Source organism: Pecten maximus, chromosome 12, assembly GCF_902652985.1.
Source record: "Pecten maximus chromosome 12, xPecMax1.1, whole genome shotgun sequence".
Classification (NCBI taxonomy): domain Eukaryota; kingdom Metazoa; phylum Mollusca; class Bivalvia; order Pectinida; family Pectinidae; genus Pecten; species Pecten maximus.
The window spans coordinates 7,490,862-7,542,492 of NC_047026.1; the positions used below are offsets into that span (position 1 = coordinate 7,490,862).

General features: G+C 33.7%; 2 protein-coding genes across 17 annotated transcripts; one reads left to right on the top strand and one right to left on the bottom strand.

Moving 5' to 3' along the window:
- Positions 1 to 569: 569 nt before the first annotated feature.
- LOC117338751 (transmembrane protein 180-like) lies at positions 570 to 7,251 on the bottom strand. The gene is made up of 7 exons (XM_033900068.1): positions 7,183 to 7,251; positions 4,725 to 5,911; positions 3,964 to 4,081; positions 3,053 to 3,149; positions 1,545 to 1,716; positions 1,185 to 1,378; positions 570 to 1,061 (listed from the first exon to the last, which is right to left on the bottom strand). Exons 2-7 carry the CDS (start codon positions 5,420 to 5,422, stop codon positions 835 to 837), a joined length of 1,506 nt encoding a protein of 501 aa, XP_033755959.1. The 5' UTR covers positions 5,423 to 5,911; positions 7,183 to 7,251; the 3' UTR covers positions 570 to 834.
- An 8,134-nt stretch (positions 7,252 to 15,385) lies between these two features.
- LOC117339303 (nuclear pore complex protein NUP98B-like) lies at positions 15,386 to 41,748 on the top strand. Of its 16 annotated transcripts, XM_033900814.1 has the most exons (38): positions 15,386 to 15,445; positions 17,077 to 17,324; positions 17,844 to 17,876; positions 18,905 to 18,925; positions 19,642 to 19,665; positions 20,698 to 20,721; positions 21,036 to 21,059; positions 21,370 to 21,381; positions 21,691 to 21,714; positions 22,025 to 22,048; positions 22,354 to 22,365; positions 22,899 to 22,922; positions 23,887 to 23,910; positions 24,215 to 24,235; positions 24,553 to 24,576; positions 24,933 to 24,956; positions 25,311 to 25,334; positions 25,640 to 25,660; positions 25,790 to 25,807; positions 26,201 to 26,230; positions 27,208 to 27,234; positions 28,125 to 28,151; positions 28,596 to 28,622; positions 28,876 to 28,896; positions 29,760 to 29,786; positions 30,231 to 30,257; positions 30,507 to 30,527; positions 32,265 to 32,303; positions 33,993 to 34,001; positions 34,341 to 34,352; positions 34,649 to 34,666; positions 36,206 to 36,235; positions 37,392 to 37,424; positions 37,815 to 37,850; positions 38,734 to 38,763; positions 40,228 to 40,260; positions 41,091 to 41,123; positions 41,653 to 41,748. In XM_033900814.1, exons 2-38 carry the CDS (start codon positions 17,109 to 17,111, stop codon positions 41,662 to 41,664), a joined length of 1,086 nt encoding a protein of 361 aa, XP_033756705.1. In that variant the 5' UTR covers positions 15,386 to 15,445; positions 17,077 to 17,108; the 3' UTR covers positions 41,665 to 41,748. The 16 variants fall into 16 exon arrangements, with proteins under 16 accessions (XP_033756705.1, XP_033756711.1, XP_033756709.1 ...); XM_033900820.1 differs by lacking the exon at positions 37,815 to 37,850; XM_033900818.1 differs by lacking the exon at positions 36,206 to 36,235.
- The last annotated feature ends 9,883 nt before the right edge of the window (positions 41,749 to 51,631 follow it).

The window sequence follows — 51,631 nt, forward strand, 5'->3', positions numbered from 1 at the left end:
CAAATTAAACATCCACCTATAGGTAATATATGAGTATGTTGTGATTAATTTCTCTGATATATAAAAATAAATAAAAATATAACAATGAAATCATCAATTCTTTTTCATATTAACAAACATTACGTTAATCAAACATGTTTCAGAAATCAGCAGTATTTTACCTCACAGCAGTTTTGAGGGGGAAGGGATATGGTTAGGGGTAGGGTTTGGGGTAGGTTAGGGGTAGGGATAGGGTTGGGGGTAGGTTAGGGGTAGGGATAGGGTTGGGGGTAGGTTAGGGGTAGGGATAGGGTTGGGGGTAGGTTAGGGGTAGGGATAGGGTTGGGGGTAGTTTAGGGGTAGGGATAGGGTTGGGGGTAGGTTAGGGGTAGGATAGGGTTGGGGGTAGGTTAGGGGTAGGGATAGGGTTGGGGGTAGGTTAGGGGTAGGGATAGGGTTGGGGGTAGGTTAGGGGTAGGGATAGGGTTGGGGGTAGGTTAGGGGTAGGAAAAGGGTTGGGGGTAGGTTAGGGGTAGGAAAAGGGTTGGGGTAGGTTAGGGGTAGGGATAGGGGTAGGAGGTAGGTTAGGGGTAGGAATAGGGTTGGGGGTAGGTTAGGGGTAGGAATAGGGTTGGGGGTAGGTTAGGGGTAGGCTAGGGGCAAAGGATTAAGATACCATCTCATGGCTTGGCTTGTTTTTTCGGATACAAAAGAGGAAAAATTAAGACAACTACAACAATGTTGTCAGTTATCGATTCCTGATGAAGAAAAATTTAACTTATTGGTTTGATGAAGAGGAAATGATATGAATACATTAAAGTGTCTGAGGACTTTTATACCTAGCGGTCTGTTACATCAAATTAAGGAGTGGTCAGTTCCGGTGCGACATGATTTGACCCATCGAAGTCGGTGGCCATGAAGTTTGAATTGTGACCAGACAGCGATCTGTACGATGGCACATAAAATTGGAATGTAAACAAGGAGATTGAAACAGCCTTGCCGGTACTGTTCCGGGCTGTTCTGTCCAGCTTCGTCCACCTGTAGGGACACGATTTTATCACTAGTCTGGAAAATGTCATGACCTGGAACATAGAAATGAGTCAAATTAAGATTTTTTTTTTCTCAAATCTTTTTTAAATACCGATATTACTTCATGATTTCAGTGTAACCAGTAGAGGGATAAAACACATTTTTGTTCCACTTACCTGTTTGTATAGATAGTAGCCAAATCCCAACGAGAGGAGCGAGGGTCTGACCCGGTTTGGATAACAGTGCAGTACTCCCGAAGATCAGGGCCGAGACGGCTTTTTTCCGGTTGTGAATGACGTAGTCTTCGTCTACAAGGTCACTGATCACCAAGTTCAGCAGTTTACACGTACCCTCTGTAAACACGCGGTTGCTGGGGAAGAGAAATCGTAAAAATTACGGCATAAATTTGTGTTCATAAACTGAACGCCTTCATAATTAGGCTGAAGAGGACAATCCGATTCATAGCGATCTGACAACTTATGTTATGAACCCCAGATTTCTGAGCTTCAACATGAAGACTTTTGGCGCTGACTTACCTGGCTATGAAGAGACAGAGCAGCCACATATTGTTAGGCCCCATAAAGAACATGAAGAGGCTGAGAGCAAGTTTGATTGAGAACAGAAGTTGTATCACTGCATAGACGCCATATCGCTTACACAGCTCCAGGAAAAACAGGTTATTCACGTGGGGCGCCAGGAAAGATATACCTGGAAAAAAATACAGGAAACATATGTACATGTATGAAGTCTACATTCAATACACATCAGTGCATCGGATTAGCCTGAAATATTAATTTTCATAAAATTATTGCATATATACAATGTGACATCATGATCAACGTGTACAGAACCCATATTCAATTCATGTCAGCAGTCTTAGGGCTATTCCGTTAAAATATCTACCTGACCCCAGGAATCCAAAACAAATCACCTCTATACATGGTTGGATTTCTTTCCTATAAGTTGTAGTAATTAATTTAATAAGTTTTATGGGTGGTACCCCTTAATAAAACCTGTATTATATTTTGGGAGAAGTCGTTTATAAGTTGGAAAAACTTGCTGACTAATCCCTTTGTCATTATTATATGTCAATAAAATATGTTTAAACTAAAAAAAAATAAAACCTGTAGTCCTGAGGTGGGATAGAGGGTTTTACTGGAATAGCACTTAAAGGAAAGAGTTCAAGTGCTCTTTTTATATCTCTGTGGAGGAAGAGAACATCCCAACCTTTTAAACTTTAAATGGAAATATAATTATTACATTTTAACCAGTGAAATATCAAAAATCATTTATTCTACTAAAGTGATATTTTTACTAGTATCTTCAGTTATACGAAATATATTTCATGAGTAGGGCTAATATTTTAGATTTTTATTTTTTGAGTACATAACCTGTGGGACCAATATTTTGATATTTTTCACTTGTGCTATGCACTCATGAAAAATATCAAAATATTAGCCCCACTCGTGAAATATATTTGGTATTACTGAAGACACTATTAGATATCCTCTATCTATCATAATTTTCATTTTTACAAATGTCATCTACTGGTATTTTTATTTTGGAAGGATGACTTCTGACTCTGACTTTAGATATAAATCAAAATAAAATTGCCTTATAATTATCATTCATTTTAAGTTTCTGTAAAAAAAAATCACAAAAAATATAGATAAGTATACAAAATCATCTCTTTTCTAGGAATCAAACTTATTGTATACATCAGAAAGGTCTCTAACTAAAGTCATCAAATTTGTTTCTGCAACGTTGACGATATTTTCTTCAAAAGATTTCTCCAAAACCTTAAATTTCCATTGTTGGAATATAACAAATGATCACATCAATTTTACCATGAAAATAAACATTTAAGGATTATAAAAAAATGTTATTACAAAATGTATTGTATATATAAGAAAAGAATGTGACTCTCTCTAACCTAAAGGCTTATATTTATATGTAAATACAGTAGATATTGATTCTATCTTAGATAAGATGATGGTTGAGGTACATTGAACATATGCAGTTTTATTTTCAATTAATGACTTACCAATCAAGAATGATCCAAAGCTTGAACTCACAGAGTTTCCTAATAAATTTTCCAGAAATAATGGAAAAAAGTTGCTATTGAAATGACAGTGAAAAACCTGAAAATAAACAAATCGGTGATTGTGATATACGAAGTAACGTAATAAGTGTTGGTGAGAGACCAAAACAACAGTGTTAGTGACAATTAATGTTCCTTACTTCACCTGTAGATGCCCATTCATGTGCAGTGCAGAAAAAATATTCCATCACTGGTCCTTCAGGCAAGTTTGGGTCCAAAAGTATTGGCCGAAAGGTGAAAAGTAGTGGTCAAATTTAAATGAATAAGTGATATCTAAAGTTACTCTCAGGAAAAGGTTAAAAAATATGAGAAATTCTGCACTTGCCTATCTAGCAACTAGTCACCAATATTTACTTGCCCACAGGCCAAATCTACCAGCCCGGGCCATTGGGCAAAGGTTTTTTTCTTGCCCTGATTTGTCAACTTCTTACTCTTTTTTTTTCAGGGATCAACTCACCTTTTTTAAGAACAAATTGTATCCCATATCAATTTCTTGAACAAGGCTTTCAAATACTTTTATTATTTTAAATTTGCATAACACATTCCTTGTCTCAACATTTTCAGACTGACCAACTATTCAAAGATGTTTGAAAAAATTGAAATGCATGCATCCCAATCACAAAATACAAATAGTTTTGATCAAGATACCTATAAAAGTAAACAACATCCTTTTTTAATGACTGTTAGCTGAATATTAAAAATGAATACCACAAATGTTATTTAACTGAATTTAACTGCATGCAGTGATCCAGACATTTTTAGGAAGAAGATCCCAAGCTGTGACACCAAAGTGGCAATGCCAAGATTGTTTTTATTTAAAATGAGGACAAAGAAAATGTAAAAAAAAATGTTACCTGGATAAGATTCATAATTGTAAACCAAATGAAGTTGTACTGCTTCCCAAGCTGTGACACAAAAGTCCCAATGCCAGGTTTTACCGACGGACCCACAGGGTCATCATACTCGTCTGATCTGAAAACATAAACTCAAATAATAACTGGAACTGTCGCCAGGATGGCTGACTAATACCCCCGCAATCTGCACGAGTCAATGGTGAATTGGAACTCTTAATTAGAGGCTAATATGTGTGTGAAGTTTCATTGGAATCAGCCCATCGGTTTAGGAGGAGTTGTTGGGACAACATGTGTCTACAGACAGACGGACGGACGACCTGATTCCAGTATACTTCTTTGCGGGGGTATAACAACTTCGTTGTGGGGGTATAAAAAATATGGTAATCACACAATTAACGATGGTCATCCTTATATCAATTACGGCATAAATATTTAGAATAGATATCACAAATGGATGGTCGAAACATTTTGAAAACATTCTACCCTCTACTTCTTTATCCAGATTATCAAAAAATGGCTCATCTTATAATTCAAATATGATTCCTAATTGTTGAAGGTTTGTAAGGTCTTTATAGCAAGTGAATTTTATTTTAATTTGTTGAAACTTGCATAATGACCTATGTGTAAATGAGATACAGATGTAGCATATATGTTACCATCGTGAGAATTTCTAAAACTAAAATTTCAAATTAAAATCAAGTTCACTTCAATGTTTAATATATATACTGCTAACAGGATAAAGTGTCATTTCAACAACCAACCTGTTACTCCAAGAGTCATCATATGAGAAAGATTTCTTCAAAGTCCTTTTTCTTTCTTGCTTCATTAGATTTGCAGCCACAACAAAACCAACGAAAGCAAAAACAGCCAGACAGGAACAAAATATTCTAAACGAATGAAGATTTTCTTTACTCCAAACAGAATAGGAAAAAAAAACAGAAGCCGAGCCAAATGCACTAAACAGAGAACTCATTGTATTGAGCTTTGTACGTTCCTTGGCCGACACAGCTAAATCCGCTAACAGCGACGAATGATGCAAATCCACCAGGGTGAGGAATCCGTCATACAGACACAGACAAACGACAAACTGGAGTCCAGGAAAACCCCAGGGGAACCAAAACAAAATAAACGAAACAGCCAGTAAAGGCCCGTTATACATCAGAGCATTCAGACGATTCGTTACTATTTCTAAGGCACTGTTCGAGTTTTCGGAATTCTTCTTTGATGGAGATAGGTACTGTTTATCACTCAGCCATCCAAAAAGTGGGTCATTGAAAGAGTTCCATATCAGAAATATGGTTTCTCCTATCCAAAACGACATCTTGTCAATTTTGTAAACAGAAACAAACAAATCCACATGGTAGAGGAGGAATATGTTGTGTAGAACAGTTTGGAAGAAAGCCATGGCTCCGTAGTAGAATTCCACTCTGCCTTTGAGACGACATCGCAGGGACATCATAATGCTGGATAGGGTCACGGTACTTGTGATTTTAATCTGGAAATTTGACGATGTTTCTTTTTTAAATCGAAGTTTAAATGTTAATATAAAGCAACATTTTTTTCTTCAAAATGTCTGGAATATGGCAGCTTTAACGTTATTAGTCAATATTCTTTATGGCGTTACGTTGTTACAGAGATCAGCATCATTTCCAGAGTTTTCTATCAACCTTGTCTTCTCGTCTTCAGCACCAAGGTACAGATGTATAGTGATAAAACATGTTGATATCTGGATTCAATTTCACTATTTTTACTTCAATATCTACTGTACTTTAGACATCCTAAAATGTATACCAGGTAGAGATTTTGTTAAAAGCCTTCTGCTTCTCCTTCAAACTAGGATGGAATCTTTCACAAGCATCATTTTATTGCTCTGAACATTATACATTTGATTCGGTGTGGGTTTTCAGACAATTATTCAACTATGGACGAAGGTACAGGATTGACAAACCTGAAAAAGAAAACAGAAAAATGAATTGTTGTCAGAATTGGAAGATTCATGCTCTTGACTATATTCAATTGATATGAAGACTTTCTACATGTGTTCAGTTTAGCTGCTAACATAGTTGGAGGTGTCTGTGGACCTGTGTATGAGCCCTGTGTTAAGTTTGTTTATTTTTGTTTAAAGCCCTGTTAACAGCCAGGGTCATTTAAGGACATGCCAGGTTTTGGAGGTGGAGGAAAGCCGGAGTACCCTGAGAAAAGCAAACACCTTAACCCCTTGGCTACTGTGCCCCCACCCCCTTTGTTAAGGATAGTTGATAGTTTTGTGTGGGAGTCCTGTGTTGAGGATAGTCCTAAGGTTAAGGATAGTCTTTAGTTTTGCATAGTTATGCAGTTAGACAGGTCTTAGAGTATGATAAGACTTGGTGGTGCATTTAAAAGTTGAATCTAGGGTATGATAAATGTATAATGGGGCATGCGCATTGTCTTGAACAATAACTTTGAGTATAATCACTACAGATTAACAGTTCGTTTGTTATCTAATTAAAGTTATTCCAGTACTAAATATATGATATCTATAGATAAACAACATCCAGGGCATCCAGTAGACCCTTGAGAGTATGTTTTTGACTCTCCAAATTGAGATCTGACTCTTGGGTTTGAAGGGACATGTCTATTTGACATATGTTTTGACCCTTCAGATTTCTGAGAAAAGGTGATTTGAATTGCTAAAGTCAAGGATCAACTGGATGCCCTGACATCACAAATCAGTTAAAAGATTAGGACAAATGCCATCACTAAATAATTTTTAAAAGCAAAACAAAGGGGGTTAAAGTGGAAAGTCTTAATTCATCGCCTTTCTGCTTTAAATAATGACCCTACAGAGGTAAAGAAACAATAAACATGGCGACGAAATTGTGAATGGTGTCTGCAGATCAACGCTTACATTATTATTAGATATTGTATCCATCATTATATTCTGTTCAAACGCTATTCTCCCCTAAATATATGAAAATGCACTTCCCAATGAACAACTGAGATTATTTAAATAAAATATTTAATCACTCGCTATCCATTTTGTTTGAAGAGAACTGTGCGAATTTACGTAATGTTTACCAAGCTGTCAGTAGGACGATGATCAGCCTACTTATGTCATGACTGTTACTCAGTATGTTCAAGCTATACTTTCTTGTGATAAGAATCCGACTCATTGTAAACATGGCCATTGGGATTGAACAATCAATTCCAAATAAGATTATCATATCACTAACAGCTTACCATTTACAATTTCATAAACAATCTACCAGCTGTTCATGTTATCAGCGTAATCACAAACCGGAAATCCACGCCGGATGTAAAATATAGTTTTCTAAAACAACGACACGGACAGTTTAGGTGACGGACAAATGGCGGATCAAGAGAAAGTTACGATGGCCGATATCAGCCGTCACGTTACTCGCATTTATGTGATGCGAGTAACCTGACATAGTAAAAATCACATGACAGGTTACTAGCATGTGATGCGAGTAACCCGACATAGTAAAAATCACATGACAGGTTACTAGCATGTGATGCGAGTAACCTGACATAGTAAAAATCACATGACAGGTTACTAGCATGTGATGCGAGTAACCCGACATAGTAAAAATCACATGACAGGTGGCTTTGTACAGTATGGTACATATGGTTCCAATTGACTATTTTAGTCTATTTGTGTTGCATACAAAATCTCTCGTCCAATGTCACTCAAGTGTATAATATTGGTCAATTTCTCTTATTTCCTCAATTCTATTTGGTGAATAAAACCATTTCCCCCAATTTAGATTTTAGGGCATTTTTTTTCTATCACATAAATATACCAATCTACAGGAAAAATTTAAAAAAATCTGTTGCAATTAGTCTGTGGTCAAATAATGAATTGACAAGACTACACGAGCTCCATTGTAAAACCATTTTCTACAGTCGCCATGATAACCTCTTTTGAAAGGTCTAGTAAAACTACACTCTGGAATGTTAATGGGTTTTGTAAGTGTACAGTCATCTCATTCGCGACTGTGTACAGTTACTCGCATCACATGCTAGTAACCTGTCATGTGATTTTTACTATGTCAGGTTACTCGTATCACATGCTAGTAACCTGTCATGTGATTTTTACTATGTCAGGTTACTCGCATCACATAAATGCGAGTAACGTGACGGCTGATATCGGCCATCGTAGAAAGTGTTTTTTTTTTAAACTTTTGTTAAGAAAATTACCATTTACATTTAAAGATGCTTCGTCGAAATAATTCAGTACAATGCAAAAAATAAATAGATAAATAAATAAAATAAAGAAATAAATGTAGACTACACCGCGGAACATTAGGCTTATATACTGTACTGTATCTGTCTGAAGTCCCGTTTTTTAAAGTAAGTTTTAAAACGGTTTGGTACTACATAAATATCAGAGCATTGTCGGATTAAAGGTGAAAAATATTGACAAAAATATGTGAAATAGCTTGTGCTTTCATATCTACTTTTACTTCTATTAACCGTGACAACCATTTCTGATATTACGTGGAGGGGGATCTCTTAAAATGAAAAACGGTAAATTCGATGCAGGATGTTTTTCTTCTTCATTAACAAATGCTTTGGCTACATATGGATATTAACTTATTATGAGTTTCTCCATTTTCAATTAATAGCAGAACTTTTAAATAATTCTCACTAGATCTATTTCTCCTACGTAAAAAGCGATTCCCCCATGGTCAAGCGATTCCCCCATGGTCAAGCGATTCCCCAATGGTCAAGCGATTCCCCCATGGTCAAGCGATTCCCCCATGGTCAAGGGATTCCCCAATAGTCAAGGGATTCCCCTATGGTCAAGCGATTCCCCCATGGTCAAGCGATCCACCATGGTCAAGCGATTCACCATGGTCAAGGGATTCCCTAATGGTCAAGCGATTCCCCATGGTCAAGCGATTCCCCCATGGTCAAGCGATTCCCCATGGTCAAGCGATTCCCCCATGGTCAAGCGATTCACCATGGTCAAGCGATTCCCCCATGGTCAAGGGATTTCCCAATGGTCAAGCGATTCCCCATGGTCAAGCGATTCCCCCATGGTCAAGCGATTCACCATGGTCAAGCGATTCCCCCATGGTTTTATAGTTTTATGGTTTAGCCGTAATTGGGTAATTCTCAATTTCTACAAAAAAGTAAGGAAATAGCGGCCATATTGCATGAAATCATTGCGCATGCGCGTTTCACAGATAAACAGCTAAGTTACATTACGGTCGGATAAGTTTTACTTAAAAAAATATAGCAACGAATTAAAAAATAAAAATTTAAAATAAAAAAAAAAAAATGTACCTGTGAACACTTTAATGAGACAGGTGTGGTATTCAGGGAGATCTCGTAATTATCCTTGATGTAAGGACAGATAACAGTCTTTAGGGATAATTTGTCATGTTTGTTGTTTTGACATGTAATTAACCTTAGATCATTTATAACTCGGATCACTTCCCAGGGATTTCCCTCCTGGTGATTATGTACTATAGTAACGACGATGACCAGCTGTTTTGTAAAGATATATTTGTTAAATCAAACACCTGTTATGGTGTTATTGCTTGTTCCTGGATCATGAAACGTTCTAAGTCTAAAATCATCTTAGGTTTTGACTAAGCTAATCAGGGAATCATGAAAAGTGACGCCATATGTGATTGTTTAAGTATCTTTTATGACTCTAATCATGGTAGTATACTGATCAAGAACAACAAAAAACATCAAAACCATAATTCAAACTCGAAATTAAAAAGATGCTCCGGAAGAGTAAGCGTCTTCTGCTTCATTGAACACCGTCCGTACAAATCTAGGTCACGGCGACACCGTCCATACAAATCTGGGTCACGGCGACACCGTCCATACAAATCTAGGTCACGGCGACACCGTCCATACAAATCTGGGTTACGGCGACACCGTCCATACAAATCTAGGTCACGGCGACACCGTCCATACAAATCTGGGTCACGGCGACACCGTCCATACAAATCTAGGTCACGGCGAAACCGTCCATACAAATCTAGGTCACGGCGACACCGTCCATACAAATCTAGGTCACGGCGACACCGAGATCGAGGTAAGCATCTGATGTTGAAGGGCCTGTAGTGTCCTTGTTACGTTGTAAGTAAAGATCGAGGTAAGTGTCTGATGTTGAAGGGCCTGTAGTGTCCTTGTTACGTTTTAAGTAAAGATCGAGGTAAGTGTCTGATGTTGAAGGGTCTGTAGTGTCCTTGTTATGTTGTAAGTAAAGTTCGAGGTAAGCGTCTGATGTTGAAGGGTCTGTAGTGTCCTTGTTACGTTGTTAGTAAAGATCGAGGTAAGCGTCTGATGTTGAAGGGTCTGTAGTGTCCTTGTTACGTTGTTAGTAAAGGTCGAGGTAAGCGTCTGATGTTTAAGTGTCTGTAGTGTCCTTGTTACGTTGTAAGTAAAGATCGAGGTAAGCGTCTGATGTTGAAGTGTCTGTAGTGTCCTTGTTACGTTGTAAGTAAAGATCGAGGTAAGCGTCTGATGTTGAAGTGTCTGTAGTGTCCTTGTTACGTTGTAAGTAAAGATCGAGGTAAGTGTCTGATGTTGAAGGGTCTGTAGTGTCCTTGATTTCAAGTTCTACAAAGCATCATTCGGTTGACATATACTGTAATCGGTTATTATTTAGTACACTCAATTTTAAGCGCAGTTCGGAATTTTAATAGATAGGCGCATTGATGAATTGGCGCGCCAAAATTATTATATATAGAAACAGTTTATAAAAAGTGCAATAATTCAGCATAATACTACTAGCACGAAAACCGCTGAAATAAGCTGACCGTTAAAATATGTACTTTTACAATAATCAGCAATGTAAGAAAATGAAAACAAGTTAGCCAAAAGAGGGGTCAACTATATACATATAACATAAATTTATTTATATAGCACTATAACTGATACCTATATTGTACTATTATTCCACACTTATGAATCCGTATCAAACTTACGCGCTTACAGCTATTCAATGTTTGAATGATCGAGATACGTTTTGTTATGACGTCCGATTAAAACGTCACCGATGTCTCACAAAACGAACCTAGCTATCACATATAATTTACAAACCGTACAGTTTCCGCGGCGTTACAACGTCACCTTATTTGGTTTTATTTCTAAACACTGCAACATTTGGCGTTGCGCCATCCCATTTGGAGTATGACAAATTATTCCCTTTCCTTTCAACAAGTCGGTCATGGTATTATGAATATGCGAACTTCTGGTGATGATTTTAAAAAATATATTTTTATACGTCAAGCATGCAATGCAAGTGACCTCTCTCAGGTATAATTCCGAGTTAAAGTTAAAGTACAGTACATCTTTCAAGTTTTTTTTTTTTTTTTTTTTTTTAAATATCCCCGATAAACATATAACTACTAGGTTTACATTCAAATTTCGATTCCAACAATATGGAGGCCTTTCTCGGGGAATGTGTATTTTTTCTGATTTTACTGAGTATATATTATATAGGCCGACCAGTACAGAAAGAGCTCCGTCGTACGGCCTGTGATCAAAGTGTTTACAATGATTCTAGCGTCTCGCTGTCCGCTTGTATAATAATGATAGATATTTGTGTTTTAAAACAGATAATGGCATTCTTTAATCAGACAACAGAATCATTTTGCACCAGAAAAAGTCACATCAGTATAAGTTTGTTGAGTGAAAGTCAATCCATTTTAACTTTGTTACACAGATTTAAGTAATACTTCCATTGTAACTAAACAATTTTTGCAATGTTTTATAGTTTTGCTGTATAAATTAGTATAATGTATCTAGATATTGTCATGAATTTGTATAATGTATCTTGATATTGTCATGAATTTGTATAATGTATCTAGATATTGTCATGAATTTGTATAATGTATCTAGATATTGTCATGAATTTGTATAATGTATCTAGAACATAAAAATTAACATTAAACATACCAAACTTTTTCAGATATCAGACCTTATCAAAAATATGTATTCCGCTTATTTTATAAAGTCAGTGATTTACATTGGGCTCTTTGAATGTCATAAATTTGTTTTGTGTATTAGATAATGTCATGAATTTATATAATGTATCTAGATATTGTCATGAATTTGTATAATGTATCTTGATATTGTCATGAATTTGTATAATGTATCTAGATATCGTCATGAATTTGTATAATGTATCTAGATATTGTCATGAATTTGTATAATGTATCTTGAAATTGTCATGAATTTGTATAATGTATCTTGATATTGTCATGAATTTGTATAATGTATCTTGAAATTGTCATGAATTTGTATAATGTATCTAGATATCGTCATAAATTTGTATAATGTATCTAGATATTTTCATGAATTTGTATATTGTATCTAGATATTGTCATGAATTTGTATCATGTATCTAGATATTGTCATGAATTTGTATAATGTATCTTGATATTGTCATGAATTTGTATAATGTATCTAGATATTGTCATGAATTTGTATAATATATCTAGATATTGTCATGAATTTGTATAATGTATCTTGATATTGTCATGAATTTGTATAATGTATCTTGATATTGTCATGAATTTGTATAATGTATCTTGATAATGTCATGAATTTGTATAATATATCTAGATATTGTCATGAATTTGTATTATGTATCTAGATATTGTCATGAATTTGTATTATGTATCTAGATATTGTCATGAATTTGTATAATGTATCTAGATATCGTCATGAATTTGTATAATGTATCTTGATATTGTCATGAATTTGTATAATGTATCTAGATATTGTCATGAATTAGTATAATGTATCTTGATATCGTCATGAATTTGTATAATGTATCTAGATATTGTCATGAATTTGTATAATGTATCTAGATATTGTCATGAATTTGTATAATGTATCTAGATACTGTCATGAATTTTTATAATGTATCTTGATATTGTCATGAATTAGTATAATGTATCTAGATATCGTCATGAATTTGTATAATGTATCTAGATACTGTCATGAATTTGTATAATGTATCTAGATATCGTCATGAATTTGTATAATGTATCTAGATACTGTCATGAATTTTTATAATGTATCTTGATATTGTCATGAATTAGTATAATGTATCTAGATATCGTCATGAATTTGTATAATGTGTCTAGATATTGTCATGAATTTGTATTATGTATCTAGATATCGTCATGAATTTGTATAATGTATCTAGATATTGTCATGAATTTGTATAATGTATCTAGATATTGTCATGAATTTGTATAATGTATCTTGATATTGTCATGAATTTGTATTATGTATCTAAATAATGTCATGAATTTGTATAATGTATCTAGATATTGTCATGAATTTGTATAATGCATCTAGATATTGTCATGAATTTGTATAATGCATCTAGATATTGTCATGAATTTGTATAATGCATCTAGATATTGTCATGAACTGAATACACTTAAGGATAACATTTACTCATAGTTTACGCAGTAAATATTTGAACCACAACTTTTACAATATATATCTATGTATATTAACTTGAAATTTTACAATCTTACATTTATTCAGACACAGAAAGTGTATGGTGTCCCTAGTGTGCGACAATTCTTGGAAGGATAAAACAATTGTATCCTTCAGTTTTATATTCATAATTTAACATATACTTATCTGTATCTGAATTGATATAAGAAAGGCCTGTTCACGTCTGTGTTTTTCCAATCGTTTGAATACACGCCATAATCATTTCCACAAAGCACATAAAATACACCAGTAAAATATCCTACTTGGTAGTATTATACCAAATTGGAAAAATCCTAAACACGAGATTAAGGAAAAAGTAAATACTTTGCCCAATTTTATCCCATAGGAAATCCGACTTTGCAATTAGTCTATGCCTTAAATTGACAAATTACATACCCAATATAAAAATGCATGTGTAACTGGAACGGAAAAACATAAACACGGCTCAAATTATAGAATTTCGTAGACGATGTAATACTATTACTCATAAACGTTTGAATAACAAGCATCTTCGTCATTACAAGGATTTGAATGAATTTAAAGCGTGTTTTCTTGACAACCACAAATTAGCCACTCACTGTCCATATTTTTATCTAAACCTTTCTGCAGAGACGATAAAAGTCACTTAAGCCTAAACTTTACACAATAGAATATTCAGATCCTTTATTTAGAGTTACACTCCAAAGGGTTTAGCACACATTTCCAACCAACGGTCCACAATATATGTCTATTTCAAACGGACTCTATCTGTTACATTCATGGTAATTTTGCATCGTAAGAGGTAGCTTGCTGTTTTATCTTTGCTGCTAACGCCATAACCCTTCCAGGAGGTAACCTGGTCATGAGTTGCTCTTGTATGGTTTCCGAATATTTACCTTATTTAAAAAAAGTACAGCTATTTAGGATATACAGAATTGAGTTAATATGGATACTTTTTTTTCAGGAACAAAGATAACAGACATTAAAATTTGACTGCAAATAAAAAAAAAAAAAAAACCCAAAAGAGAGAGAGAGAGAGAGAGAGAGAGAGAGAGAGAGAGAGAGAGAGAGAGCTTAAACACGTAAAATATAGATTTGCATGGGGATCCTTGAAAAAGTGCAAGGAAAATAAGGTGTGTCGGAAAGGAAACGCCATGAAGCAGAAGACGCTTATTCTCCTGAACTCCATGGTCTTATTCTCTCGGTACTGTTTTGTTTGGCGTTGTTTTAGTCTTCGTACATAGGAAAGTAGGCGTGCACAAGGCAGCAATGACCCAGGATAGTGAATCAGTCACGACAGAATATTGTAGGTTAATATCTGGTCGTCATGGTGATAGCCACCATACTTCCTCAATGTATTTCGTAGGTAGGAAACAAAACCCTGGCTATATTGATTTTTCTGCATATGAATATTGACAAATACAATACAAAATAAAACTTTGCAAAAAAGAAAACGCGACAATGAGTTTGTCAAAAATATGAAAACGGGTTCAGTGATGATAAGCTAACTAAAGGTTATGCTACACCAAAGGCTTTATACATTTCCGGTTAAATTAAAGATTTTGGTTTTGATAAAGAGTCATTTAAAATAGAGACAGTCGCACGTGAGCACGAGGTTGTTTGTGGAACCTTCAATGATATATCTGACAGTGTTTGATGGACCAAGAAACCACTAGGCACATAGTCCAAGTTCGTTTCGCTAGTCAGTTGTGTTTCAGTACATCCGTCTTCATCTGTAAATGATGAGTCGTTCAAGCTGTCCGTTCTCCACTAAATATTCCTTAAGTAAATGTAGAAGTTTGTGAACCGTATATTTGTGAGTTTTTTTTTGTCAGTATGATGCATACATTTGTTACTTGTATGTCGATGGGCCTCTTCAGTATACGTCACGTAACACTCGATTGAGGTCGTATTCAACCATGATGGATCATCATCGAGCTGTATATAAACATCCCACCTTGGATAGTCCTACTACTCTGCCATTCACAGCTAAAGGTTGCAGTCCATTCCTCTTTATCAGGTAAGTAAGGCGCATTTATGTTTGGTAGGATTTACAAGAGGCATACTGTTCGAAAGGCTTAATTCAGCGAATGGACAAAATCTAATTCTAGGATATCGTTTGGCGAGTGCAATATTTTGCTTTCTGACTTTCCAGAGCTTTTGATAGGACGTTCATAATACAGAACATTACGAATTCAATCTTAGTTTACAGAAATTCGCTGATGGTATGTATTGAAATTTGTCTTCACTTTCAGTATACATCATTGGCAGTTCAAAGTATTTACACGTGTTTAACACGTGGGAAGCATATGCTCAGCATTTACCTGTTTAATTTCTTTGGATACTATCAATGTTCTAATATAATAATTTTACTTAAGATACAGGTCATATAAACAGTAAAAACCTATCGGCTTATTTTACTTTTTGATACCTTTAAATAGATATGTGAATTTTATTTTTTGATATGATTTTTAGTTTTTTCAATGTGAATTTTATTTCATTGATATGAATTTTAGTTTTTTGATATGTGAGATTCGTATCTAAGAAAAACTTATCAATGATATCACTTCAGTATGTTACCATGTATATTATCCATGATAATACTTTTCCCCGTTTTCCAGTCAATGTTCGAACCAGGTTGTAACCAATGTATTATCAACCTCGTGATTGTTTTATGTATAGGAATTAAACCAGGCTTCGTTTACCATTTCACATTACTAATGTTTTTATCCTTATTTTAATGTGTACCACTTAAGAACATTTTCTTATCATTTAAATTTTACCAAATGGTCCTTGTCTTGATAGTACCAGACTTTTCAAAAATTTGGCACAAACCATTTCCAGATAAAATTAGTAACTATCTCCCTACTGCGATGAAAAAAACAAAAAAACAACAACAACAGAAAAAGATTATCTAAAGCTTGGATTTTCCGGCCCCTCTCCTTTTTAACCACACCATCCAATGCCTCCAAGTATTTATTTTTTTATATAACTTCTGAGTTGACCTTTATATACAGTTTTACAATATACAAATTCCTACAATTATCCTTCACTATTTCTATAACAGAAGAACGCAGATGAAATGCAAGTACCGCGTGATAAAGTAAAAATGATAATTTATGATTATATCAATGTATAATGTATTGTTTACCATACATTATACATTGATATAATAATGAAATATCTATACAGTACTTAAGTTGTGTTTTGTTACATTGGTTTCTCTAAAAGAACTTACGTGTTATGTTTCTTAAGTCTTAAATATACACTGTACATATTTCATTGTAATATAAAGCACCATACAGAGACAACATTATAATTTTACAATGTCCTTGATTTGATAATCGTATAAACTAATGTAATATAACAATGTCCTTGATTTGATGATCGTATAAACTAATGTAATATAACAATGTCCTTGATTTGATGAACGTATAAACTAATGTAATATAACAATGTCCTTGATTTGATGATCGTATAAACTAATGTAATATAACAATGTCCTTGATTTGATGATCGTATAAACTAATGTAATATAACAATGTCCTTGATTTGATGATCGTATAAACTAATGTAATATTACAATGTCCTTGATTTGATTATTGTATAAGCTAATGTAATATTACATGTGTAATGTCCATTATTTTGCAGTGATTCACCAAGCGTGTTAGCAAGATAACAAGATGAAGGTCGCAGCCCTTTTGTTGATTTGTGTGTCCTCAGCACTGGCAACTTACAGTGTGCCCGTGGTTAATCATATGCCCTCTTACTCAAATCCCATCTACACCGGGGCTGTTTCTGGCCACACTTCTGTCATGCAGACACAACCTACATATCAACACATGGGAACTTTCGGCTCACCTGGCATCGCCAACAACGCAGGATTCGTAGCTCGTGTGGTAAGTCTGAAGACACTGTCATGAAATGGTGTTAATTCTAACTGTTATGAAATATTTGCATATTGAACGAAATTATCATATACTTTAATGGTATATGTACGTAATTATGAAACTGTATCATACATGTACGTAACTATGAAACTGTATCATACATGTACGTAATTATGAAACTTTATCATACATGTACGTAATTATGAAACTTTATCATACATGTACGTAACTATGAAACTTTATCATACATGTACGTAACTATGAAACTGTATCATACATGTACGTAACTATGAAACTGTATCATACATGTACGTAACTATGAAACTGTATCATACATGTACGTAACTATGAAACTGTATCATACATGTACGTAACTATGAAACTTTATCATACATGTACGAAACTATGAACTTCATATATATAAAGTGTTGTATTTTGATTTTGAAAGAAAGTCTAGCTTAACAAATCATTAATTAAATTAGTAACTGTTATTCTGACGATTACATCAGATTGGTGTTTTGTTTGTAGAATTCTGCCCCGCTCTCTACAAGCAGCTTCAGCGTAAGTATATCACGTGGTTCTTATCACGTGATTCATATCACATGATTCGTACACGATTTCCTCATGCAGAATACACAATTTTATGAAAATAGGAAAAGTCAGTAGCGCCGCTAAAAAAAAATGACTAAAAATACCGCGTTGTTTGATAAGATTTCAACGAATTTCTCATTGGAAGAAAATTGTTTTGTATTTGATACTTGTTTATTTGGTCGGTTTCGTTATGTGTATTTCATATTTTTTATTTGGTCGGTACCGTTTTGTGTATTTCATACTTTTTATTTGGTCGGTTCCGTTTTGTGTATTTCATACTTTTTAATTGTTCCGTTCCGTTATGTGTATTTCATACTTTTTATTTGGTCGGTTCCGTTTAGTGTTTTTCATACTTTTTAATTGTTCCGTTCCGTTTTGTGTATTTCATACTTTTTATTTGGTCGGTTCCGTTTTGTGTATTTCATACTTTTTAATTGTTCCGTTCCGTTATGTGTATTTCATACTTTTTATTTGGTCGGTTCCGTTTTGTGTATTTCATACTTTTTAATTGTTCCGTTCCGTTATGTGTATTTCATACTTTTTATTTGGTCGGTTCCGTTTTGTGTATTTCATACTTTTTAATTGTTCCGTTCCGTTTTGTGTATTTCATACTTTTTAATTGTTCCGTTCCGTTATGTGTATTTCATACTTTTTATTCGGTCGGTACCGTTATGTGTATTTCATAAAACACCATTATGCCGTGTAAACGCTTTCGGTTTTCATAAAACAGAAATTTGTTTTTAAGTTGATGATCAAACAGAAATGACAGTTTTGTCTTATACATTTCACTTCGAGTCCATTGAAGTATATATAATATATTTCCTTAATTGCAAGTCCTGTTAATAGTAATTAAAGATATTGCTCTTAACATTTTAAAATCAATATTAACTCTTTCTGAGATGTACAATATGCTATTCAATAAGAATAATAATTATAATAAAGTGACTAACTTTTGTCAAAATTATCAGAAATATTGATTTTTCTTTTTTCTATTTTAGTACGGTCCCTCATATTCTGCGGTAAGTTTAATAAAGGTTTAAAATCTGGTGAAACTAACTCTCAAACTTCATGCCATTCAAGAATCACGCCAGTATATTCAGTATAACTATCATGTGATAATCATTCAAATCATGTTAATCGTATATACATAAACCGTTAAAACTACAAAACTTCTTATTAGTTTAAAACACTTTTTATCTAAGGTGCTACTGAAATCTGAAATTTCTTCATTTTGTATTGTCTTATGTTAACCATTAAAGTGTAGGGTATATTCGAGTGTATAGTTGGCTGATCACATATTCTCAACGTATTTTTTTCATGTTTCAGTATGGCCCCTGATTAAATTACCTTTAAAATAATATTAAATAGCATGCAATCTTATGTCCCTTCACAGGGCAGCAATTACAAATACATTATGTCTTCAAAAATAATAATTTGCTGAAAAAAATAGTGCATTTGTTCGCATTCAAGCCATGTGACAAATATAAAACTGAAATCTCTCTATTAAAAGCACCTGGGGGTTTGAGTAAAAGTGGTCTTAATAGCGGGGTGGTCTTAATGCTGAAGTAGATCAGATTGACCGTCGGCCACCAAGAGCCGTAACTATATTAGATACCCTGCAGAGTAAATGTGTGTACGACAGAATTAAGATAACCCTAAGTGACCATTGCTTTTAATATCAGAGTAAACTTTATCAAAAAATAAAGATGTATGTAGATTTCTCTTCTGCTTTCAGATGGCTCCTGCTGCAAGAGTTGGGGTAAGTTTCATGGCGATTTGAGATGGTATGCCTGGTATACACCTTTCTTGTTTTGAAATAGATATCGTTATTCAAACATTCATCTCATGTATGGATGCTATTTTGTAATATATTGGATTTTTAATGTAGATGTCACCTTTTCTCTTTCAATTATTTAACAAATGTCCGATTTTCGTGCGAGATCCTTTTAACCATTATTACACACATACAATATGAGACTTCTTTTAAAATTTCAGTATTCTTCAAGTTCTCCTTGGAAATTTTTTTTATGTTTCGACACACGAATTGTTTGTTCTGCAACGTTCTTACAAGTTGAAATTAATTAATATGTTTCTGCAGATAAGGGCCAAACCCTTTTTAAACTTTGCATATTGTATATATTACAAACTTATATAATGAGCAGGTAAGATTAAGCGACAAAAGAGGATATCGTTCTAAAGACAAATAATAAATAAAAAAAAAAAACCTGGTTGGTGACAAATGGAAAAACAGGAAGATAATATGATCAGGCATTAGGATCGAGAAATCATTTTAGACTAAATGCGTGGCCAATGACGTATGGCGTCACTTTCCATGTCGTTATCTATGATTGAGTAATCAAAACTTCAGGCAATTTAGCTTGCTTTTGTGATCCTTGGACCGGGTGTTCTAGAATACTAAACGTCGTCTGCTTCATAGAGATACCTGTCATATAAATCAAGGTCAAGCACGTCAAGTTGATAGATACAGACAAAGTTCTTACCACTGCTAATGGAAGCGAGTAAAACATTAGCTTACGTTGATATATTTTGACAGCTCTCGGAGGGGAAAAAACACCTTAGAGCTTGAAAACGGTAAAACTTAAGATATACATAACATTATAGTTAGGTTTCTCCAAACTGTCAAAGTTCATGTCTTCTTCCCAAGTTTTGTCTGGTTCTTAGCTTTCGGTTTATGGTTTCATTTCTCAATATTGCCAGTGTTTTCTTCCCCAAACATGTATTGTCAAGTAGCTTTTTCAAAAATACTGAAATGTCTTTTTTCACTTTTCAGTACACTGGTTCCTCACTTTCTGCGGTAAGTTTTAAAACCTGGCGAAACCAAATGTCAACCGCAATGCCATTAAAGTATCACTAAGGATTATTTTGACAACGATAGTGTCTGCTGTCATAAATTTCACGTGTCATGTGTGTTTTAAATTTTACCACATATCTACATATCTATTTCGACCTGGAAGTTTATTTGCTGTTTTGACTATTTACTATTTTTTTTGTAATTTCAAAATCTTTCAACTAAGCATGTATTGCTTTTTTTCCCATTTTAATATGTCTTATCGCTTTAATAGCTATATCAGAAATACTGAACCATCTTTTTTATTTTTCATTCTTCAGTTCGCCGCTCCCTCATTTTCTTCGGTAAGTTTTAAAATCTGGCGAAACTAAATATCAAACGAAGTACAATTAAAGTATCACTTAAGTTTATCTTGACAACTATGGTGTATCCTGTCATGAATTTCACGTGTGTTTAAAACTCACTTACAGGACTGTTGCAAAAACCTACGTAATTATTTCGATTTCGAAATGTATGTGCGGTATTGACTATTTACTTTTTTTCCTGCTGATTTCTTATTCTTTTCATCAAACTTGAACTGTTTTTAAAATCTTAATATGTCTTGTTTGTGATTGGTTATATCAAAAATACTGAACTATCTTTTTTATTTTTCAGTTCACTCCCTCGGTAAGTCTTAAAATCTTGCGAAACTAAATGTCAAACGTAGTATCATTGAAGTATCACTAAGGTTTATTTTCACAACTGTGGTGTCTCATATCACAAATTTCACGTGTGTTTAAAACCCTACCAGCAAAAATTCTGTAGAAACCCCCATAATTATTTTGATTTCGAAGTGTATTTGCTGTATTAACTATTTCCTCACTTGTTTGATTTGTAATACTTTTCACCAAACTTGAACTGCTTTGAAATTTTCAATATGTCTTGTTAGTTAGTAGCTATATAAGAAATACTTATCTATCTGTTTTCATTCTTCAGATCGCCACCCCCCAATATTCTTCGGTAAGTTTTAAAATCTGGTGAAACTAAATGTCAAACGTAGTGCCATTCATGTGTCTTTTCAGTTTATTTTGACAAAAATCTTGTCTCGTGTCACAATTTGAACGAGTGTTTAAAAACCTTCAACGAGGAATGTCGTAGAAATCTTGATAGTTGTTTTTTCTTCGAAGTTTATTTGCTTTGTTTTTCTCCTAATTTCTAAGACTTTCCACGAAACCTTTTTTTTCAACAAAATTTGATAACATTTATGAGTCTTACAAGATGTATATAGCAGTTATATCATAAATACTGAACTATCTTTTTTATTCTTCAGATCTCCGCACCCTCTTTCTCTTCGGTAAGTTTTCAAATTTTGTCAAACGTAATATCATTCACGTGTTTCTTCAGTTTATTTTGACAACTATGGTGTCTCATCTCACAATTTGAAAGAGTGCTAAAAAACGTACAAAGAGGGATGCCGTAGAAATCTAAATACTTATTTTTATTATGAAGTTTATTTACTGTATTGATTTTTTACTCATTGTTTCCTCTGATTTCTTATACTTTTCACCAAACCTGAGTTGCTTTTTTTCCATTGTAATGTGTCAAATTATTTAGTAGCTATATCAGAAATACTGAATTATCTTATGTTTTATTTTTCAGTTCACTCCCTCGGTAAGTCTTAAAATCTGGCGAAACTAAATGTCAAACGTAGTATCATTGAAGTATCACTAAGGTTTATTTTCACAACTATGGTGTCTCATATCACAAATTTCACGTGTGTTTAAAACCCTACCAACAAAAATTCTGCAGAAACCCCAATAATTATTTTGATTTCGAAGTGTATTTGCTGTATTAACTATTTACTCACTTGTTTGATTTGTAATACTTTTCACCAAACTTGAACTGCTTTAAAATTTTCAATATGTCTTGTTAGTTATTCATGTGTCTTTTCAGTTTATTTTGACAAAAATCTTGTCTCGTGTCACAATTTGTACGAGTGTTTAAAAACCTTCAACGAGGAATGTCGTAGAAATCTTGATAGTTATTTTTTCTTCGAAGTTTATTTGCTTTGTTTTTCTCCTAATTTCTAAGACTTTCCACGAAACCTTTTTTTTCGACAAAATTTGATAACATTTTTGAGTCTTATTACATGATGTATATAGCAGTTATATCATAAATACTGAACTATCTTTTTTATTCTTCAGATCTCCACACCCTCTTTCTCTTCGGTAAGTTTTCAAATTTTGTCAAACGTAATATCATTCACGTGTTTCTTCAGTTTATTTTGACAACTATGGTGTCTCATCTCACAATTTGAAAGAGTGCTAAAAAGCGTACAAAGAGGGATGCCGTAGAAATCTAAATACTTATTTTTATTATGAAGTTTATTTACTGTATTGATTTTTTACTCATTGTTTCCTCTGATTTCTTATACTTTTCACCAAACCTGAGCTGTTCTTTTTCCATTGTAATGTGTCAAATTATTTAGTAGCTATATCAGAAATACTGAATTATCTTATTTTTTATTTTTCCGTTCGCTCCCTCGGTAAGTCTTAAAATCTGGCGAAACTAAATGTCAAACGTAGTATCATTGAAGTATCACTAAGGTTTATTTTCACAACTATGGTGTCTCATATCACAAATTTCACGTGTGTTTAAAACCCTACCAACAAAAATTCTGCAGAAACCCCCATAATTATTTTGATTTCGAAGTGTATTTGCTGTATTAACTATTTACTCACTTGTTTGATTTGTAATACTTTTCACCAAACTTGAACTGCTTTGAAATTTTCAATATGTCTTGTTAGTTAGTAGCTATATAAGAAATACTTATCTATCTGTTTTCATTCCTCATATCGCCTCTCCCGCATATTCTTCTGTAAGTTTTAAAATCTGACGAAACTAAATGTCAAACGCAGTGCCATTCATGTGTCTTTTCAGTTTATTTTGACAAAAATCTTGTCTCGTGTCACAATTTGAACGAGTGTTTAAAAACCTTCAACGAGGAATGTCGTAGAAATCTTGATAGTTGTTTTTTCTTCGAAGTTTATTTGCTTTGTTTTTCTCCTAATTTCTAAGACTTTCCACGAAACCTTTTTTTTTCAACAAAATTTGATAACATTTTTGAGTCTTATTACATGATGTATATAGCAGTTATATCATAAATACTGAACTATCTTTTTTATTCTTCAGATCGCCGCACCAACTTTCTCTTCGGTAAGTTTTCAAATTTTGTCAAACGTAATACCATTCACGTGTTTCTTCAGTTTATTTTGACAACTACGGTGTCTCATCTCACAATTTGAAAGAGTGTTAAAAAACGTACAAAGAGGGATGCCGTAGAAATCTAAATACTTATTTTCATTATGAAGTTTATTTACTGTATTGATTTTTTACTCATTGTTTCCTCTGATTTCTTATACTTTTCACCAAACCTGAGCTGCTCTTTTTCATTGTAATGTGTCAAATTATTTAGTAGCTATATCAGGAATACTGAATTATCTTATTTTTTATTTTTCAGTACGCTCCCTCATATTCTGCGGTAAGAATCAATATCTGGCGAAACTAAATGTCAAACGTAGTACCATTGAAGTATCACTTCATTTTATTTTGACAACTATACTGTCTCATGTCACAAATTTCAAGTGTGTTTAAAACTTTACTGTCAGGAATTCTGTAGAAATCTCAATAATTATTTTGACTTCGAAGAGTGTTTGCTGCTTTGACGATTTTGTCAATTTTCTTCTCCTGATTCTTAATATTTTTACTAACATTAATTGCTTTTTTTAGAATCCTAATATGTCTTATTATTTAGTAGCTATATCAGAAATACTGAACTAATTTTATTTCATTCTTCAGATGACCTCTCCCGCATATCCTTCGGTAAGTTTTAAAATCTGGTGAAACGAAATGTCAAACGTAGTACCATTCAAATATCACTTCAGTTAATTTTTTTAGAAATATGGTTTCTCATGTCTCAAACGTAGTACCTATCAAATATCAGTTTAAATAGTTTTGACAAATATGGTGTCTCATGTCACATAACCACCAATAATTCTGTAGAAATCTGCATAATCATTATCTTCGAAGTGCATTTGCTGTATTAACTATTTACACATTTGTTTTCTTCTGATTTCTTATTCTATTCTCCAAATCTGAACTGATTTTATACAATTTTAATGATTCTTATTTTAAGTAGCTAGATTAGAAATACTGAACTATCTTTTTTCATTCTTCAGATCGCCACCCCCCAATATTCTTCGGTAAGTTTTAAAATCTGTTGAAACGAAATGTCAAACGTAGTACCATTCAAATATCACTTCAGTTGATTTTTAGAAATATGGTTTCTCATGTCTCAAACGTAGTACCTATCAAATATCAGTTTAAATAGTTTTGACAAATATGGTGTCTCATGTCACATAACCACCAAGAATTCTGTAGAAATCTGCATAATCATTATCTTCGAAGTGCATTTGCTGTATTAACTATTTACACATTTGTTTTCTTCTGATTTCTTATTCTATTCTCCAAATCTGAACTGATTTTATACAATTTTAATGATTCTTATTTTAAGTAGCTACATTAGAAATACTGAACTATCTTTTTTCATTCTTCAGATCGCCACCCCCCAATATTCTTCGGTAAGTTTTAAAATCTGGTGAAACGAAATGTCAAACGTAGTACCATTCAGATATCACTTAAGTTTATTTTGACAACTATGGTGTCTCACGTCACAAATTGTACGAGATTTGAAAACTTTCCACATGGAATGCTTTAAAAATCTACAAAATGATTTTGTCTTCGAAGTTTATTTAGTGTATTGACTATTATCTCCCTTTTCTGATTTCTAATACCATACTTTTTACTAAACACGAATTGCTGCTTTAATATGCCTTATCATTTTGTGGCTATATCAGAAATACTGAACTACCTTTTTATTTTTCAGTTCGCTCCCTCATACTCTTCGGTAAGTTTTAGACAAGCTCTCCTGAATCGCTGCACTGATGCAATGCATGTGTATTTATCTATTTTGAGTTTAATATAACTCTTTAATGTGCACAAATAAAATAGTAAGATTTCTTTTTTTTATTTACAGTATACCCCAGGGATGGCAGTAAGTTGACGACGGATGTCTTAAAATGTGCTATCTTTTGCTTGCATCCATTTTCTCAATATAGATGTTAGATTCTGAATATAGCTTCACTCATACTTAGCATGATTAGTTTAAAGCAGGTTTAAATAGACCATGATTGCCATTTGCTTTTCATAGTTTGAACATTCCAGCATAAACATTACTACTCTCCGATAATTATCTAATCTCAGGATTGTCCAAATTTTGAACTCAAATTTAAAACACTATTGATATTAAATAGAGTTAGAATGTGATGGTATGACTGTCGGTTATATATATATATGTTTTATATAATACTGTATTATAGATACCGGTATACATTTTATATAATTGTATATAATATCATAAATACTGATGTACGTTTTTATGCTTCAGTTATCTGCTGCCCCAGTAGGAACAGGCATGGTGAGATTTTAAAAAATCCTTTTGTCTAACAAAATTTGCAATCAAAATAGAGTTTGACTGTAATGGTATGCTGTCACATGATACCGGAAGTTATACATTGTTTTCTGTTACTAAATTACTCTTAATTTTGTTATTTTTTTTTTACTATTTGCTATTTCTCTTACTAATCAGTCTAAGGATTCTCTGTTTATTCCTTGAACGTCTAAGATAATGCTGATATCGATATATTCATCTAAAATATATTCATCACAAACAATTAACTGTATTTCTTTAATAAATCTTGTAATTACACTTTAAAAAAACATTGGAATAATATTGAACTCAAATGTAATGGTTTGGTGTTACAACTAGAGTAGGAATATACATGCAGGATATCTAGCCAATTGGTTTTCCCTCACACGATACATTTGGTTTGACAGCATTACAGTTCTAAATGCCTGGTTTCACAGTATTAAAGTTTCCCATATGCCTGGTTTCACAGTATAAATGTTTCTCATATGTCTGGTTTCACAGTATAATAAACTAAAATATCTTTTTTTTATTCTTCAGTACGGTCCATCATATTCTTCGTTTTTTTTTTAAAGCTTGGAATCTAGCAAACTGTAACAATAAATACGATTCCAGCATCATTGCAGTTCATCCAATGAATTTATCGTATTTCACGTCCCTGTTAGTTATCACACATTTTGTGTTAAAAAACCAAATGTACTGAAAATATTTAACGTTATCTGTATAAACTTTAAACATATCTGCTCATCACAACCTTATATGAAACTTCATAGCTTTTTTTTTTTATCAAAATGATACTTCTATCATATGTATGCCGGTTATTATTAAAATTCTCAATTGTTTTCAATCTCAAAGATTACTCCGGACGCATTTGGAAAAAGAAATTGTTTTCCTCAGCTTTAAGTTGTTCCTAACACTTTAAAAGTTCGTCGCGTGATTCATTCTTCTGTTTTGCTTTTGTTTTGTAGGGATACACTATGAACGCCGCAATGCCAGTAAGTAATCCGACATATTCAGCGACAAACTAGCGTTAATTAGCGAAATTAATGGTTTCAGTACTACAAAGCTCCAAAACGATAATGCCCAAATCATACTCTACAGGTAGATGTAGGTGATAAATTTAATATCAATCGTTTCCTACTTTTTATGGAACCGTGTATTTAAACAAGCCTATGATTTAGTGAGAGTTCAATCTCAGATCTCTACATTATATATATATATATATTTTGTGGCTTTATTTCCTTTTGTTTTCAAAGCAAGCTTTTAGATTTTCTTAATATTTTTACGTATTATTCAATCATAGATAACAAAAAAATACAAACGCACGATATTGTTTCGCAGATACGTGTACATGCAAATAAACGATTTTATTGTTTTTTATTCATGATTTGTAAAAAAAAAAAAAAAAAAAATCAATTTCATAAATTTCCATTAAAATGCCATTGCATGGTTCTTTTCATGATTGTTTCTTTTTTAAGATGAAGTATTTTTTACGCAAGCATAAACATTGCGACATTATAATTTATATAATTATCAATCGGAAATCTATACACGTTGAAAAACACCAAAATTAAAACTCACCGATATTAGGGTAGGATGCCTGAAATGCTAGCCTATACATTTACATACAATATAAACTCCGACTAATTTTGAAAGTTGTTGAACGCAATTGCAATGTTACATTAAGCATAAGAAAGTTGTTTTATGTATATTTGTTAATTATAAAAATATATTCGAAGTAGTTGAATAATATATAAATCCGGTTATAGCAAAAAAACAACAACAAACAAACAAAACACCCAATGATAATTATAAAAGTGATGATCAATGATGATAATGAAAATAACATTTAATGATAATAAGGATTACATTTTTTCTCTTGCAGTATATGGCAGGATCTGCAATGGCACCGGTAAGAACAATTTTAATTCTTTAAAAACCGACAACTGGGTTTCGTTAGTCTATTGTCTATAGTCTTCTATATCTCAAATAATATTTTCTTTCCCAATCGATCATCTGTCAAACTTAAGTTTTCTGGACTTTTTACGCTACATTTAACCGCATTAATTTGTAACTTGGTATGTGGCTTTAACAACAGATCACAAATCAATTTAGAAACCTGTGTCAATATATCATCGTTAATTGCTAGAGTTACGGCCCTTTACTCGGACAGTATAATTCACCAACTTTCGTATCTCACGTTCCAAATGATTCGTTTCACTTTATGCCCAACGAACAGAATATTCTTACTTTCAATTTTTACGTTAATATTCTTCTGATTATTCTGATAATTTAGAAAAGAAAGCATACTTTGAACGTCACATAATGCGTTATCTTTTCTTCCTTTGTTTTGTAGGGATACAATTTCAACTCCGGAATATCTGTAAGTAATTCTCAGCAATTTTCATTTTATAAATGATATATCTTATTTATCAACATATCTATTTTAAATGTGCACAGTTGTTTCAATTGTACCGCGTTTTCCACGACATTAAATTCACACATGTTATCTATGTAGGCATCTGAATTTAAGGAATAACTTGAAAAAATAAAACAAAAATAAACTCATAACATGCATTCGAACATCCCAACAAATTCAGTCTGATGAAATTAAATCAATTCTATCTTTTTTGTAGGGATTTAACTCTGCCATGCCGGTAAGTAAAACTGCATATAAATATATATATATATATATACTTATACAATATATATATTGACTTTGATAGATTACGGTACCGCCCTCAAATTTCTTTGGTTCCCCTGTTGATATCATTACTGTGATCATATCCTTTGTCTGATAAATAATATTGAGAGATTTTTGCCCCTTTTATTTATACTGTTATATTCGTGAGGGTGGAGGTTTCGAGATACCCTTCAGCTTTACGCTCAAAGGATTCTTTTGCGCTTTTATGTGACTAAATCAGTAAAGGAACTTTAACCTGAAATGAATGAGTATTAATTTTGATACATACAAAAAAAAAAAAAAAAAAAAATGTCGAAAAACTACACTCGGGAAGAACCGAAGAAATAACTGGTTTCAAAAATACTGTTTACAAGAATAAATAATCAAAAAAATATTTATATAATAATCCCAAATTTTTATGCTAATGATAGTAGCGACTAAACAACTGATCTGACTACATGCTCACAAAATTAGATGATCTAACCAAACAAGTACTAACTTGCCGAAATATGCTTAAGTGAATTCCAATCCCAGTCGCCTGGCAGCTTCCAGACAGCATGTGCGTTTGAAAGAGCAAGTACTGCAAAACATCTAAACAATTCTGACAAATCATACTTTCTGTCAGATGTAGCTGATAGATTCAACATCACTTGTTTACCACTTCTTCGCCTGCAGCAATTTTTGAAACACTTTTGGAAACACTATATAAATCCGGTTATAGCAAAAAAACAACAACAAACAAACAAAACACCCAATGATAATTGTAAAAGTGATGATCAATGATGATAATGAAAATAACATTTAATGATAATAAGGATTACATTTTTTCTCTTGCAGTATATGGCAGGATCTGCAATGGCACCGGTAAGAACAATTTTAATTCTTTAAAAACCGACAACTGGGTTTCGTTAGTCTATTGTCTATAGTCTTCTATATCTCAAATAATATTTTCTTTCCCAATCGATCATCTGTCAAACTTAAGTTTTCTGGACTTTTTACGCTACATTTAACCGTATTAATTTGTAACTTGGTATGTGGCTTTAACAACAGATCACAAATCAATTTAGAAACCTGTGTCAATATATCATCGTTAATTGCTAGAGTTACGGCCCTTTACTCGGACAGTATAATTCACCAACTTTCGTATCTCACGTTCCAAATGATTCGTTTCACTTTATGCCCAACGAACAGAATATTCTTACTTTCAATTTTTACGTTAATATTCTTCTGATTATTCTGATAATTTAGAAAAGAAAGCATACTTTGAACGTCACATAATGCGTTATCTTTTCTTCCTTTGTTTTGTAGGGATACAATTTCAACTCCGGAATATCTGTAAGTAATTCTCAGCAATTTTCATTTTATAAATGATATATCTTATTTATTAACATATCTATTTTAAATGTGCACAGTTGTTTCAATTGTACCGCGTTTTCCACGACATTAAATTCACACATGTTATCTATGTAGGCATCTGAATTTAAGGAATAACTTGAAAAAATAAAACAAAAATAAACTCATAACAAGCATGCGAACATCCCAACAAATTCAGTCTGATGAAATTAAATCAATTCTTTTTTGTAGGCATTTAACTCTGCCATGCCGGTAAGTAAAACTGCATATAAATATATATATATATATACTTATACAATATATATATTGACTTTGATAGATTACGGTACCGCCCTCAAATTTCTTTGGTTCCCCTGTTGATATCATTACTGTGATCATATCCTTTGTCTGATAAATAATATTGAGAGATTTTTGCCTCTTTTATTTATACTGTTATATTCGTGAGGGTGGTGGTTTCGAGATACCCTTCAGCTTTACGCTCAAAGGATTCTTTTGCGCTTTTATGTGACTAAATCAGTAAAGGAACTTTAACCTGAAATGAATGAGTATTAATTTTGATACATACAAAAAAAAAAAAAAAAAAAAAATGTCGAAAAACTACACTCGGGAAGAACCGAAGAAATAACTGGTTTCAAAAATACTGTTTACAAGAATAAATAATCAAAAACATATTTATATAATAATCCCAAATTTTAATGCTAATGATAGTAGCGACTAAACAACTGATCTGACTACATGCTCACAAAATTAGATGATCTAACCAAACAAGTACTAACTTGCCGAAATATGCTTAAGTGAATTCCAATCCCAGTCGCCTGGCAGCTTCCAGACAGCATGTGCGTTTGAAAGAGCAAGTACTGCAAAACATCTAAACAATTCTGACAAATCATACTTTCTGTCAGATGTAGCTGATAGATTCAACATCACTTGTTTACCACTTCTTCGCCTGCAGCAATTTTTGAAACACTTTTGGAAACACTATTTTTTTTCGGTAATAACATTCTAGTTTTGAGGTTATGGTAATATGTCGACTGCTTCACAAACACGTAAAAACGATTTTTTTGATGTACTCATATTGTTTTTGTTAAAGACAATTTGTTTAAAATCATCTATAAATAACTAATGTTTAGATTCCATGGCATCGTGTATTGAAATATGAATACATATTTTTACATATTAATCAATCTTGAATAAAAATTACCTGTGCATGGCATGGCCTCCCAGACACACATGGAAAAGAGTATTTTTTTATTGCTTTATATTGAGGTTTTGTTAAATAAACCAAGCTATATTACATACATTTCCAATTGAATGGTTCGATTCATACTGGTTTCAGTTTTGGTAAAAGTATTTTTCGTTTTCGAAGCAAACGGAAACGTTAATATAATAATAAATCTGAAATCCATATAATTCAAAAATCTATAAAAATCAAATTCATCGCTTGGATCAACCATGGCTAGCTTATATATTTACATGTACACGCCCCGATTAATGATAAAAGTTATCGAACGCAATCGCAATGTTACATTAATCATAATAAATTGTTTTGATACCTAAACATTTGTTAATTGAATTTTATGTACAGATGTATAAGAAAAGAGTGCACTTATTTGCTGACAAAAATTATGTTAAAAAGTATTTTTTTCACTGAGGGAGTGTTTAATCAAACAGATGAAACTGGAGTTTATTACATGTAGTAATCTCTAATATGTAAGGTGTAAATAATCATTGTTGTCTGTTGAAAAACAACAACAACAACAAACCCCCCCCCCCCCCCCCCCCCCAAAAAAAACACCAAAAAAACCAAAACAAAACCTAAATACAAAATTACAATATAAATTGAACAAAGCTCCAGCTACATGTAGACTTAGCAAAAGAACTTTCAATGGGCACTGGACAAAAAGTGGCATGTTAGGTACATTAATATATAAATACTTACTCCCGGTTTCCTTGTAATAATGAAAAAATAACAACAATTATATCTTGCAGTTTGTTGGAGGAGCAGGAGCAGGAAGTTCCTTTGGAGGGGTAAGAATCATTTTACTCTTCAGATAAAATATATTTGTTGATGTTGTACCCCGTTTTCACAGACATTAAATTCACACATATTAGGCTTCTGAGTTTGAGGAATAACTTACAAAGATAAAACAAAAATAAATTCGTAGCAAGCATGCGAACGTCCCAACAGAATAAGTCCTACAAACTTTAACCATTTCTATTATGGGGAATTAAGCGCTGGCTTTCCTGTGAGTATATAAATATATATATCTGTATATTCACTTTGATGGATTACGGTATCGCTCTCAAATTTGACGAATTTCTTTGGTTGTCACAATGTGATTATATTCATAGTCTGATAATTAATTTTTCTTTATTTTCATGGTAAATACTCAAATGTGATTGGTCGGAAAATTCTTTTCATTCTTCTATGAACGAAATTCCGAGAATGGCGCGAAAAATGTGACGTCACAATACGGCAATTGACGTTGCGTATTAATTTGAGAAAAATAATCCCATTTAAAACCAGTAAAATGTTTTAAATTAGAAAATCACTTTCAAAAATTAATTATAAGCGTTGATGTCAATTTTTTTAGTTTCGTCGGGGTATGAAACAAATTCAAAACTTCTGTAAGAATTCGCTACGCGGATTCATACAGTTTGCAAACAAAATTTGTTTCACACCCCGATGAAACTGAAAAAAAATGGCATCAATGCTTAAATAGATGATATTGAGAAAGATTTTCCATTTTTCAGAGAGATATGTCCCGTATACTAGTACTCTGTAATATTCGCCAGAGTAATGGTATTGAAATACCCTTTAGGTTTACGCTCAAACTTTTCTTATTTTTGCGCTCTTAAGTGACAAAATTCATTAAATGGACTTTAACATCAAATAATGACACTTTGTAAAGTAAAAACAATAGGACTTTATAGCAATTGTACACTTGGGCAGAACAAAAGAAAATCATGGTTTCAATAATACTGATAACAATAGTTAAATAAATCAATAATTATTTAATAAGTATCATATAATAATCCCAAATGTTTATGTTAATGACCATAGGGACTAAACAATAGCTGATCTGAATACATGTTGACAAATTTAGAAGATCTAATTTTGTTACATGAAAATGTATTTGAGGTAGTGTGATCATTGGTGTGTTACTAAAAGTTGTTAAAAAGGAAGTCGTTTTCTGATTGGTTGATTAATCAGCTGGATGGGACTAGGGTTGTATTATACGTGGTAACCATTTATCTATTAATAGACTGTTAGTAATCGGTGCTGTGTGTGGCACTAGAAAAATATTATAACCAAGTTCCAGCAATATGTTTGCTTAACAAAATATTTTTTGTCTAATCAATGAACACGAGGTAAAAACATCAGCATTTTAGATAGAGTAATATATAAATCATATTATTACCGGTTAGCTTGTAATAATAATAATGGTATAATAATTAATGATAATAAATATAAAAAAGTTGCTGAAGCTGTTCTCTTGGTTATAAATATGACTCATCACCCACTAACATATGCATTCTTATGTGGAAAAAGAATAAATCAAAACACAAGAATACGAATAAGAAATAGACTTGTATACAATAATATATAGCTGGAAGCCAAATTATCATCACTGTATAGTCATGTTCCAATCGAAAATCTGACCATTTCACTAAACATTATAATTTTCAAACGATATTTTTTTCTCTCCTACCCAGGCCGGAGCGGTATGTATAAACATTTATACTGATTTATCTATCCATCACATAACGATAACTTATTAATAAAATCAACGCTAATAGTGATAATTTGTTTTCGATGTATCAAGCATTTAAAGGAGTCATACAATTAGCACGATCTAGCGCAGGTAACACTTCCGGTGTCATTTCAGACTTAACGGAGGCAATTAAATAGTGCATGAGTAATCATCATGATTAGAGACCAAAAGTTTTTTTTTTTTTTTTTCATGAATATCACTGTTAACTCGTGCTTTCGTCGAAAAATATTACCATTTTGTTAAGCTTTATTATTTTCAAACGATATCATTTTTTTCTTTTTCTACCCAGATTGGCCCAGTGGTATGTAAACACTTTTACTGGCATATTTATCCCTAATATAACGATGATTTATTAATAAAATCAACACAAAGGGTTATAATTTGCTTTCGATGTATCCAGCATTTCAATGAGTCATACATTTTGCACAGGAAAGAGGACTTCCAGTGCAGATAACACTTCCTCTGTCATTTCAGAGTAAACTTGAAATGTTAGTTTTATTCAAATACATCTCAAAAGTGTTAAGAGTATATGACAGTAAAGTTCGCACAAAAATGTATACGCGTGAAATTTAACAATATATCAAATTCCTGTTTCAGGAAATGATTGGAGACACTGTAAGTATTTCCTTATTCGTTATGGCGTAATAATGTACTAATAACCCACAACGACAAAACGTTGCTTGGTATAAATCATGCACATGTCATATATATGTGTGCAACATATATACTGATATAGGTATTTAAACATCATGCTTTCATTTAAGTAAGAGAAGGGAAGTTATCGTGGATCTTATGGAACCTATCATCACACGAAATGACGTAACCCCGGAGTTGTACATTTAAAAAAAAAAACAAAAAAAAAAACAACATGGAATATGAGTCTCATAAAAATGATATATAAGTTAATTGGGTATGACCTTCTGCAGTTGCAACACTTACACGTACTCACACAACTAATTAAGCCAAAGCTGTTGTTTCACACGAACCAATTCCCTAAAGAAAATGTGTTTTGAGGTTTGTAGGGAGCGTTCTGATTAATAAACATGTGGAGTGGGTACTTCCTATATACGAAGATAAAGAATGATGTTTTGAGGTTTTGAAAAAAACAACAACAAAAAACAAACATCTACACTCCTACTAAAAATAGGATGACATAGGACTACAGGTGAAAAAGGAGGGAATTTTCCATGTGCCGTTGTATGCTATAAACCTGTGCAAATCATCAGTTTTTGGGTGGTAAAGGCTTCAAACTATAATTCGAAATACATATCTCATCATTTGAACTAAATGAGCGACAGAGACGTTGAAGCCGTTTGTAATTGAACATATGATATTGACTCCTACAACTATGTAACATGTGACGAATTATCTTTCATTCATTCATGCCATGTGAGTAGCCGGTGTGGAGTTGATTGATCTAATGTAGTTCCTTGTGTTACTAATCATCACAACCCCTGCAGTGGTCAATGGGGACCACCTACATGCCATGCCATGCATGGCTCGTCATGTTAAAAAGTCTCACTACTAGCAGGTCTTGGCGTTTCTATTTCATGGAACAACAGTGATCATTAATCCTCAAAGTGAGTGGTGTTTTAGTCTCCCCTGCATATTGCATGTTACACTTGGCAAAAGTTATAAAGCCGATGTGCAGGAAACTGGCTTGAAGACCCGGTAGGTCTGCCCATTGGTCTCACAATTGAATGAACTGGTGTTGTGAGTGTACGGACAAGTTTACACATACAATGTATTACTGTTACATGTCTTGACATGGCTAGTGGCAGTCTCACTCGGTAGATGGCGATTGTCTCCTGAATGTAGTTCTTTCTGTTCATGACAACTGCTGCATAACCTTTGTCAGCTGGTTTGATGACAATGTCCGTGTTTTGCTTCAGGCTCTGAAATGTCTTTCGCTCATCAATCCCAAGATTGTCTCTTTGGATGTCAGTCATGGTGTAGTCTTCGCAAATCTCCTGTTTCATAACCTCTATAAAATGTCTTCAGGACGGTGACACCTTCCTATAGGATTCCATGTATATTTCTATGTATATATATATATTATTCGCACAGCCATGCTGTTTTGTACTGATGTTGAGTGGGGAATACTGCTGCACCACTTCCATCACTATTTTAAAGTCATGATTTTTATTCTTAAAGGCTGGTGCTGCTGGTTTTGCTGGATCTGCTGTGAGAAATTTATCATTCTAGTACTCCCTTTTCACAAAGAGGCTCTCTTTTCATTAATTAACCATTTCGCTCCTTTCGACGATTTTTCGAAATTCCTACAATCGTAGCTTTCACCGAGGTTTATTTAATATCAAAATAAAAAAATGTGGATTTCTGTTACATCACGGTTAAGCACACTAATGACATAATTCATAAGAGCCACATTATCTGTCTTCCTTGTTTACATCATATAGGATCCACACATATTTATTCTACTCAACCTCTACGATGACCGGTAATCTGATTACCCAAGAAATGTTGTTTTGTCAGACATAATGTACTGGTACCATATTAAGGTCATTGTGTCCAATAACAGTCAGCATATAAGGTATCGTCTAATTTATAACTTATGGTCGAATTATAACACGTCGCTTGGATTATATCAGAGTATCCTGAGTAGAACAATTTTACGGTTTTTACAGCGATTTATATCGGTTAGGGTTTATGAGTTGTTTTCACAGTTCGTACATACAGGTAAATTATCCCGTGGGAACCCCTAGACCATATCGCACAAAGCGATAGTTCGTACATAGCGACTTCGTGAATACAGGATTAATTTACAAAGGTTTATATAGAGGCTCAGTAGGGGATTTTTAAAGACTTCGTGAAATGCGGTATATCGTTAAATCCGACTTCGTGAAATGTGGAGTTTACTGTAATTCGTTCGTAAGTTGGAGATTAATACGCGAGTCGAAGTATGACACCAGACCCGGGGTATAATTTCGGAGTTTGAGTACTGCATACGTTTCAGTTTGGGAATAACCCATGAGTCGGAGTATTACACGTGAGTCAGTATCACATTTGAGTTCGAGAATAACTCGGCAACACCGTCGGAGCATTATATGTGATTTTAAGTTTAACCCGTGAGTCGGAGTATTACCCGCGAGACAGACTCGGAGAATTTCCCGGGAATGAGACAGGCTCTGAGTATAACACGTGATCTAGATTATGACCCGTGGGTCGGAGTATTACACGTTAATTAGACAAATCGGAGTATTACACGTGAATTAGACAAATCGGAGTATTACACGTGAATTAGACAAATCGGATAATTACGTGTGATTCGAACATAAATACATGTACATGTATTTTATATTTGATATACTTCCTATTTCAGGGAGCTGGATTTGGTGCCCAGGGACTGTTTTCGGTAAGGATGCATACTTTGTAAATATCTGTGGGAACTTAAAGTAGTAAAAATGGCAGTTTAAAAGATGGGTTTGGTGGATTATATCATGGATGTATATTCTATAACACAAATATGTGAATTATTATTTTACTAGTGCGTGATACTTCGAATCTCGGGGCAATCAATATATACATGTATATGTTCTGTTTTATTAATGTACCATCAGTTATTAATGAATCACTACCGGGACGTTTAGTCCCCTTTTCTGTGATTCTATGTAACGTATCAAAGTGTACACTATGTGTTGCTGATAAAGATTTAAACATTTGAATTTATAATTGTAATAATGTTGACTGACGAATACTGCTATTTAGCAACACTATTCTAAGTCCGCGGGTTTTATTCTTTAAGGCTGGTGCTGGTGCCGCTGGTGTTGGCATGCAAAGAGTGAGATATTTTATAATGCCTAGTGCATAAATAAACAACCTACCGAAAGACCGGTTAACGTAGAACTCGACTGACGAATTTTACGTCATCATTCCTACACTACGAAAATATGTCCAGCCTATAATAACAGCTATTCTGATAGTGTATTTAACATATACGGTCTACAATGACAGTTATTCTGATAGCGTAGCTAACATATCCGGTCTATAATAACAGCTATTCTGATAGTGTATTGAACATACCCGGTCTATAATGACAGTTATTCTGATAGTGTATTTAACATATACGGTCTACAATGACAGTTATTCTGATAGCGTAGCTAACATATCCGGTCTATAATAACAGCTATTCTGATAGTGTATTGAACATACCCGGTCTATAATGACAGTTATTATGATAGTGTATTTAACATATCCGGTCTATAATGACAGTTATTCTGATAGTGTATTTAACATATACGGTCTACAATGACAGTTGTTCTGATAGTGTATTGAACATATCCGGTCTATAATAACAGCTATTCTGATAGTGTATTGAACATACCCGGTCTACAATGACAGTTATTCTGATAGTGTATTTAACATACCCGGTCTACAATGACAGTTATTCTGATAGTGTATTTAACATATCCGGTCTATAATAACAGCTATTCTGATAGTGTATTGAACATACCCGGTCTACAATGACAGTTATTCTGATAGTGTATTTAACATACCCGGTCTACAATGACAGTTATTCTGATAGTGTATTTAACATATCCAGTCCATAATAACAGCTATATCAAAACGGAGTTGAACACGTGGCCGGAGAGGTGACATGGATTACAACAGGTGGGTTCGAAATCAATACAATTGTTTAATGCTTGATATACTCTCCATTTCAGTCTGTATTTGGTAGTCCCGGATTTTATCAGGTAAGCAAACCTATCAATATTTCATTGAAGTAAGTAATACCGTTTTAGAGAATTTGATCACAGACTGGAGTAAAGCATAATGCATTTAATCATGATATTGATGAGTTTTTTCATTATATTAATACAAAGTCCTTGGATAACATAACAATAAATGCATATGTAGTCTTAACAGTTATTGGGGAGAGTGTAATTAACATATCTTATCTTAACAGTTATTGGGAATAGTGTAATTAACATATCTTATCTTAACAGTTATTGGGGAGAGTGTAATTAACATATCTTATCTTAACAGTTATTGGGGAGAGTGTAATTAACATATCTTGTCTAAACAGTTATTGGGAATAGTGTAATTAACATATCTTGTCTAAACTGTTATTGGAAATAATGTAATTAATATATCTTGTCTAAACAGTTATTGGGAATAGTGTAATTAATATATCTTGTCTAAACAGTTATTGGGAATAATGTTATTAACATATCTTGTCTAAACAGTTATTTGTGATAGTGTAATTAACATATCTTATCTTAACAGTTATTGGGAATAGTGTAATTAACATATCTTGTCTTAACAGTTATTTGTGATAGTGTAATTAACATATCTTATCTTAACAGTTATTGGGGAGAGTGTAATTAATATATCTTGTCTAAACAGTTATTGGGAATAGTGTTATTAACATATCTTATCTTAACAGTTATTGGGGAGAGTGTAATTAACATATCTTGTCTTAACAGTTATTGGGGAGAGTGTAATTAACATATCTTGTCTTAACAGTTATTTGTGATAGTGTAATTAACATATCTTATCTTAACAGTTATTGGGGAGAGTGTAATTAATATATCTTGTCTAAACAGTTATTGGGAATAATGTAATTAATATATCTTATCTTAACAGTTATTGGGAATAATGTAATTAATATATCTTGTCTAAACAGTTATTGGGAATAATGTAATTAATATATCTTGTCTAAACAGTTATTGGGGATAGATAGTGTAATTAACATATCTTGTCTTAACAGTTATTGGGAATAGTGTTATTAACATATCTTGTCTTAACAGTTATTGGGGAGAGTGTAATTAACATATCTTATCTTAACAGTTATTGGGGAGAGTGTAATTAACATATCTTATCTTAACAGTTATTGGGAATAGTGTAATTAACATATCTTGTCTTAACAGTTATTGGGGAGAGTGTAATTAACATATCTTAACAGTTATTGGGAATAGTGTAATTAACATATCTTGTCTTAACAGTTATTGGTGAGAGTGTAATTAACATATCTTGTCTTAACAGTTATTTGTGATAGTGTAATTAACATATCTAATCTTTACAATTATTGGGGATAGTGTAATTAACATATCTTGTCTTAACAGTTACAGTGCATGGTACAATAGTGTGCACATCCAATTATTAATTAATATATATATATCCGTATAATATAATTTTTGTCTTTATTTTTATTGTAGAATCCCGGAATGATAAGCGGAATGAATCAATTTGTAAGTAAAATAAATGTTTTTGTTCTAGTATTAAATATGCTACATCTCTGACGAAACATAACTATAAAAGAATAAATATAAGAATAGACTGTCATATAGTTTGATGCAAAACCAAAAGTTACGTATTTCATCCCTTTACTACTCCCCATACCACCATCACAAAGTTTGAACTCCGCGTCTATTTATTGATCTATTTATTTGATTAAAGTGCATAAATGGTTAAATGCCTCCCGAAGAAATTCTATTGTTTTCCTACTCTACATTGAACGTAATTTTCAGGTTATAAAAGCGACCATTATTAAGACGCTATTGTTTTTTTTATTTGTTTATGTACATCTTTTTTTTCCTACAATGGCTACCATTTTATGAATTTTTGCGATGAGGAGTTTAAACGCTGTCGGCGATTAAGCATATCTACTGTTGACAACATATGTATTTACGATACTTAAAAAAAAAAAATTCTAACTATGTTAAACGGGAAAATGCTGATATTTTTACATATATTAACAAATATCTTAAAGGTTTTTCGGATTTGTGTTTGTAAGAGCTGTCATTAAGACGTACGAACTGGGCTTATTTGAAGACAGAATTTATCTTACTTTTGACATCACCCTTTATTTATCTTCGTACTGTTTTAAAAAAACTATACGAAAGATAATGACATTCGGTATTAGTAATAGAATGTGTTTTTTATTTAGGTATTGTTTACAATCGTTTTTCTGAATTGAATGATTCAATCTTTAAAAAAATGTACATGAAGTTTTCTTTTCTTTTTCTGTCCGTCTTGCCTTTATGTTAAAGCTAGCATAATTTATTTATTTTTTGTTTAGGCATACGGAGGACCAATGACCATGAACTACGGTGTAAGTATTACTACATTGATTTCTGACGGATACGCTATCTGAGTAGCATTGTATACGTACTGTGAATGTTTTCATCTATTAATACAAAATAAAAAGAATTTTAGTGTATTCATACTTAATAATACTACCAACTTATTTTGATATTGGAATTTATTCGATGGCTAATTTCCTTTGAAGAGATTTAAAATTTGAAGACAAGATCATTTTGATATTGAGTACCAGAAACAGTCACAAAAATGCCTTTATTGAACTTTAGAAGTACATATATTATATTTAAATAACCCCTGCAGCAACAACATTATCCTGGTTAAAACAAGTTAAACTTAGAATTAGAAGTACGGTTTCATTTTAATGTAGGTATTTTCTCTTGTTTTTTAAATCAATGTTGTCTTTGGAAAATGTCTACACTTCCGGTAAATTTTCTATTGTTTGTTGTCATACATCAGTGTTTCACGTCACTTCCTGTTAGATTTTCTGAAAATGCTTATTCTAGTATCATTGTTCATGTTTGTTTTATTTACATTTACAGGGAGCTTATTAGGAGGAAGAAGTTCATGACAGAAACAAATCGTGTTAGAAAACCTCACGACGCCCGAAGATGATTAATAAAATTGATTAAAGCAGATTCAAGTCTACTTTTGGTTTTCTGTCTGTCGAATTTTCGAGGCAATCTGCCCCTTTATCAGGAAACAAGTAATTTACAAACGATAGACATAGAACATGGAACAGTTGTATGAATATAGTGGGTATAAACAACAATAAATATCGTTATGTTGTGAAAACAATCCCCTAGGTCGATAATTAATTCGCCGAAGGCCTATTATAATTAATTAGAAAACGTCTTAGGTGGTGTGGGGAAAATAAACAAATAAATAAATGATATAACTAAATAAGTTTAACAAAATAACATCGCGAATTGAATCGATGTGATGACAGCGCGTGCTTTGTAGTGAATGTTTTTCTTAGTGGTAAGTTCATTTCGTCCCGCAAATCGGGAACAGCGGTGACAATTTCTGGTGGCAAATCCCATATAACTGACTAAAATTAGTATGTTTTCACGAATTTGAATATATATATATATATCATCCTTTCCTCTATACACACAACAGTGGATATATCCCCGTATGTACATCCCGTACTCGATATACACAACAGTGGACATATCCCCGTATGTACATCACGTACTCGATACATACAACAGTGGACATATCCCCGTATGTACATCCCGTACTCGATATACACAACAGTGGACATATCCCCGTATGTACATCACGTACTCGATACATACAACAGTGGATATATCCCCGTATGTACATCACGTACTCGATATACACAACAGTGGACATATACCCGTATGTACATCCCGTACTCGATATACACAACAGTGGACATATCCCCGTATGCACATCACGTACTCGATATACACAACAGTGGACATATCCCCGTATGTACATCACGTACTCGATACATACAACAGTGGACATATCCCCGTATGTACATCACGTACTCGATACATACAACAGTGGACATATCCCCGTATGTACATCACGTACTCGATATACACAACAGTGGACATATCCCCGTATGTACATCACGTACTCGATATACACAACAGTGGACATATCCCCGTATGTACATCCCGTACTCGATATAGACAACAGTGGACATCCCCGTATGTACATCACGTACTCGATATACACAACAGTGGACATATCCCCGTATGTACATCCCGTACTCGATATACACAACAGTGGACATATCCCCGTATGTACATCACGTACTCGATACACACAACAGTGGACATATCCCCGTATGTACATCACGTACTCGATATACACAACAGTGGACATATCCCCGTATGTACATCCCGTACTCGATATACACAACAGTGGACATATCCCCGTATGTACATCACGTACTCGATATACACAACAGTGGACATATCCCCGTATGTACATCACGTACTCGATATACACAACAGTGGACATATCCCCGTATGTACATCACGTACTCGATATACACAACAGTGGACATATCCCCGTATGTACATCACGTACTCGATATACACAACAGTGGACATATCCCCGTATGTACATCACGTACTCGATATACACAACACTGGACATATCCCCGTATGTACATCCCCTACTCGATATACACAACAGTGGACATATCCCCGTATGTACATCACGTACTCGATACATACAACAGTGGACATATCCCCGTATGTACATCACGTACTCGATACATACAACAGTGGACATATCCCCGTATGTACATCACGTACTCGATATACACAACAGTGGACATATCCCCGTATGTACATCACGTACTCGATATACACAACACTGGACATATCCCCGTATGTACATCCCCTACTCGATATACACAACAGTGGACATATCCCCGTATGTACATCACGTACTCGATATACACAACAGTGGACATATCCCCGTATGTACATCACGTACTCGATACATACAACAGTGGATATATCCCCGTATGTACATCACGTACTCGATATACACAACAGTGGACATATACCCGTATGTACATCCCGTACTCGATATACACAACAGTGGACATATCCCCGTATGCACATCACGTACTCGATATACACAACAGTGGACATATCCCCGTATGTACATCACGTACTCGATACATACAACAGTGGACATATCCCCGTATGTACATCACGTACTCGATACATACAACAGTGGACATATCCCCGTATGTACATCACGTACTCGATATACACAACAGTGGACATATCCCCGTATGTACATCACGTACTCGATATATACAACAGTGGACATATCCCCGTATGTACATCCCGTACTCGATATAGACAACAGTGGACATCCCCGTATGTACATCACGTACTCGATATACACAACAGTGGACATATCCCCGTATGTACATCCCGTACTCGATATACACAACAGTGGACATATCCCCGTATGTACATCACGTACTCGATACACACAACAGTGGACATATCCCCGTATGTACATCACGTACTCGATATACACAACAGTGGACATATCCCCGTATGTACATCACGTACTCGATATACACAACAGTGGACATATCCCCGTATGTACATCACGTACTCGATATACACAACACTGGACATATCCCCGTATGTACATCCCCTACTCGATATACACAACAGTGGACATATCCCCGTATGTACATCACGTACTCGATACATACAAGAGTGGACATATCCCCGTATATACATCACGTACTCGATATACACAACAGTGGACATATCCCCGTATGTACATCCCGTACTTGATATACGCACCGTACTTGATATACGCAACAGTGGACATATCCCCGTATGTACATCACGTACTCGATATACACAACAGTGGACATATCCCCGTATGTACATCACGTACTCGATACATACAACAGTGGACATATCCTCGTATGTACATCACGTACTCGATACACACAACAGTGGAGATATCCCCGTATGTACATCACGTACTCGATATACACAACACTGGACATATCCCCGTATGTACATCACGTACTCGATACATACAACAGTGGACATATCCACTTATGTACATCACGTACACGATATACACAACAGTGGACATATCCCCGTATGTACATCACGTACTCGATATACACAACAGTGGACATATCCCCGTATGTACATCACGTACTCGATATACACAACAGTGGACATATCCCCGTATATACATCACGTACTCGATATACACAACAGTGGACATATCCCCGTATGTACATCCCGTACTCGATATATACAACAGTGGACATATCCCCGTATGTACATCACGTACTCGATATACACAACAGTGGACATATCCCCGTATGTACATCACGTACTCGATATACTCAACAGTGGACATATCCCGTATGTACATCACGTACTCGATACATACAACAGTGGACATATCCCCGTATGTACATCACGTACTCGATATACACAACAGTGGACATATCCCCGTATGTACATCACGTACTCGATATACACAACAGTGGACATATCCCCGTATGTACATCACGTACTCGATACATACAACAGTGGACATATCCCCGTATGTACATCACGTACTCGATATACACAACAGTGGACATATCCCCGTATGTACATCACGTACTCGATATACACAACAGTGGACATATCCCCGTATGTACATCACGTACTCGATACACACAACAGTGGACATATCCCCGTATGTACATCCCGTACTCGATATACACAACAGTGGACATATCCCCGTATGTACATCACGTACTCGATATACACAACAGTGGACATATCCCCGTATGTACATCACGTACTCGATAACTTGATAATTGATATATCCCCGTATGTACATCACGTACTCGATATACACAACAGTGGACATATCCCCGTATGTCTAACAGACACTCGATAACTTGATAGTTGACATATACCCGTATGTGTATTCCGTACTCGATAACGTCATAGTGGACTATGAGGACTGATTGATATGTTGTGAGCTTCATATTGAATAATTTGAATTTTGCCTGACATATTGTATTATTTTTCAACATAATCCCCTTCAGTATCTAAACACTTTTGCAAGTGGTGTTTAAGGGCCTCATTGCCACTTTGATAGAACTCCTTTTCTTGGCTGTTCAGAAAGTCATCCACTGCATGTATGACGTCATCATCGAACTGAAAGTGGGTGCCTGAAATAGCTTTTTTCAGTTTTGGAAATTGATGAAAGTCTGATGGAGCGAGATCAGGTGAATAAGGCGGATGCTCAATCAATTAAAAGCCACAATCGTGAATGGCATCCATGACAATGACGCACTTGTCAACAGGAGCATTGTCCTGATGGAATAACACACCTTTTGTGAGCTTTCCGCGGCTCTTAAGTTTAATATTTCCCCTTAACTGCCTTAGGAGTGAAGCATATGATGTGCCATTGATCGTTTGTCCCTTTTGGAGATAATCTATCAGCAGAATACCATCTGCATCCCAGAAAACCGAGGCCATAACCTTCTCAGCTGATGGAAAGTCTTTGCCTTCTTTGGCGGGGAGTGTCAGGGTGATTCCATTGTTACAATTGTTGTTTTGCCTGTGGGGTAAAATGACTGACCCATTTTTCATACATAGTGATAAATCTCTGAAGAAAGTTGGCAAGATCTTCCTCGAAAAGGTTAAGATTAGCACGCGATAATGTGCGACTTGTGTGTTTCTGTCCGTCTTGATATCCATCGGAAAATGCCAACTCTACTAGCTATATACCTTTCTGTGACTGGTCTGTCAGTCATAACAATATCATGAAATGTATTGACCATTTCTTGGGTTGCAACATTGATAGGCCTTCCAGAACGAGGGTCATTCTCAAAGCTCTGTCGGCCGCGCTTAAATTCCGCCACCCACTTTTTCACTGTAGCATATGAAGGGGCATCTTTCCCTAGTGTTGCTACCTATCCTTAGGTGTTAAACCTTTTGATGCAAATATTGGATCATTTCTCTTTCACCGATTTTGTCCATTTTGCAAAAGCCGCTTGTCTCGTTTGCTTAAGAGTGCTACCTCGTCGATATAAACAAACCAAAAGAGACCAGTCCTTTGGTACACGGCCCTATAAAGTGTCAGAGAATAGTAGGACTTAAAAACAATATCCTTGAGTACCTCCTTCAATACGAGGCTCAAAACTTATCAATCAGCCCTCAAATACCAGTACATGTATGTGTATCCCATACTCAATACATTTTAGAGAATACCACATTTCATATATAGGGACCACAGAACCAAATCAAAAATAGATTGTGGGTTTTACCCGTTTGGGCAGAAAACAATATTTTTGATAGGAAGGTGAATGCATCGTTGCCTACTGATTGGATATCGAGGTGAGAGAAGTTTCCAAAGTTTTATGTGTGGGCTGGCAATACATGTAGATGTAAAATATATAGAAAAAAAAGTTAATATTTTTCTGACCTGTTTTGCCAGGTGGAGTTAATTAAGTGTGTTCTTTTTTGTAAATTTAGGTGAGTTTTTGGTGCTGAATTCAATACAAGATGGTGGCCCCCATATTAAAAAAGTTCAAATTGGTAGAATTTTTAATTATTCTATGTACAGGTTTGCCAGATGACATTCTTCAAGTTAGGACTAGTGGATCAGTGTTGAAAACTCCATTTTAGCAGGACAGTGGTAAACGTTCATATCATCTTCTATGGGAAATCATTTGATTCCGTGGTTCCTATATAGCTATTGAGATGGCAATTCAGTATGATATATAAATAACGTATCCATTTTCAATATCAAAATAATTTAAAGTTATAATTATAATTAAATAATTCTTTCTGTAATGGGTTTGGTGAAATTGAATTGCATTTTAGATGGTCTATTTTCTTCTGAAATCCTATCATACTTGGAGTATGTAAAATATCACAATAATGCTTTATGACCAATGTGACTGACAAAAACCCATAAATTTTGTTAGAAAAAATTAAATCAATGAGAAAACATCTATTACAATTAATCATCGTCCTTAGATTTAATACTGATATCCAACACCATGTGATACACATGTTTACATAATGTATTTATGATTTCTGACGCCATCCACTGGGGTCATTTCAATATACTATAGGACCATGTCTGTGAACTGACCTGCTCAGGCAGCCATTAATGTCACACGGAATTGTCGCCGGTTCCTTCCACAAACATTTAATTTACGCCACCACACTGATTCGTAATAATGATCGTCCTCATAAATACGTCATAGCCTGACACGTGATTGACTTATCATCACTACTCGTCTCGACCTTACATACTAATGATTCGCACACTTAATAGTCAACTCGTGTATATTATATATAACATTCCTTCACCTAAGGTAATCCCTTGACATATTTTTCAAGGGTAAGAATAATTGGATTTACGTAAAAACTTAAATGATCTTTCTGTGGCAAGCTGTTTGGGTTTTACATATTTAATTAAGATGATTTTATAGAGATATATATACTTTTTGACAAAATACAGATATCTGCATTTGAATTAGAGATACAGGTGTATCGGTATTTGAATTAGAGATATCTTTAGTTAAATTAGAAATATCATGAGGGCCGAGATGTGACGAGTGATCTTGAGTGATCTTTACAGACAAGAATATACACAGATTATGAACTTCTGACTGAACACTGCTGCATGTTTTGTACTTCAATTTCAAGTCAATTTGTACATCAATTAGATTCTTGTGTCCTTTACTTCTGACATTTTCTAGTTTATCATCAAGATGCAGTTAGTTCTACTTCAGTTCATTAGTGATCTCAAAAAAAATAAATTGAAATCTTTTAAAAAAAAAAAAAAAAAAAAGAAGAAAGATTTCTATTTTCTATTACATTACAGATAGTAGTATTTAGATTGAAAATATCTTATCTAAAGTACAGATATATCTAATGTAAATATAAAAATATATATTTTCTATGATCAGGGACATGAAAAATTAAGATGACTGTATTGTATATACAGATATCTTTTTGACAGAGTTAATAGAGATGTCCTTATTTAAACAGATTCAATTGAATATAGGTGAAAACCCAAATGGCCATTATGGCAAGTCGCTTGAGGTTTTATCTATTTAATTCAGATATCTCTATTTAAATAAGAAATACCTGTATTCTAAAAAGATATAACTCTAATTAAGAAATGGATAAAGATAGTATACATAGTCTGACTTCTCAATTCTCATTGGCTAAAAAGTGGTCACATAATTGTAAATATTATGATCTAATGACCTAATGTTTCTATTTTCAGAGTCAATATTGCGTTTATTACGTCATAATAAATATAATGCAATAGCACCATTGCAAAAAACAACAAAAAAACAACAACAAAAAAACAACAACAAACAAACAAATATATCTTTATTGAAATACAGATATTTTAATTAATTAGATACCACTTATGACTTGTCATAGCTTTCTTTGAATTCAGTAATGCTTGAAGTTATAGAAGATTGAAGAAGGCGAAGCCTGCCCAATTTGTTGAATGTCATTGTTGTTGTATCTATCAACACATCTGATTTGACACATTTTGGTTTTATATATATTGAATCAAGTAATGGAATGGCTCTTATATGACGAGCTTCTTAAACTATAGAAATGTGTGTGGGGGAAATGTCACTTCAGCTTAAAGTTTCTCATGCTTAAGAAATGGGGGGGGGGGGGGGGGGGGGGGGGGGGGGGGAGGAGGAGGATGATATCATTTTAGCTTAGATTTTAACATACTATAGAAATATATTTGTGGGGGAAAATGTATATGAATATCCCATGTAAATGTCAGAGCTGAAGTAAGTTATTATATTATACACCTGGCTATCGTTGAGGTTATTTTTTTTTACATACCTTGCTTGTAAATACAATCTTGAAAGATGAAACCGCATTACCTGTAGATAAAAAATAATTCTCAATAAATATTGTTTCTGGTCGAAAAATAGTAAATGGCTGGTTATATGTAGTATTATATTTACATTCTGTGTTGCATTTGTCTATATGTCGTTAGTAAACCAAATTGTATTCATGAGACTGTATACTACAATCTACAGTGATTCTGTCAGTGTAGGAATACAGCTCCAGGTGTTGTAGGTTAAAATGACCCGCCAGTTACTAACTTTCGGTTTAGAGAGCTTTGGAATGCTAGCATTTAATTACCGAAGCCACAACGAAAATAAAGCAACGTCACAAGTTATGAGAGTATTATTCTATAATTAGAAAAATGTAGTCAACACGAAATAACTATAGGTGCCATTCTTGATCTAACGAAATATGATCAAATTGTCAATGTCGTCACACTCACAGGGGCTCGTTCCGAATTTTCAGGAATGCAGGCCACGACAACAATAAAAGTAAAGTATTTATAAACAAAATCTTGAATAAATATCGGGAGTATCGACATTGTTTCCGGTTGTGTATGTATATTGAATTTTAGTTTTGTGGTTATTCACTGATGTCAAAGGCCTACCTTACAAAATCGAACCCCTGTGAAGTTGAAAATCGTCTGCTAAGTTAGCGACACTGAGTTGACCGGTTAGACTGGAATCTGTTTCGAACGAAATATCCTTGGAATCGTTTTCCCCTACTGTCAAGACGACTTTCATTTAGAATTAAAAACTGATATTCTTCTTAAAATAACGTAAATCCAGTCGATAGAAACATAAGTGTTTCCTAGGAATCGAGTCTGTCCTGGGCAATGCCCGTTCAACGCCGCATCACTTCTAAATATTAACTGTATATCATTACGCTGAAAAAAAAACGGTTTCGATTTTAAACAATCAGAAATTATGCAATTGTGAACAATTTGACGATACCTACAAACGTATATGAAATAAAAAATAAAGCCAAATTTGTACAAAAACGATCTTATGTGCCTGCTTTTAATAACGTCTTAGGGAACTATATTATTCCTTCTAGAAATTTCGGCTGTTCCGGTGTTTGAACTTGATGACGTCAGTGATAGGGTAAGCGGCAAATTTAAACGCGTCATAACCTTCAGTAAATAAAAAATCTTTATGAATATAAATAAAGGTATTGAACTGCTACCAAATGGTAGTATACAGTCGATATGAATACAATTTTGGTGACAGATAAATATTTCATATCGCCCTAACGGGCGACATTCTATTTATCTTTCACCCAAATTGTATTCATATCGACTGTATACTACCATATGGTAACAGTTCAATGCTTAAATAACTACAATATGACTAAAAGTGACAGATATAGGTAATAATGTGGCATTATAATCAAATAAAACTGAGCGGTGGCGAGTAATTGAAAACAAACAGAAAAAAAATATATTCCCGAAAAAAAACAAAACAACCTAAAACCAAAAGAAATTTACATCGACATTAAAAAAAATCAAAGTGAAAGCAACAGAAAACCATATTAATTGCATAATTCAAACTGTAATCATCAAATAATGAAAAATTAATATAGATGTAAAAATTAAAACTAAACCCGAAATATAAACAAAAAAATGAGTTTTTGTAATGAAGCGCTCAGTTTACAACAATTTAGAATTTACTTCAAAAACTACGTCCAGTTTCATTACTGAGTGACATCGCTCTCCAGCAGACGACAGCCTGGACGACGTCTGATAGCTGTCGTTTATATAGAGGTGACCAGGGTAATGACGAGGCCAGAGGAGACAACATGACTTACTTGACATTTGTACAAGGTATAGTACTGAGTAGTCCTGTCACGGTATCATGTCGTGTCCAATAAAATAGCTCAGGGTGACAGAAATCACATTACATCCGTATGATCTGTCAATCATTTAAGATTCTGCTCAGCATTGGTGATATACACTACAAGCCTTCTGATAGACCTACGGTCATGATAGTAATATACTAGATACATAACTCTATTTATTTCATGATTTTGTTCTTAATTGTAAGAAGTAAAATACATTTTAAAGCCAGTTTGTCGTGAAACTAAAATGCTAAATCAGCTAAAAGGTAATCAAGAGTGAAAACATAATGTA

Excerpts from the sequence above, each read along its gene's own strand:
- LOC117338751 (XM_033900068.1), bottom strand. The coding sequence starts at position 5,422 with ATGATGTCCCTGCGATGTCGTCTCAAAGGCAGAGTGGAATTCTACTAC. Across the intron at positions 3,150-3,963 it reads CAATTATGAATCTTATCCAG|GTTTTTCACTGTCATTTCAA; the intron begins GTAACATTTTTT and ends GTTTATTTTCAG. Across the intron at positions 1,062-1,184 it reads GCTACTATCTATACAAACAG|GTCATGACATTTTCCAGACT; the intron begins GTAAGTGGAACA and ends TCTATGTTCCAG.
- LOC117339303 (XM_033900814.1), top strand. The coding sequence starts at position 17,109 with ATGAAGGTCGCAGCCCTTTTGTTGATTTGTGTGTCCTCAGCACTGGCA. Across the intron at positions 38,764-40,227 it reads GTAGTCCCGGATTTTATCAG|AATCCCGGAATGATAAGCGG; the intron begins GTAAGCAAACCT and ends TTTTTATTGTAG. Across the intron at positions 40,261-41,090 it reads TAAGCGGAATGAATCAATTT|GCATACGGAGGACCAATGAC; the intron begins GTAAGTAAAATA and ends TTTTTTGTTTAG.